A 61865-nucleotide genomic window follows, 5' to 3' on the forward strand; every position below is an offset into this window, starting at 1 on the left:
GCGGTAACGCATGATAAAGCCTGGGTACCCATAGAAAAGGTGGAAAAAATAACCTCCAATCCAGATTGGCGCTTGGGCTATTGCATGACAGTCCATAGTGCGCAGGGGCTTACCATAAAAGAAACCTTATGGATCATAGACCAGCGGCTGTGTTGGAGAAACCTTATCTACACCGCCGTAAGCCGCGTAGAATATGCCAAGCAACTAAAAAGAGCCTGGGGGCCGCAACTGCGCTACGATAAAACGCCAGAAGGCATAGCAAAGGAGAACATTGCCAAGAAACTCCTTCGCTACGAAAGACACGACGAAGAAAAAAATATGACGTTCGACCTATGCGTGGACGACGTCTATAAGAAAGGGGCAAGGTGTGCCAAATGTAACATACCTCTACTATGGAGGTTTGACCCGAATGACGATCAGCAGTTCTCCGTGGATCGTATAAATAACAAACGCGGGCATTGCAGAGGCAACGTAAGACTGACATGCCTAGAGTGTAATCGGGCGCGTGGAGCAGCACTACTCTGAGTCTTTGGGAACTATGAGCAGCTCTTCCTTGACAAATCCACGACTTGGGCCATTTAGGTAATACAACACGGGTTGCCCTTCCTTGGTGACGGACTTCGAAATCTCATACGTTTCCAGAGACCAGTTAGGATCCGTGGCTCTCTTACTGCCACCTTCGAGTTCCCCCGGCTGATAGAGGTATCTGACCACTATGTCGCGGGGTAGCTTTTTTTCCTTCAGTCCGACCGCCCTCGAACTTCTGACGTAGGACTTGTGTTCCACGTGTTTCTTCTTCATAGCATCCTTGGGTTTCATTCCTGTAGCCCTGGCCGCCTCGTTGTTCAAAGCCGCGACGACCTGGGAAAGCCTCTGAGTCCATTCCCTGTTGCGTTTGGAGGGATCTTCCAGCTCTTTCCAATACTGGTATCCAAAGAGACGCTCGGCCAGGGTCTTATTGAATCTTTCAACGATGCCCTAACCCATGTGGTACTCTGCTTCGGCTCTCCTAATCTTAGTGTCGTGGTCTTTCAGGGTCTTAGTAACCACGCCCATGAACTCTGTCCCCGCATCCACTTGCAGCAGCTTAAGCCATTTCAAAACGCGCTTATAAATCCTACCTAGGGCTTCTGCGACTTCCCCAGAATCCTTGCTGGTTATGGGTTCGGCGTCCTCGTATCTGCTTGCGATATCAACTACGGTCAAAGCGTATCTATAGGTCTTCTTTCTCACCTTGTCGTGCGGTAAGAAGAGCAAATCCGCCTGATGAACTTCATTGGGGTCATTTACGGTGAAGCTGGGCCTGGGAATGTACTTAGGCACGGGAAGATAAACCTGCCAGAGGGTTTGTTTTCTTAGCCAGTTCTTAGCCGTTTCTTCTGATACCCTGGCCGCGGTCGCGAGTTTCTTAATAGCCGACGCTCCTTTCCAATAACCTTCGGGCCCATAGTAAATCCTTTTAAGTTTGTCCTCTACGCGGCCCATTATATGAATTCCAAAACGAGATTGATCTTGCGTCCGTTGAAATCCACCGTCTTTCCGTCCACTTTAATGGTGATGTTTATGTTTTCTACCAAATTAGACAAGTCATAGCTTAAAGAAATGGGAGTGTATTCTACTGGGTCAAATGGGTTACCTTTGGGCAGAAACTTGGACATAAGAGAAGACTTTTCTCCATTGTTGTAACTATGGACTAAATCGCAATAGACTTCGTAAGAGGATGCGACTTCCCATTTCACAGGTATGGCTGTGTCGGTAATTGTCTTGCCTGAGGCACATAATAAAGATCCCAATGGGTCAGACTTTCCAAAAGTTACTGAATAGTTTGGCATATTATGTTTGAGGGTCATTTCGTGTGGTAATCCTGTGGTGAGAGTATAACCGCGCTTGGCGAGCTCCTTAGCAAGGGTGATTGGCGTGTAATGTCCATCGGGCAGCATTACACCTTGATAATTGCCGCCGCCTTTATGCTCAGTGACCAAGGCATTGACTAAATTATACCAAGAATTGTACAAAGAACAACTAACCAGCCTAACCTTATGGGCTTTGATGGGGGGATTCAGATAAGTGGTAAAGTCATTCTTGTCGCTTTCCAAAAAGACGATCATTATATTCTAGGCGCCAAAGGCGCCACTAGAGGCTAAGCGTAGCTTAGACTAAGTACGCCAAAGCTACGCCTCCTGCCAGCCCTGCGACTCCTACAAAGACCAGCTCACTATCTTTTTGTTTCTTAGAAGGCTGGTAGTAATTCTTAAACTGAGGCCTTTTTAACCCCGTCGATGCCGTGGGGTGTGCTTGCGCATAGAGCTTAAAGGCGTAGTCTGTATTTTCGAAGTTCTTATCCGCCTGCATCTTGTCTTGGTAGTTCCTATCCAACCAATCCCTGTAAGCTTGTCTTTTTTCATTTCAAGCCGCCACGTCCCGCTGATATTTCTCCAGCGCTAAGTCGTGCCTCTTTCTTTCGGCTTCGAGACTACTTCCGCCAGTTACCGCTTTTTCTATGTACTTACCCGCGTAACTAGCACCAGTAAATGCTAGAGCAGCAATTAGTGAACCTCCTATCATAGCAGCCATTTATATCTTAGAAGGGATGTACTTTTCCTTCTGCAGATAGTCCTTTAGCATGATAGCCCCGCCAACGGCAGCGGTCATCTTAGCAAAGTTACTCAGGTTTTTGCTTGGGCCCTCGGTAAGGTCCTCCTTTAAGACTTTTTTGCCTACCCAGCCAATACCGGCGATGATGGAGGTTGTAATAGCAGCTTCTTGGACGGCGTCAATTAATTTGGTTGACATTATATTACAAAGCGAGAAGGTTACTCCATTTCAGGGATTTTGCTTTTTCTAACGGGCGGCTCCGTAGGCGTGTAATGCGCTGGCTCCAACTTTACTTTTGGCTTCGTAGCCCGCCATTGTAAGTAGAGGCTGCCTGCTGCTATAGCAACTCCTAACGCGCCAATGACGTATCCCGGATTAATAAAGGATTCCTCTTCTCTTTCCTCCACCTTTTCTTCTTTTTTGGCTTTGTTCTTCCTGTTCATCTCCGCGAGCTTCTTTCCGGCGGCGACTCTGCCTGGAGATTTAGCCTTGGTAATTTTCTGCTCCTCTTGGGGCTGCTCTACCTTCGACTCTGGTTCACTCATTTATATCTAAGGACTTGAAGGACTTCACAAGTACTTGGGAATGACTTAAGAACGACTTGGAAATAACCTGGGCGCGACCTGACTAAGTACTTACGAATGACTTAACTAGGTACTTGAGGCGACTTGATCAGGTACCTCAGCAAGTGCTGCCTGGAAGACCTTTTCAACGTCCCTGTCCTTCTTAAAGTCCTTCCAAGACGTCGTAAGTTCCTTCAAGTCGACGTGCTGAGCCACGTGCAAAGCCACAGAGGCGACTGCCATTAACTTACCGCACTTCAAAGACAACCACCCGCAGGTTATCTTAAGTTCTTGGGCGATAACGTAGTCCTCGCTTATGTCCTTCCGCAGTTGCTCCACGTCGTCTATGGGCAGTGCAAGTCCAAGCAATTTAGTCGCAAGTCGGATAGCGGAGTCTGCTACGGCGTCCGTGGTCTTACTTGCAAGGGCGGCCTCGTACCTCTTATGGAACTTCTTAACCTCCTCTTCTGACAACTTGTTAACTTGCTCATGGGCAAGTTCCTTGCCTATCATTTCTTTACACTTCCCCGAAGACACAAGGATGTTGAGTTGTTCCTTGAGGTTACTTTCGTCTAACTGCGTGGGGACTTCATCTAAGAGCTGCTCAATATCCATATACATTAACGTCATAAGGAAACCTCAAAGAGAAGATCATCTTGGAATGTTGGTGCGTTTTTAAATGCCGCATGTATTCATGCAACTGTTCCTTACTTATCTCCCCGCCGTAGTCGCTCAAAATGGTTTCCAGATCAGACTTACTTGGAGTATAAAATACGACCAGGGAGCCTATGTTTTCCCTAAAAGGCTTGGAGACACTGGTAAGCTGCTGCGAGAGCAACCAAACGCTAATGTTGTCGTGTCTACCGCTGAAAGCGAGCTTCACTAATTCGGAAGTGCGCCTTTTTACATCATCCCCGCAGGCGATGTCATCCAATATGAGGAGTGTCTGCGTATCCTTAGGGAATTGTTTGTGCCAAAACTTAAGATGGCTGGATAACTCATTAGGATCCAGTATGTCCGCAAAGAAGTCGTCATCTTTTGCGCCTATGCCCGTCCAGGTGCGGTTATTCACGTAGGTGGGGCACAATAGCACAATATAGTCGAAGCGGTATCTAAAGGGTCCTAATAGCTGCTCCACGATGAACTGGGTCTTTCCGCAGCCGGTGGGTCCTACTATCAGAGCGTTACAAGGCATGTGATCTGGGTTCATATATAGATGGAGCCAGTGGAAGCAGTAAGAAGGATTGCCGCCGACGCAAAGGATAAAAAAGACACCATAGAAATGCAAAGGGAGGAGATAGACTGTCTTTTTTATCCTTTGTGTCGGCGGCAATCCTTCTTACTGCTTCCACTGGCTCCATCTATATATGAACCCAGATCACATGCCTTGTAACGCTCTGATAGTAGGACCCACCGGCTGCGGAAAGACCCAGTTCATCGTGGAGCAGCTATTAGGACCCTTTAGATACCGCTTCGACTATATTGTGCTATTGTGCCCCACCTACGTGAATAACCGCACCTGGACGGGCATAGGCGCAAAAGATGACGACTTCTTTGCGGACATACTGGATCCTAATGAGTTATCCAGCCATCTTAAGTTTTGGCACAAACAATTCCCTAAGGATACGCAGACACTCCTCATATTGGATGACATCGCCTGCGGGGATGATGTAAAAAGGCGCACTTCCGAATTAGTGAAGCTCGCTTTCAGCGGTAGACACGACAACATTAGCGTTTGGTTGCTCTCGCAGCAGCTTACCAGTGTCTCCAAGCCTTTTAGGGAAAACATAGGCTCCCTGGTCGTATTTTATACTCCAAGTAAGTCTGATCTGGAAACCATTTTGAGCGACTACGGCGGGGAGATAAGTAAGGAACAGTTGCATGAATACATGCGGCATTTAAAAACGCACCAACATTCCAAGATGATCTTCTCTTTGAGGTTTCCTTATGACGTTAATGTATATGGATATTGAGCAGCTCTTAGATGAAGTCCCCACGCAGTTAGACGAAAGTAACCTCAAGGAACAACTCAACATCCTTGTGTCTTCGGGGAAGTGTAAAGAAATGATAGGCAAGGAACTTGCCCATGAGCAAGTTAACAAGTTGTCAGAAGAGGAGGTTAAGAAGTTCCATAAGAGGTACGAGGCCGCCCTTGCAAGTAAGACCACGGACGCCGTAGCAGACTCCGCTATCCGACTTGCGACTAAATTGCTTGGACTTGCACTGCCCATAGACGACGTGGAGCAACTGCGGAAGGACATAAGCGAGGACTACGTTATCGCCCAAGAACTTAAGATAACCTGCGGGTGGTTGTCTTTGAAGTGCGGTAAGTTAATGGCAGTCGCCTCTGTGGCTTTGCACGTGGCTCAGCACGTCGACTTGAAGGAACTTACGACGTCTTGGAAGGACTTTAAGAAGGACAGGGACGTTGAAAAGGTCTTCCAGGCAGCACTTGCTGAGGTACCTGATCAAGTCGCCTCAAGTACCTAGTTAAGTCATTCGTAAGTACTTAGTCAGGTCGCGCCCAGGTTATTTCCAAGTCGTTCTTAAGTCATTCCCAAGTACTTGTGAAGTCCTTCAAGTCCTTAGATATAAATGAGTGAACCAGAGTCGAAGGTAGAGCAGCCCCAAGAGGAGCAGAAAATTACCAAGGCTAAATCTCCAGGCAGAGTCGCCGCCGGAAAGAAGCTCGCGGAGATGAACAGGAAGAACAAAGCCAAAAAAGAAGAAAAGGTGGAGGAAAGAGAAGAGGAATCCTTTATTAATCCGGGATACGTCATTGGCGCGTTAGGAGTTGCTATAGCAGCAGGCAGCCTCTACTTACAATGGCGGGCTACGAAGCCAAAAGTAAAGTTGGAGCCAGCGCATTACACGCCTACGGAGCCGCCCGTTAGAAAAAGCAAAATCCCTGAAATGGAGTAACCTTCTCGCTTTGTAATATAATGTCAACCAAATTAATTGACGCCGTCCAAGAAGCTGCTATTACAACCTCCATCATCGCCGGTATTGGCTGGGTAGGCAAAAAAGTCTTAAAGGAGGACCTTACCGAGGGCCCAAGCAAAAACCTGAGTAACTTTGCTAAGATGACCGCTGCCGTTGGCGGGGCTATCATGCTAAAGGACTATCTGCAGAAGGAAAAGTACATCCCTTCTAAGATATAAATGGCTGCTATGATAGGAGGTTCACTAATTGCTGCTCTAGCATTTACTGGTGCTAGTTACGCGGGTAAGTACATAGAAAAAGCGGTAACTGGCGGAAGTAGTCTCGAAGCCGAAAGAAAGAGGCACGACTTAGCGCTGGAGAAATATCAGCGGGACGTGGCGGCTTGAAATGAAAAAAGACAAGCTTACAGGGATTGGTTGGATAGGAACTACCAAGACAAGATGCAGGCGGATAAGAACTTCGAAAATACAGACTACGCCTTTAAGCTCTATGCGCAAGCACACCCCACGGCATCGACGGGGTTAAAAAGGCCTCAGTTTAAGAATTACTACCAGCCTTCTAAGAAACAAAAAGATAGTGAGCTGGTCTTTGTAGGAGTCGCAGGGCTGGCAGGAGGCGTAGCTTTGGCGTACTTAGTCTAAGCTACGCTTAGCCTCTAGTGGCGCCTTTGGCGCCTAGAATATAATGATCGTCTTTTTGGAAAGCGACAAGAATGACTTTACCACTTATCTGAATCCCCCCATCAAAGCCCATAAGGTTAGGCTGGTTAGTTGTTCTTTGTACAATTCTTGGTATAATTTAGTCAATGCCTTGGTCACTGAGCATAAAGGCGGCGGCAATTATCAAGGTGTAATGCTGCCCGATGGACATTACACGCCAATCACCCTTGCTAAGGAGCTCGCCAAGCGCGGTTATACTCTCACCACAGGATTACCACACGAAATGACCCTCAAACATAATATGCCAAACTATTCAGTAACTTTTGGAAAGTCTGACCCATTGGGATCTTTATTATGTGCCTCAGGCAAGACAATTACCGACACAGCCATACCTGTGAAATGGGAAGTCGCATCCTCTTACGAAGTCTATTGCGATTTAGTCCATAGTTACAACAATGGAGAAAAGTCTTCTCTTATGTCCAAGTTTCTGCCCAAAGGTAATCCATTTGACCCAGTAGAATACACTCCCATTTCTTTAAGCTATGACTTGTCTAATTTGGTAGAAAACATAAACATCACCATTAAAGTGGACGGAAAGACGGTGGATTTCAACGGACGCAAGATCAATCTCGTTTTGGAATTCATATAATGGGCCGCGTAGAGGACAAACTTAAAAGGATTTACTATGGGCCCGAAGGTTATTGGAAAGGAGCGTCGGCTATTAAGAAACTCGCGACCGCGGCCAGGGTATCAGAAGAAACGGCTAAGAACTGGCTAAGAAAACAAACCCTCTGGCAGGTTTATCGTCCCGTGCCTAAGTACATTCCCAGGCCCAGCTTCACCGTAAATGACCCCAATGAAGTTCATCAGGCGGATTTGCTCTTCTTACCGCACGACAAGGTGAGAAAGAAGACCTATAGATACGCTTTGACCGTAGTTGATATCGCAAGCAGATACGAGGACGCCGAACCCATAACCAGCAAGGATTCTGGGGAAGTCGCAGAAGCCCTAGGTAGGATTTATAAGCGCGTTTTGAAATGGCTTAAGCTGCTGCAAGTGGATGCGGGGACAGAGTTCATGGGCGTGGTTACTAAGACCCTGAAAGACCACGACACTAAGATTAGGAGAGCCGAAGCAGAGTACCACATGGGTTAGGGCATCGTTGAAAGATTCAATAAGACCCTGGCCGAGCGTCTCTTTGGATACCAGTATTGGAAAGAGCTGGAAGATCCCTCCAAACGCAACAGGGAATGGACTCAGAGGCTTTCCCAGGTCGTCGCGGCTTTGAACAACGAGGCGGCCAGGGCTACAGGAATGAAACCCAAGGATGCTATGAAGAAGAAACACGTGGAACACAAGTCCTACGTCAGAAGTTCGAGGGCGGTCGGACTGAAGGAAAAAAAGCTACCCCGCGACATAGTGGTCAGATACCTCTATCAGCCGGGGGAACTCGAAGGTGGCAGTAAGAGAGCCACGGATCCTAACTGGTCTCTGGAAACGTATGAGATTTCGAAGTCCGTCACCAAGGAAGGGCAACCCGTGTTGTATTACCTAAATGGCCCAAGTCGTGGATTTGTCAAGGAAGAGCTGCTCATAGTTCCCAAAGACTCAGAGTAGTGCTGCTCCACGCGCCCGATTACACTCTAGGCATGTCAGTCTTACGTTGCCTCTGCAATGCCCGCGTTTGTTATTTATACGATCCACGGAGAACTGCTGATCGTCATTCGGGTCAAACCTCCATAGTAGAGGTATGTTACATTTGGCACACCTTGCCCCTTTCTTATAGACGTCGTCCACGCATAGGTCGAACGTCATATTTTTTTCTTCGTCGTGTCTTTCGTAGCGAAGGAGTTTCTTGGCAATGTTCTCCTTTGCTATGCCTTCTGGCGTTTTATCGTAGCGCAGTTGCGGCCCCCAGGCTCTTTTTAGTTGCTTGGCATATTCTACGCGGCTTACGGCGGTGTAGATAAGGTTTCTCCAACACAGCCGCTGGTCTATGATCCATAAGGTTTCTTTTATGGTAAGCCCCTGCGCACTATGGACTGTCATGCAATAGCCCAAGCGCCAATCTGGATTGGAGGTTATTTTTTCCACCTTTTCTATGGGTACCCAGGCTTTATCATGCGTTACCGCATTTTGCAGTTGGATGTCGGTACCAGGTACACAGACGTCGCGGCGCTGCATGCGGGTGTCGTGGGGTTTGTAGCAAACAGGTACGAGATGCGTAGGGAAGCGCTCTCGGTGTATATTTAGCAAATCCTTTTGTATGCGAGACTGTGCTGCGCGTTTGCTGCTCAGCACCAGATCCTTTGGATGCCATGTGTAAAGGAAGTCCTCGTATTTCTTCGCCCGTACGCGTTTGCGCAGTGTTTTGCATTGCTCGGCGTCACTGAGGCCCCTCAATTCCGCTTTCAGGTTTCTTATTTGATCCTTGCTGCGGTAGTCGGCGTTAATTTCCTCCGCATGGTCTACGAAATCTTTTAGCCATTCGTGGGGCATCTCTCCTGCTATTGGAGGAGGCTGGCAGGGATCTCCGGCGAATATCACTTGACACTTTCCACGGAGGAATTCTACGAACTCCTGCAGGATTTCCAAAGGTACGGTGCAAATCTCATCCCAAAGTATTACCGGTGGTATGTCGTGGATAGCTTCCGGTACCCACTTTTGGCCATTCCAACGAAAGAAGCTGTGGTACGTTTGAGCGTCGTGGCCCATTTCGCAGAGTTCTCTTTCCAAACGGTGCGTTGGCGTTAGCACCTTTACTTTTGGGAATAACTGCAGTACGCGCGTCGTCTTACCGCTGCCTCCCGTACCGTAAAAGTAAGAGAAGCGTTGGTAAGAGATTGGGTCCGCAACCGACGGTAATGGCTCTTCCGTCGGCGTTACGGTGCCCCGGGTGTGCTCGCCGTGATATTCTACGCGTTCTCTCCAAGCTTTTATTTCTTCATCTTTGACACGCCATTGACCACTTTCTGCGAGTTCGTCGTCGGTGTAGAATTCCTTCATCTTTTCTAACACTTCGGGCTTTACGTACAAGGAATCCGTAGCTACGCGCGGAACGTCCTCTTTGTCAAACCGCAGTAACATCGCGAGAAGGTTAATGTGCGCATATGCAAGCATGCTGGCACGCAGATGATAATACTGCGGTCGATGGTCCTGGTAGTAACACAAAGCATTCCACTTACGTTCTCTCTGCTCGGCTTCTATGAAATAATCCCATTTCTCCACGGACACCATCGTTCCTTGGTCATGTGCGCGCTTTATAAGGAAGCTTAGTTCGCCTTCGTCTGTTATCAAGCGACGCTGCATATGTTTTTCTCCTTCTTTAGCGCCCTGTGTGAATTTACCTATAACAATCCGCGCTGTGGGGTTGTGCTCTGGGAGCCATTGTGTAAAGGCGCTATGACAAAGTATGGCTTCATGCGCTGTGTATTCGAGCAGCTTACGCTCTTCAAAGAACTTCAATAAGGGCACCGGTATCCATTCTTTCTCCTGCAGGTGCTTTCCGTACCACGCATAGATTATTGGATGCAGGCCCGACGCTAATTTCCAAGAGGTCAATCGTACAAACCCCGTTGCCGGGGAGTCGTAGTGACCATCTAGAGACACACGGAAGAATTGGGAGTCTGGATGTCCGTAACGGTCGTAATATTCCTTACAATCTCCTAGACCTTTAAAGCTTGCAGGGTAACAGTGTTTCATATCCAAAGACACGTATTGGTCTTCGTCGTATTCCATGTTCCACAGACCACCGTGACCGTGTTCTACACAGGCTTTGGCTATGTCTCCGAACTCTTTTGGGGTAGGTTTCCATCCATTTCTTTTCTTTGCGGCTAAGAAGTCCAAGCTGCGACTGCTAAGGACCTCGTCAGAGAAGTCTTCCCCTAAGGTCTCACAGGCGCTTTGAATGCGCTGTTGTTCAATTTCGGGTCGATACAAAGTGCCGTCTTGCGTCATAAACTGACTTCCTTCTGAATCCATCAACCAAATGGAATTCTCATGGATTAACTCTGCCAATGGAGAATTCTTATAGACCTTCGTTTCCTTCTTTCTTGGGAACCGCAGTTCGCGCCAGGCGTGCCCATTGTGCTGGTAGATGACTATAGGCGCACCACGGCCCCCATATTTGTGTGTTCCGGAGTAAATAAAGCCGTCGGTGATATCTTTCACATGGATTCGCCTCTCCAGCGCCGTTTCTAACTTCTTGATGTTGTCTATCGACCCTCCGGTCCTATTAGTATCTTTTTCCCATTTCCTGATGGCTTCTCTTCTCTTTAAAGTCAGTTTACCGCCCCGAGAGGAGTCTTCAAAGAACTCTCTTACTAACTTCCCTACGCAATTACCGGGATGTCGCATCGGTTTCAACTTCTTAACGTCTGGCGTCTTTATCTTGTACGCACCGTAAATGACTACGGTAACAGGGTAAGCAACCTCGTAGAACAGCATGTCTATTCCTACCAATGCTCCCGGGCGTGTGTTTTCGTTTAAGACAAACAGGTCCTTCTTACCAGACGCCCTGATAGGATTGCGCCCCTTTTCTATCATCCACTCGCCGTCTAAATACTTTATGAACGTTAGCTCCAACCGGTAGTTACCTTCGGGTATTAAGTTAATTATTCTTTCAGCCCTTTCTTCTGTCATCGTCTCGTCCGTATCTCCCTCCATAAATGTTGTGAAGGCAAAGTCAGCATCCAGGCGATCCAACACCTGAGTTCGCAGTCGGCGCACAGTTTTATTTCGAATGCTTGTGATGGTGTCCATCTATATGTAAAGGATATCTTAACCTCCGTTTGCGATATCTTTGATTCCCAACACAGCAGCAGTAAGGACTTGTCGCGCGGGTATTTCCCGCTGCCGGCGCCTTCCTTAAACCGCCTGTAAAACCCGTAAATCTTTGACATTGACCGCGAGTCCCCCTTACTGCTGCTTATAGATAAAATCAAGTATCATACATGTCGATGTGTCCACTCGTTTGCCATGTGACATTCAAAGTTGTTGGTAGTTAACAGTTCGCCAACAGTAAAGTGAAGTCTTAATGTGATGGTTGAAATCAAATCAAATTGGTAAAGTTCTAATGAGATAGTTAATTACGGATTTCTGGAAGCCATCTCAATGCCTTTTAATAGTCCTTTCACAGTTCCCTGCGCCATTTTGAAAGGTAGCCGTGCCTTTGCATCTTTTTTTAACACCTTCGACAATTATTCACAGGTCTCTATCAATGCAAGCTCACCGTTCGTCTCTCTTCGATGCAAAGGCACGGCCACCTTTCAAGATGGCGCAGGTTCCGTTAAGGGAACTACTGCTTAAGAATAGCATTTGATCATGATTCATTGTGCCAAACTACGATACGACTGAGCTTCTTATCAGATATAAGGGTCGGAATAGCATTGCATGGATCACAAGAACAGTTTTCTTTATGAGGATTTTACAAGAACGTTGTAAACGTTTTCACCGTCAGGTCCATCTGCACCATCACAATATGAGGTATGAAATGAGGTACGAAAAGTCCCTACTTGAGTATTACTACTGAGAGCTATTATGTTTTCAGGCCATATCAAGTCTTTTTCAAAGATTATCTGAGTAATGAGTCTTTATAGTAGTTCGAAAAGTTGACTTTGATTCCATATTTCTGCTGGATATAATTTCTTACTCTAAGCCATCTACGACGATTTTGGAGATGGACAGCCATGTAATAGTGACTTCCTGAGCTTACACTGGGCTCTCTGCTACACACCCAGTGTATAATATTCGCATTTCTACCAACTGTAGAATCACAGTTCTCGAATGCATCTGTTATAATGTTTGCGAAAACCTCACGTGTTGGAACTTTTACTAGGTCGGCCTGACTATAAATAATCAAGTATACACTTCGCACCTGACAAGTATTCATCTATCTATCTTTTGTCGGAGATTCAGTTATACTGATAGTACCTTTAGACTATAGTTTCTTAGATCACATAAATTCTTATTCATCAATCCTGACTGACTCGCAACAAACCTGTTGAGCTCTCCGATCGACTGTAGATTGTTTACAATAACTAACCAGTGCAATCGACAATCGAAATTGTTTAACCAGACATTAATTGTGTTCCTAATCACAAGCGATTACACAATTTCAAGTGTTGATAGGCCCTCATAAAGATACTTTTTACTTGAAACCCTAAATATATATTATTTCTTCATATAAAAAAATATTTTCCATCTTCCGTAAAATATAATCAATAGTTAAACAATTTATTTATATAAAACATATATAACGATACCCAATGTAAACGATTTCTCACTCCAAACATATGATTTTACTAACCGAATGATCCGTCCAAACTACGCTTTCCAAACATGCCATTAAGATACAATCGCCTGCAAAAATAATGTGCCACTTTCCCCCCTTTCCCCCTAGCAATGTTGATCAAGAAAGTTTTCTACACTGTGAAGCGGTTGGCTGGTAAAATGCATGCGAGACAACATTGCTACGGGGGGAGAGGGGGGATGTTCCTCCAGAATACTAGGTGGCACATTTTATTTTGCAGAAGATTGTAGATACTTTGAAAAAACGAGTCCTTGCACCGTAAAAAAGATGACTAGCAGATTTGCTCGGCAAAGTAAAACCCGCATCCAATTGTCAATTTGACCAAAAATCATAACGGGGAGGGGTACCTTATCATTTTTACTAACTTGTTGTTGAGCCTCAAAGTTTTAATAAAAATATATATTTAGCCATCAAATCTTTTAATTACGTTTAATGTCATATTTAATGTCAAAATATTAAAGACTTGTTCTACATATTATTAGAATAACCAATCTCGTGCCCAGAGCTCACGTTCCTCTTGGTCACCGATTTTGAGTTGGCTTCCGGTCCGTGAATTTCGGGCAGGAAGTTTCAACTGCGCATGCCTAAATCACATGTAAGCTGATGTTTGGGTTACCTTAGTAGTATACAGAATGCGGTGCGTTCACCAACGGGTGAAGCAGGGTAGATCGGTTGATTCACCAGAGAGTGACGTCACCGTACTTCTAAGACTAGGCGTAGTAACGTTAGAGCCCAAAGCGTCATAGGTCGTAGGAACCAATCAGAAGCCATTCCATCCAATAACCAGGGAAACTCCGGAGCTATCTCCAAGACCCCTTCTTCGGGCTTCTGGACTGGTCATATATAATTTTAGAAGCACTGGAAGTCTTGCCGTTTTAGGCCTTTTGGGCTTCCTTTGTCAAAGACCAGGTTTCTAAGCTACATTCAAGATGGTGAACAATTTTAAGTATTTCTTTGCTGTAATATCTGCAGTTCTTATTTATATTTTTGACATTGTAAAGCTTTAAATGGCGGAAACTCACCAACAATGAATTTGGGTTCAATTCCAAATAAGGTAAGCTTACCACATATACGACATATTTTCTTTTATGATTTTACTTTATATAACGTTAGAAACCTCAAAACGTCGTCGAGTGATTTCTAACAATTTGACAGTGTTCAGGAATGTTTTATCAGAGAACAGAACATAGCTTATTAAACTACGTGGTACATGAACGTTACCCCGATAAGGTTGTATTCTACTAACGGGATACTATTCGTGACACGCAATCCGGTATGGGTCAATATATTAAGAAAATTAACCAGGCTGTTCTACAAAGAGCTCGATGCGAAACACATACTTCTCGTATTCGCTAACCGATTCTGCCAGTACTCTGCAGAGGCCTAATTAATTTTGCCTTCCCGGCCCCAGAAAGCTTTATTTATGGAAATTACAACAAATCAACAAACGTACAAACCAACAAACCAACAAACGTACAAACCAACAAACCAACAAACCAACAAACGTACAAACCAACAAACCAACAAACCAACAAACCAACAAACCAACAAACCAACAAACCAACAAACCAACAAACCAACAAACCAACAAACCACAACCAAACCAACAAACCAACAAACCAACAAACCAACAAACCAACAACCAACAAACCAATTAATGAATTAATGAACGGCTGCTCCAAGGTAATACAGAGCTATATAACAAATAAAGTTTCTCATACAAATCTGTTAGTTTAAGTACATCAATAACCTAGATAAGGTAAAAAAACAAAACAAAACAAATCAGCCATTTAAATAGAAGGACAGCTCCAGCGAAAAGACTAACTTGGAGAATCCGGGTATCGATCCCGGTACCTCTCGCATGCAAAGCGAGCGCTCTACCATTTGAGCTAATCCCAGTAGTATGAAAGTACCAGTTCTGCATCACGGGTCCCGTCGGGCTACCCCGGGCCCGTAGGGGGAGGGGGTGTTCTACATCTCCGGGACCGCTCCGGAGCAAAAGGGGGCTACTTTTGTACCTCCTGCGGATTCGGCCGGATGCTCTGACTTCTTGTCCGAATATCTAGATAGCTCATGTCTACTTTTAGTATAACACTCTACTGAAGCCATCTTCAAGATTAGCCCCTTTCTCCTGGCAGTTGGATAATAGGTCATATCTATTTTTAGAAGTTCGACTTTCCAAACTTCTCTCGGGGTATCTCAATAGGTCATATCTATTGTTAGAAATTTTTTTCTCAAATATCTTCTGGTCTGATATTTTGATCTATTGATTGCCACTCCGTTTCGCCTCACTGCGACAGCCGCGTTCGATATGCAAATAATAATCGAACTTTACGCATCAAGTATATCGATCAATTACTATTATACTATCATAGATTGGATGTTTTATTTTCTATCAAAAATATGTTTGTCTCACGAGTCGGAATCTAACCGACGACCTACAGATAATTGTTTTACACTACAGTCTACCCACTGAGCTTCCGTGAGATCTATACAGTGGCGGATCCAGGGGGTTCGAAGGGGTCCACGGAACCCCCCTTGAAGGTTTGATCTTTTAGGTAATAGAAATATGTCTTATATAAATTTTAATTAAAAAATATTAGTAGTTTTGCGTTGGGTCGTGTTATTATAGCTTGGTCCGTTACTAGATAGTAAATTAGGTGATTGGAGCCAATTTTTTGTCAAACATCGACTAAACAAAAGAGAATTATACACAGTTCAAGAAACGGAACCCCCCTTTGAAAAATCCAGCACGCTTCCACTGCGCCACTCTGCTCACAACTGTTTCACTATGAATAGAAGCAATAGGAGCAATCAATCAAAATGACTCTTTGAGAAATGAGTAGGGGGCTTGACTTTGTTTTTTGTAGCGCGCGAACTTCGGGTAGAATGTTAATCCTGAGCAGGAATCCAGCGGTATTAAAGTTTGACGGTTATCAAATTATCTCAACCATCACCAGCTCCAATTTTTATGTTTCCGATGTTTGGGATTCCGCTAAAAGTCGTATCACAGGGTTATAGTTTGAAGAGGGAAACCGCAAATTATAAAACCGAGGGCATAATACGTGTTTGTGGAGGCTCATTTATATCTCATTACACGGTTTGCATTTGGCGCGTGTGGGATAGTAATATAACAACCATGGCAAAATATTCGGCAAAATATTTTACTTCTAATTTTTGAAACTCAGCCTCAGACCCCAAAATTTTATCCATAAATTGTAAGAAAATAGGCCAAATTTAGAGCAAAGTTCAAAATTTTATGTTGTTATGCCTTTTTCCCCACAATGAACACTCGGATTTCAATCATTTGGTTATAGTGCTAATGAAAATGTTAAAATATTTATGAAAAGTCCCGTCATTTTGACCTTAAAGTTGTGAGGTCCATATGAAGGAATGTATGGAGTTTGATTACACAATCATCGTGTCTGCGAAGTAAAATTCAAATTTTGTTCTTTGTCAATCACAAAATGTGCGCTCGGTTTATAAAATACTGGTATGCATTGCAGATTGCAGTGGGAAATGCTCCTTGTTTAACGCGAAAAAGTCCCGTCATTTTGCAACTTTTTCGAAGCACTGTTCTTCCCTTACAACAGATAGTCAGTATCTTGCTTACGTCTTAACTATGGTGCTCCGCTACAACATGTAAACGACGAGAAAATTAATTTAGTTATATAGAATATAAGACTGAAAATCCAAGTTTAGTAAAAGCCACTTCTCGGTCAACTGCTCCAAGAAAGTTTGAAACGAGGCACACAGCTCGACTTTTTGAGATGAAAATCGCTTTGGGTGACTGCCTACTTTTGGATCAGGATTTAAACTATTTTTAAAACTTCGATCTTTCGAATTGAAATTCAATGCTGATTCCATATCTGGAAAGAAAAAGTGGGTGTCCCGAGCTTGTTTTCGAGATAATCAGCATTTAATAGAAGCCTACGCGCGAGCTTTTGGAGCAAAACATGCGCCACCGGAAGTGGTTAGAAAAAAATTTAGATTCATAAGATAATAGTTATTTGCAGACTTTATGATTGCACAAATGACGGCTAGTCAATCATTCTACAATAATACATGGATATTTTCGACAAGAAGACAAAGAGATACATTGATTTGTCATATTTTGTAGTTTCGGCGCTCTTAAAAAAATCTCATAAAGTCGAACAAAAATCCCTACAAAAATCTATTTTTTCATGTGTTACTGATATAACCTTTTACTAAAATGTTGATATAACCTAGATTTTCAAGAGTTTTTTCGAATGACCTATTAAAAAATAGAGAGTCCAGTGCAAAATTTGAGGGTTTTGCCCTGTTGAAGCTCAAAACGCATATGGTTCAATAAAATCTTGTAGATTTTTCAGCGGTTTTTGAGCGCGCGCACATCGTGGGCTCAAATCGAAAGTTCAAAAGTAGGCAGTCACCTTAACTGTTAATGCTGAATGAAAGCAAGAAAATATACATCAAATCTAAAGGAAAAAATAACAATCCACATTTTCTTCAAATAAGAAAAGTCGTTTTTATAAACGACAATAAATAAATATAAAAAAAAGATCTGCAGCTAGATGAAACGAAGAAGAAAAAGAAATAAGTACTGTTAATACGGTGGGAATCGAACCAACGTCCACCAACATTAATGACATAATTAATTCCAAAATACAGAAGATTAAGAATAGTGCCTTCATGCCATACCCCGAGACATCCGCTGGGTCATCGTATGGACTTCGGACATGACGGCGATTAAGTCCCTCTGCCCTTGGGTGTACGGATTACGCAGGATAGTGTTCTAGCCCAAGCCAGGGGAGAGACTAGCCGGCCCCCAGACCATATCTACAGCTAATCCCTTGCACTCTGCCACGCACTGGCACGTTGATTTGAAGTGGAAAATAATCTAGTCTATCTGGTTGTTTGTTGTCATGGCTATTGTTGTGCTAATTTCCTAAAATCGTGGCTCAGTGGAAAAAACTTGGGCTTCCAAGACACTGAGTCAAGCACGTTTGAGTGAGGTTAGTACTTGGATGGGTGACCTGAAATTCTAAGTTATCCAACTCTGTTTTTTTTTTAAGATTGTCGAATTGATATTAAACTTATAAAAGTGTTTTGCACCTATAATCTGCCATAGTTTAAATCTTTCCTGTCTACCCAAGTGCTTTGAAAAGTCTTTCAGCAACATTTTTTATGAAGGTTTTAATGCCTTAATTTTTGTTTTTATAATTTCAAATTACAATATTTTTATAGGATTGACTATTATATAATCGTGTTATCGTATACGTGTGGACGGCTGAAAACAATTCATGAACGATGGCCATTTACTTGTGGACGGACAGAATTCGTTTACAAAATTATGTGTTTACCAATGAAAACGTATACGTGTGTACGTAGTCTTAGTTCTTCCATTTTTATCAACACCTATTTACTTTCGCGCCTACCAAGGGGATAGGGTAGGTGATGAACAAAGTGAAGTCGGGATCATCTTGAATTCAACGCATATCTAAAGGTGTGAATGCCTGGGATATGGGGAATATATCGAGTACTTCAAATAAGAAGAGATAACTAGCTTTAAACTCATCACTGGTAGATCAGCTTGGCGTTAGGTGCTTGTTCGGTGGGATGAGAGAGGGGCCTGGCGCATAAATTGCGGTAACCATGGCAACCCCGTCACAACTCAACGTGCACCTATCACACTGACGGTCTGGTCAGTGGAATACTTACCTATGAATACCTAACATTGGGAGGGAGAGCGGGAAAAAAACAAATAGCGTTTAGCGTGTAGTTGCCAGAGGCTAGCGATAGCGAGTATCGTAATGCAAACGATTCTTGGCGAATCTAAGGTCAAGCTAGCGTGATCACATTGATAGCGTGCGATCGAGTTGACCCATTAGCAATAAATAGCGTTGATCGATATCGCGGTAATTACCGATCAAATAGCTCGGCGCTGCTGATGACCAAAGATACTGCTAGCGTAATCACCAGTATAGTGTGTGACTGTGATAGCGTATGTTTAGCGTATATAGGCGGCTAGCGGGCAGTCAACAAACAGCGGTTATCGTAGACTATTCGCTGCTACACAGATCGAGTCTAACTTTGCCTAAATTTCATTTAACCACATTTAAATGACATACGATATAGCTGACATAAAGTTCATCCCGGTGTAAGGGTTGTAAAACTTCGGATTACTTTCGGATATTACGTGCACAGCTAGCGGCGCATGGCGAGGATAGGAGATGTTATCCGAAGTCCCGCGTACTGGCTGATAACATGGCTGCTCTGTTTGCGACTGCTTACGACTTACGACTGGGAAACGTTTGATCAACGTTTCAGACATGATTTGGTAGGATTCAGTGATTTCTACAAGGTAATCAAAGCCATTTTTGTAGCGAATTTTATTTGTATTTTTGGAACAAGCTAGGCACACAGGTTTCATCGAATGTGTCAATTGTTGTTTAATTAAAGTGCTTTCAGGAATTTGCAATATCTTGAAAGAATTTATCGCAAAACATGACCACTGAATTGGCGTGTTTGTGCTACACTGCGGCATGTCAACAATGTCGCTTCATGACACTGACTCAAATTTTTAGTGACAATATTACAACCCTTTAAAGGGATACCTGATGAGCTCCATAAGCAGAATATTAAGCCCTTGAATACCTGCAAGTGAATATTTTACATATATATGATTCAAAAATGTTGCTGTGTATCTATCAGCAGTAGACACATGTATTCATCGAGTACGTATTTTTCAGGGTTGATTGCAGTTATAGATGAGACTGTCAGTTGAAGTTGTCCACAATATTCTCCACCTAAACTGAAATACAGTAAATATTGCTGTATCCCAAGAACACGTACTTCTGACTTAAACTTCAATGTTTTCAAAATGACAAGTTATCTAATGGACATTTAAAATGAAGGTAGATTGGACTCATTTACGAAAGAGCCGGATTTTCGATGAACAACAACTTGGAGTTCACTGAGTCAAAAGTTCAAAAACTTTAAGCTTGAAAGAAAATTTAGCTTTACTGTTGGAATCAGTTGCTTACCAGTAAAAAGAAGAGATTTTAAGATAGCTAAACGGAAAACAGTCAAGCTGCTCGGAATAGAAGAATTAAACATAAAGGCACAAATACGCCGAACTGAGAGCATCTGGCGGAAAAAATCGCAAGTAAAATGCCTTTCAAGTAGGTAAAAATAATCTCTTCTTTACTAGTTTAAATCCTCAAATACTACGTTTGATGAACTTTTTGTACTTGGCCGATATTGTGATTGTATTTCTATTGTCTGTTGGGGACTTTAGAAGTTGAAAAGTTATGAAAAAATACCTGAACGTTGAGGCGGAGCGAAAATTTTAAGTGCAAAAAATGAAAGAAAGTTCTAGTTTTAAAAGTCAAACTTTTTAATTAATTCACCTTTTCTCAATGGACAATGTCTTTTGCATAAAGTGACATACCGTATTTTGGCAAGCTAAATATATTAAATAAATGTTAAAGATCATTTCAGTGCCTTTTGTAGTTTTTTACTCTGTGATATATAACAGTAATTTTTCTTCAGTACATTTTAATAGTCGTTGCCAATAGTTCGTTCTGATTCGTGTCTGAAAAAAATACTCGTTTTGTTCATCATCTTCTTAATCACTTGAACTTAAACTTTATTTACTATCAAAAACACCACGTTAAATGGTTTTTTCGCTGTCTTCACTGTAGGTTCTTCGCTATTTTTATCGCATTTTTATCGCTGTTTCCTTCCCTGGCGTCTTCGCTGTTTTTAGCTTCTTCGTATACTGAAAACTATTCTGATTTGATCTTTTTCAATGCTCTTTTACATCAGTTGTTAGGTTTAATTTTTTTGAAATTCGTCTATAAAGAATACATGAATGTTTAATTTCAACTTTTTACTGATGTTGAAGGTATTTTTCTCGTCGGAAACTAAACAAAATCCATGAAGATTCAAAAAAGCCCAAAAAGACCATAATGACAACGCCAACAAAAATAAAAACATTAAAACCTTCATAAAAAACGGATAATAGGAGCTAATATGTTTCCGAAAGACTTTTCAAAGCATTTGGACAGACAGGAATGGGTTAAACTATGGCGGATTAAAAGTGGAAAAAACTTTCATAACTTTTTTATCTTTTCGAGTGTCTTAAAAAAAAAGAGAATCGGATAACTATGAATTTTAGGTCACCCATCCAAGTACTCTCTCAAACGTGCTTGACTCAGTGTCTTGGAAGCCCAAGTTTTTTCCACTGAGCCACGATTTTAGGAAATTAGCACAACAATAGCCATGACAACAAACAACCAGATAGACTAGATTATTTTCCACTTCAAATCAACGTGCCAGTGCGTGGCAGAGTGCAAGGGATTAGCTGTAGATATGGGGGCCGGCTAGTCTCTCCCCTGATGCTTCGGCTAGAACACTATTCTGCGTAATCCGTACACCCAAGGGCAGAGGGACTTAATCGCCGTCATGTCCGAAGTCCATACGATGACCCAGCGGATGTCTCGGGGTATGGCATGAAGGCACTATCTTTTTCCTTCTGTATTTTGGAATTAAATATCTAATTAAAGTTAGTGGACGTGAGTTCGATTCTCACCGCATTAAGAGTACATTTCTTTCTTCTTCTTCATTTCATTTAGCCACAGATCTTTTTTTATATTTAAACTCATCACACGTAGATGAGCTTGGCGTTGGTGCTTGGGTGGGAGGAGCCTCGGGAACTCGGCGGAGGTCAGCGGTAACTATGGCAACCCTGTCACCTCCCACCTAGCACCGTCACACTGACTTGGCAGTGGAATACTTACCTATACTTACCTTAGTGGAGGGTGGGTGGGAAAACAAATAGCGTTGGTGTAGCGTACAAACTGCGTAAGCTAGCGTTAGCGATATGAGATAGCGCATAGCGTTAGCGAAATCGGATAGCACGTGGCGTTAGCGAAATTGGATAGCACCCGATGCAAGCTTCGTCCCCAGATACCATCTGTTCATCATTCATCTCATTGCGTGAGACATTAATTTGCTTATCAGATGGCCGCGAAGCTATAGCCTTTTGATGACAGATACTTGCGATAACAGGCAACTTAGTTCAAGTCTAACTTTGCTTAAATATTTTATTTAACCACATTTAAACTCATCACACGTAGATGAGCTTGGCGTTGGTGCTTGGGTGGGAGGAGCCTCGGGAACTCGGCGGAGGTCAGCGGTAACTATGGCAACCCTGTCACCTCCAAATGATTCTCCAAGGTGCTTGGAGAGGAGGAACAGGAAGAAGGGCCTCCCACCACAATGATCCAAGCACCAACCCAAACTAAGGTCACTCCAGGAAATTAAGCTTGAGAAAGATAGCGCGAGATCGAGGCTAAGGATTCTGTAGGTGTCCGGATATAACTTTGATAAGCGTTACTAGTCCATCTGCCAAGGGTTTGGATCATGTGATCTGGAACACCATTGCGCGCTGCAACTGTGGCGGCTCCAATCCTGAAGCTATGGCTGGAAAAATTACCAGTCACTCCCGCACCAGCGAAAAATATCCCTCAGCCACGACGTCAGCAACTCTCGAGACAATGGTTGGCCATTCTTTAATAAGAATAGTGGACCTGAAGCATTTCCTCTTTTATGCAGAAAAGCGGACATTGCAGTCACCGCACACAGTGGGGAGACGCCACAACCAATGCGAACATAGCACCCTGCGCGGAAAGGATCGGTTTTGGATGCTTTGATCCATACCCGTAAGCACGATGGTCGGTCCAAATTATCAAACGACAAGTCCGAGACCTGCAGGTGAATGGTGGGGTCGAAACTGGCCAAGCTGGAGACCGTAAACTCTGCCGATCGCAGGAAACCAAAGTATGCGAGCGTACGTGACGACCAAAACATGGCATGGTCAAACGAGTCAATATCCAGGGCCTTGAAAATGGTGAGCATGAGAGCGTCGGTAATCGGTAGACGCTGTGAAAACTGGGACCCTTGGGAACGTTTAATGCCCCGAAAGACTTGATGCAGCCGCGGACAATTTACCAATGGATCTGCGTGACCCTGCTCGATGTGAAGGGCCCGAACCGCTGACAGGTAGACTTTAATAGACCGATGCTGAAGCGACTGTGCCAGAAACGTTACAAAAAGACATAAAGTTCTCTCATCTGCAGGTAAGACAGGAACTTTGCCAAGCTGATGGCAAAAATCAATAAATTTACGCTGAGCAGACGCGTAAGTGCGACGTGTGGTGGGAGCCAGGCCATTTAGGAGGAATTCCTGACACTGTTTCTTTAGAGTGGACTGGTCAAGTTGAGAAGAAGCTGATGCGGAATTGGAGTTGGGGATCGGTGTGCTGAAGGAGCCAAACGCCTGAACTCCTGCCAACGAAAACGGGATAAGGCATCAGCGATTGCATTGTGGACGCCGCGTATGTGGAGCGACGAAAAGGAAAAGTTAAAGCGCGCTGCCGCTAGCAACAGACTGCGCAACAGCCGCATCAGGTCGGGGACTTTAGAAGTCCTGCCGTTCAGCATGAACACCACAGCCTCGTTGTCGGAACGAAAGATGACATGCTTTTTGGACCACCGATGGCCCCACACATGCGCGGCTAGAACGATCGGAAAGAGTTCCTTATATGCAATAGATTGAGAACCCTGCTTCTCCAACCAGACACCGTTGAACCACGCTTGGTCCAGAAAAGCTCCATAACCAATTGCTCCTGAGGCGTCCGATACCACCTGGGTATCGCCTACGACTGGGATACCAGGATACAGCCAAAAAGAAACCCCGTGCCACGTAGAGAGGAACTGGTGCCACCAGTCTAAGTCGCGATGGAACTCCCAATTCAGACGTATAGGATGGTCTCGCTTGCGGAAACAGCCTAGCAGGTCAATCATGCGCCGTATAAACGTGCGACCAGGCCACACCACCTTCGCTGCGTGGTGGAGGTGGCCAATCAACGATTCTAGGTGATGTCTATTACACCAGCGTCGCGACCGCCAGGTAGCAATCAATAGTTTAAGGTTGCATAACTTATCTGCTGGCAAACGAGCAATTTGGTTCACTGAGTCCAATTCGATGCCTAAAACAACCAGGGTAGTATCAGGGCCTATGCATTTGTCGGGATGTAGCGGAACAGCTAGAGTGCGGCATACTTGACGTGACTTAGCTAGGTTAACTGCGCAGGCGTCAGTGTTAGGAGGGCCCGCCATGATAAAATCATCAAGATAATGAACGAGATTGCTAACTTGGTAATTGTTCACCAAAATCCACTCTATCATCGAGGCTACCGCATTGAAAATAAACGGGGCTGATCGAAGACCAAAAGGTAACGCTAAGTAAACGTAATACTTTCCGCGCCACTTCATACCGAGAAGGTACCTGTCAGAAGGATGAACCGGAATATTACGGTAGGCCGATTCGACGTCGAACTTTGCCATCAGTGCTCCGGTACCAAGGCTAGAGATCATCCGAATGATTTGATCAACCCTGACATACTGAAGGGTAAAAGCCTCGCGGTCGATACCATCGTTCACGCTAAGTCCCCTGGGAGATGAAAGGTCGACTATGAGCCTCCATTTTCCAGGCTGGCCACGCTTAGGTATCACCCCAAAGCTGCTGACGTGCAGGTCAGGAAGGGGAGGTTCGGAGAAGGGGCCCGCGACCCTGTTCGACCTGACCTCATTTTGCAGATACGAATCAATCACCTGAGGGTTGTGGATAGCGGTTTCCTTGTTACTCTTGGCCGATCTTAAAGAGCTGAGTTGACTTTGGAATCCAACTTTGAAACCATATCGAATCCCACTTAAAACATAAGCCACTTCAATCTGGTCTGGGTGTGATAGCAACTCTTGGGAAAACCACTCAACACTAAGGGGCGTGACGTCAGATACCAACGGGAGGTTAAGCATAGCTGAAAGAAGATACAATACGACCGTGAAAATAATAGTGACCGGCAGATGTTCCGAACTGCTCACACGACTTAAAAAGAGATACGTGAGGCGATAAACGACGAGTAAAGCTAATTACCCTAGATAGGAACTTAGACGGGGTAAAATTACATGCACATAAACATAATATATCGAGAGTAAAGTATATGCTATGGGAGGGGGAGGACCCACTCTGGCGATAACACGGGACTCGAAAAGAACGAAAAATTAGCAAAATAAACGCGTAAGAGGGTCCCGACGTAAAGCTTGAAATGCTGTTGCGATAGCATACAAAGGGACCTACAGAGACAGCTAGAAGACGGCTTAATTGTCCTAATAACGCCGCAGCCAATCATAGAGGCCAGACTGACAGCAAAGCTAATTTCTTAAGGGCCTGGTTACGCGAAAAGATTGTATCAAGGTTTTGTAAATATAACGCGCTAAAAGGTATGACAGCATAGAGAGATAACACAAAAGTCCTAGCACGAAAGGTTTTTTTTTTTTTAAATATATATATATATGTATATATATCATATGCAATGAAATACCAGTGACATTGTCTGCGTTTCTCATAAAGCCTAGCATGCAGAAAAGAAATAACGACGGCACGAAATGTCCCGAGACCATTGAAACGTTCCAGACAATTGACAATACACAATCTAAATGCACTTGAACTGTCTAGACAAGATTACGAGCGAAAATTATAGAGTGCTATACAAGATAGCTAAGGCTAAAGAACAAATTAAACGGAACATTTTTTTTTTTTTTTTTTTTGTAAGAACCATAAGTATAACATAAAGTACTAGCGTGCTTGGATTAGCGGCGCTTAGACCTGTGAAGTTCCCCCGACGACTCGGCAAACGTGGATTTCCGTTTGGACTCCGAAGACTCGTCGGTCCCACTCGGGCAATCTACCAAGCGATGGCGGCCAGAACATGAAGAGCACTTGTGTGCGAAGCGGCAGCCACTATAACGCGAAGAACACTGCCCCCGATTCCAAGAACGGCATATGGTGTCGCTATTGGATGAGCCCTTGGGTTCTGCTCCTTCAGCAGCTGTAGCACTGAGAGCGCGTGGGACAGATCCCGCGGTGTGGAAACTGTAGAGCTGGCTATTGATGTGCGACCAGTCTGTGAGTTTGCTTGCTGCTGCGTGCTCACGAAAAGCCTTATCGTAAGACAGCCAAGCCCGGCCGCTAAACTGGCGATAGGTTCGCAGAATAAGCAGCTTGTAGAGCAAAAGATCTTTCCAGCGATTGGGAAAATAAGAAGTCAGCACGAGCGAGTAAATGCTGAACGCCTCGACCCACGTCATTATGTCCTCTACCTTTCGCCGCTGGCGCTTGGGCGTAGAGGTCAAAACGATGCGACCATCAAAGAAGAGTTGGGGCTCGTTTTCCGTCTCCACCAGGTTAGGAGAAATGAGATCGCTCATGTCGACGAACTTGCCACTGATGATCTGGGTAACCAGCTTTGCGGGAACGGGAGAGCAACCTGGGCCAACGATAAAAGGCTGATGCAAGACCGCCGAAACAGATGGCAATGATGGCGCCCAAACCGACGAGACGGAGCTCGGCACAGATGCTGAGAAAGCTAGCGTAGCGCTCGTGTCAGCCAATGACTGCGATGGTAGCGTAAAAGTGCTGGCGAATGAAGGTACAGGTAAAATAGACGTACCTGTAGCGTCCTGCGTAGCAGAAACCACTGCGGAGGTGGAAGAAGTTGGCAGTGCAGGCTGTGAAGAATAAGGTGGCGAGGAGGACGAGTTTCCTGACCCATTTGCAGAGGATGCCTCCAAAACCGCTTGAACAACCTCCCGGATAATCTCCTGCCGGTCTTCTGCAGAGAATACGGCCGTACTACTTCGTGTAGCCCGAGACATAACGAGAGTATAGCGTAAAAACAAATAGCGTTGGTGTAGCGTACAAACTGCGTAAGGCACTATCTTTTTCCTTCTGTATTTTGGAATTAAATATCTAATTAAAGTTAGTGGACGTGAGTTCGATTCTCACCGCATTAAGAGTACATTTTTTTCTTCTTCTTCATTTCATTTAGCCACAGATCTTTTTTTATATTTATATATTCTCTTTTATAAACGACTTTTAATGATTAAAGACGATAGGAACTTTTTTCTTTAGAAAGGATATCTATTTTTTGCTAACATTCAGCATTAACAGTTAAGCGATCTTCATCTCAAAGAGGCGGGCTGTGCTATCCTCGTTTCAAACTTTCTGGGAGCAGTTGACCGAGAAGTGGTTTTTACTAAATTTGGATTCTCTGTCTTATATTCTATACATTAAATCAATTTCGTAGTTAATGAATCCAATTGATTTTTTATGGTTTGAATATGTCACTTCAGTCCGTCTGTAAGTAATTGATTTCAAAGGGAAACTACTTGCAAATGCAACGAAAAAAGTTTTTTACATCCACTGAAAGGACTTTTTTAATAATCGTAAAACTATATGTTTTGGTCAAAACAAAACAAAAATATAAAACAAAAAAGTATTATAAACTTTTTTACAATAACTTACAAATTTCTCGCGCGCTCATTGATTATTTTTTATCATTAATAAGAGGACAGACAGATAAAGCTGACGTCATCGAGCGTACGCTCTTTCCTTTAGTTGTATCGATCAGTGAAAATGAGAAGTTTTTATCGTTTTTGTTATTGTGAAAACTCGACTACGCCTCGTGGATCCACACTACTTTGACAATGTGATGACGCAATTTATCGTCAATAAGAGGACGTACACATAAAAAACTGATGTCAATTTGTTAAGGTGACTGTCTACTTTTGAAAAACGATTTAAACTTTTTTTTTAAACGGCAATACCACAAAATATTGACGGCTAGTTGGGAGAAAATATATTCCGTATTGGGAGGATATTTTCTTCCAACGCCGTCAATATTTTGTGGTATAAGCCTGAAGCGAGATGACGTTTTACCCCCGTCTCTAGAACATAATCCTTTTCGCATTGCTTTTGTTCCCATGTATGGGCAATTTTTTTCAATGGTTACGCACAGGGTTCCCATGCGATGATTACGAAAACTGAGTTGGATAGTTTACCACATTTCTATACCTATGGAGCTCCGCTATTATGCCCTCGGTTGCGCAATTTGCATTTTCTCTCATCAAACTATATTCCTATAATAAGATATAAGATATTAGGTGACTCCCACACATCAAAAACATAAAAATTGGGGGTGGTGTTTGAGACAATTTGATTACCGTCAAAGTTTAATAACTTTGGCATCCTGCTCAGGATTGACATTCTATCCGAGGGGGTGTTTCCCAGTTTGCGCGCTACAAAAACAAAGTCAAGCCCCCCTACTCATTTCTAAAAGATTCATTTTAATTGATTGCTCCTATTGCTTCTATTCATAGTGATATAGGTATGAGCAGAGTGCCGCAGTGGAAGCGTGCTGGGCCCATAACCCAGAGGTCGAAGGATCGAAAACTTGATCTGCTATGTAGTTATTTTTATTTTTATTCCTTTCTTCTTTGCGTTAATGTCTTTTCGTTGTTTTTCACTCTTGTGATCAAGTTCTCATTCTCTTTATTTCGAATCACCATCATTTCCCCCCTTAGGTTTGACTCTGCCTCAAAATAGAAACATTTTAATCTTCTTATCAATTTTGTCTCTTTATTTGGTTTCTAAGAAGGCAAAAGGCGTATTCTACCTGGTCTAGTGGTTAGGAGGCGGCGCTCTCACCGCCGTGTCCCGGGTTCGTTTACCTGCGTGGGAAAATATTTTGGCATAATTTTCCCACCAAACAATAAATAGAGGTTATTACATTGCTAGTTGCGTACTACAGTAAGGAAATTTTACGATCGAAATTGCGGCCGTCTTTCGAGCCCCGCAGAGGCGCGAAAAATAGAGATTACTTCATGCAAAGCGCGCGCGTACGGGATTTTCGCACGAGCTGGTGAAGTATCTGAAATCGAACGAGTGAGCGCAGCGAACGAACAACTTGAATACACTAAAAATATTTGAAAGCTGCTTGACAAAGCTACCCGCGATGACCGCGAAAACACGATTCGCCCCCCTCGACCAATGGTTTGCGATTGGACGAAACGCTTTTTTCACGCGTGACAAATCGTTTGGCCTCTCTGATTGGCTAAAGAAAGTCGCGAACTTGTTTTTCATACAGGGAGATTTGATAAGAAAATCTCAGTATGTATAAAATAAATACAGATTCAAGACAAAAACTATTCGGCTGTAATACACAACCAGCGGTGTAACAAATTGTTTATTAACAGTAAATGTTAACATTGAATTTGTTTATTGTATGAAACGAAAAAATGAGAAAAAGTGCATAAAAAATTTTTTTTTTCGAAAACAAGCAAACTTGAAAGACACGAACTCAAACCAATGACGTGAGCGGCGTAAAGGAAAAAGATAAAATTTTCTTGCCTTTTCTTAGCTAAATAAATTTGTTGAATACTGGTTCAAAGACGTGTATTATCGCTCTGTATGATCTGGTAATTGCACTCGAAAATGGTTGTGATTCATAAGGAATGTGTGTGCTGTATAATAAAATCAAATAATGCAATTGGTTTTTGAGGTTCAAAGTACTTTTTAGTATGTGGTTGAAGGTCTTACCTTTTAACAACCGATCTCACGTCCTTTTTACCTACAGATGGTTCCAACTACATATTTGACTATCCTCTCGAGTGATATCGATAAAACATTTATACAATATCCAACCCTTGAAGTAGAGTAATGTGATAATAGCGTAACTAATATGAGCGGATTACAAGAACAAGGGGGATTAGCTCAAATGGTAGAGCGCTCGCTTCGCATGCGAGAGGTACCGGGATCGATATCCGGATTCACCAAGTTACGTTTTTTGCTGGAGCTGTTCTTCTATTTAAATGCCTCATTACTTTTTTTAAACTTATCTAGTTTATTGATCTACCAACATCTTTCCTGGGCCACTCTCACGCCAAGGCAAGAAGACCCTGACCCTGGTCAAAAAAGGGTTTCTATTGGCTAACTTCATCCTGAAATTTGATTGGTCATTGTTTGATTAATATATATATTTAGGCACTGCCTAAAAGCGGAGCTCCCAATACGGAAGTCACAGGGAGAACAATTTGAATGAAACTGAAAGGTAAAAATAAGATCGGGGAAAAAATCTTCAATTTTTTTTTTATTCGAGATGAAGATAATTTCTCCCATAATAAAAACCATGCAGTGAAATCGAATCAAAATGCACTACATTGTTTTTTGTGGTTTTTTTTTTTTTTTGCGCGAGTATACTCTCCCACTTAGGAATTTTGTACACAACTCACCACCACCCTCAGTGGCTAGTTTTGTTATTTTCTTCGACAAAATTTTCCAAGGCCGACAGTTTTAGGCTTTGAATCTCTTTTACTTTAAGAAAAACGAAAGATAACTACAGATAATCCAATCAAATATCAAGTTTAGTGAAATTTACCTCGGATGTCTTTCATTGAAATCGAAAATCTGGAGATTTAGGACAAATCAAGACTAAAAAACAGACTTGAAAACTGATTACGGCGAGCAGAAAATTAAGCTTACTTATGTCTTTTACAGAACGAGACAAAGTTTACATTCAGTTAAACTTGACAAGAACAACTGAGACAAAATAGAAAATAATGCAAAAGGCAATGCAAAATACAAAATGACAAATTTCTTGTCAGTAAATAGGCCCTTTGCAGCTCAGTAATCACGTGCTTATTAATTCACTGAGAGCAAATGAATGAACATTTTGATTCCCATGGGTGAAATATACTGGTGAGCAAACAAACTTTCTACAACCTGTTTTGAGAGATCGCAATAAAACTGCATTTCGTAACACATTGGATACACATGTTTTCATTCAATTCTTTACAAGTAGCTAAAAAGAATCACCAATTTAATATAAAAACAAAAATTTTGCAGTCCAGTACAGACACGTGACCGTTAACTGCAAAGGGCCTATTGGCGTTTGTAAATGTTTTTGAATATTTTTTAGCTTTTTAAAGTGAAAGACAAGGTTTTTATACAATAACATCTCTCAACAACACAAATTTAAGCTCTTTTTTATAATCATACTTGCTCGAACAGCTTTAATAAACAGTTGAATGTTTGGTGTAAAATTATATTTCATTCAATGATTAAAATAAAGTATGTGTGGAAAGATATAACATTATTGAATGAAAGTCTTCTTTGTTTTGCCGATGGGACCCCGCGATAGGAGGCAAACAAAGCTGGTGCATTTTTCTTGAACGAAAAACTTACGATAGCTGGTTAAAAACAACCGAATTGTTAAAGATTTACAAAGCTAAATAAAGGACGAATATTTGTTGTCGTAATATGATCTCCGTGTTATATTTCCTCCAGCATTAAAACAAAATCAAGCTTATCTATAGAAATATAAAAAGTTTTGAGAGAAATTCTTTGATTTGTCGATTCGTCGAGAAAAATGCTTGTCAAAAAAAAAACAAAACAAAACAAAAAAAAAAAACACCATTGTTTGCTAAAAAAACACACATCTGAATTCTTGGAGAACACTTCTTGATCTATCTTTGACTGCATGAAAGTTTTTTTTAATTAGTTTTGGTCTATAACTTGTCCTAAAGCGATTTTTTCTGTGCATTTGAGAGCCGCATTTGTGAGTAGTTTTGTTTTGATATCAAGCGGGTTTCCTGTGTTGTGTACACGGACGGAAAGACGGACAAACGGACCTACGGACGGAAGTGACGTCAGCCAAACCATGAAAAATCAACTCGATGGTTTACCATTTTTTCTTAAGTATGGGGCTCCGCTCGCGCGCACCTTCGGCCCGCGCGGGAGCACCGCTATTAAGTTTAATAATTTCTCCTACTGTTCGATTCCAAACACCGACGCGGTTAATTAACTAGTTTATCTAGTTTCTACCAACCTTATTCATGTCTATCGTTTCCAACGCGAGCTGTCGTAGCCGTTCTCTTCGATCTCTATTAGATTCTGAAGTCGAAGCGACTCCTCCTGAACCAGTCTTACCCCCAGCACGGTTCTGGATGTCCATCTTGAATGAAAACTGTTTTTATGCCTTCTGTTGTTCTTTGATTCTTCAACTTATTGGAGATCAACTTGCTTTGCTTCGAAATGGCGACGTTCTTCTTCCCATGATGCAATTCGGCATCACAAACCGACGCCTGCGGTAAAAAAACAGCGGTGGTAGTCATGCACACGCGCAGTAATAAGAATCTTGTAGTTCTTTGGGGTGTATGGATGTTTGGAGAGCGAAAATTGGCTGTTTTAGAATCTTTATATTCTGGAAGTTAAGAGTGATCTGCTTAATACGGTGTATTAAGTTAAATCATTTCTCCTGCTGTTTGAATAAGGTTGGTATGGTTGATCTGATCTGTTCGCTTGTCTGTCAGTATTTTTTGTTATAGAAATCAAGTTTGGATAGATATACACTGTAGGCAAAGAAGATCGTATTTCTTTTTTCTGACCTTTTTAGAATTTTGTTTACTGACTATTGTGTGAGCTTTTGAGAATTTTTTTAAAAATTTACTCATTATTCATTGGATTTTGATTGCAGGATCCTTATTTCATGAAAAATCATCTTGGTTCCTATGAATGCAAGCTGTGTCTTACTCTACACAACAACGAGGTAAAAGGGACCAATGATTTTGAATAACATACTTAACGATGTCTATCTGGTTATGAAAGTGAGCATTGGTGTAGTAGTGTAGACTACCTAAAGACTACTTAGAGACTCAAAAAACAATTGGTTTTCTTTTATTTATCAAGTCCAACCTCGACTTGAAACCATTGTTTCATGATCAGTCAAGCAAATTTGCTGAGTTTCACTTGACATCATCATTTTCTGTCTTGGGTGGGATGCTCAGACGTGAATGTGCAGTGTATTCCAATGTTATTCCCCATCATTGTCTCCAACATGCTACCTAGTAGTAGCTGATTATTGAAGATCACAGGAGACAAAACAGGCTTCACTAGACCTCCTCCGCTCTGGAGTACTCGAGCGTAATGTCCCATTTCAGACCACGTGTCATTCCCTTGAGAATAATATTCTTTGTTTGAGTTGTTTCCATATTCATGTGTCTTGTTATGTGCAACTGAACGCAAACCTTAAACAAAGAAATGATACTCTAGGGAATGATTTGTGGTCTAAAATGGGAAAACATTAAGTCAGAAATGAGGAGGTTTATGTATACTGCAACTCAGTACATAGAGGATATCACATGGGCGCGCGGAGATACGAATTTATCTTCGAGTGTTCAATTGATATCTCAGGAGTGAGATATCTAAATCGAACACGAGAAGATAAAATTCGTATTTCCAAGCAGCCATGTAATGTTCTGTTTATTACATAGATATCGATGAAACTTAAATAAAATAAAAGCTCGAAAATTCTTTATTGAAATATGTTACTATGTCAACAGCGATATGAAAGATACAGTATGATATCTTCCACTAGTGAAAGATATCAAGTTTTCGACACTAGAGAAAACCTGGTGTTTCATCGATATCTATATAATAAAGTACGTTTCCCAGTCTTATGAAAAACACTCTATTGAGAGAGTTCTGGATAAGTAAGTGTCTTATAGTGTGATTAATATCTTAGGGAAGTTACTTGGCTCACACACAAGGAAAGAAGCATCAGTCAAATTTGTAAGTATATGAGATGATTCTCCAGCATTCTCAGTAGAATGAAATAATAATGAGTTATGCCAGCCACATTTTGGTTCAATGATATATCAAAAGAGTTTGATGACAAATAGCTTAGTTTGATTCCAAGATGTAATGCAGGGCTTAGAATAACTACCAGTAAGTCGCCGGTAATGATGACCGGCCAAATTAGTTTTAGCTTGGTCATACCTCTGGCTTACGTTACTGGTCAAAATGGCCACCCAGAAAAAAAAAATTGGCCGGACAAGTTCCAATTTTGGGCGGGCATTTTCCAATGTCTTGCCATTGTTTTAAGCCCTTTGATGATAGTTGTTAGAAGTATTGCAGGCGGGCATGGAAGTTCCATTCCATGCATAAATGGAAAAGAAATATTTTGCCCTTAATTGCCTCAGTCCCCTGCCTGCCCACCATACTTTTGTTAGTGATCATCACCTCGGAATCAAATTTCTCATCCAACAATAGTGGTAGCAGACAAAAGATCGGCATTTAAAAAATCTTTTGTCAAATTTAACCAACATGCATGGTGGTTATGAAAACTAATTAATCCTTCAGCACATTTATGTTTGAACATGAACAAGGCAGTAGTTCCATCAGAATTAGTTAATTTCTGATTTTTATTTCTTAGGGCTCGCCGTGCTGCAAAGGAAGCTAAAGATGCTCCAGCACAACCAGCGCTTGTGAGTAATCTTCTTTAATGAGATAATATAGTGTGATCTTTTGTATATGCAGACTATTGATTGCACCCTCAACGTTAGCAATGATGAGAGAGAGTGTTTTCCTACTATCTGAAAAAAATCTCCCCATGTAAATGGAGTTGTTTATTGTTTCAATCCTGTGCTTGAAAGGTTTTTCTCTAGTTTTCCTGCCTCTTAAAAAATCAGCTTTTAAACTCCAATTAGAATCCTGACCAGTGGAAGTACTGTGTAAAGTATCAATATGATTAATTAATAAATCATGATTCATTATTAATATCTGTATTTTCTAATCAGGAAAAACCAAGAGTTTCAATGAAGAAGTTTGTTAAGATTGGTCGCCCAGGTTATAAAGGTTAAAATGGAAACAACTTCATAATACATTGCATTCTTTTGTTAAATGTCTTTTTCACCAACTCAATAATATAACTTTGCTATCATTTTAGTAACCAAACAGAGAAATCCAGAAAATGGTCAACATAGTCTTCTTTTCCAGGTAAGAAAGATTTTATGAAAATTTAAAGGTGGTGTTTCCTTTATCATTATTGTGTAGTTCCAGGAAATATCCATACACCACCCACGGAGGGAATTTGTAAGAGGTCCCGCCACCCCCAGGAACTTCCAATTTTCTTCCATACAAACTCTGTACTTTTGTTCTTTCTCTGACTCCAACTCCCCTGCAGAATTCCGAATTCCCTGTTGATGGGGTATGGATATTTTCTGGAACTACCCATTATTCTATTAAGCAGTGTTTCCTTTGGCAAAAGAAAAGATGGCCAACTTATCTAGCTTCACATTTGAAGCTGAAATATATTAGATTTTTGATTTCTATTGACATTTAAGAAGTGGTTCAAGAAATGAACTTTCAAAGAGTAGAAAATTATTTGAGGCCATGAAACTTTAGGTTTCTTTAAACTGCAGGTGTCATAAAAGACATTTAGGGAAGAATTTTGAAAGAATTTTCTACTCTCGCCTCCCTCTACTAATTAATGATCAGCAATCATTCTGGAATTTTTCTAAGCAGGTCATTATTTTTATTGTGACAGATTGATTATCCTGAAATGGCTGAAGGTGTTATACCCAGACATAGATTTATGTCAGCGTACGAGCAGAGAATAGAGCCACCAGACAAGACATGGCAGTATCTACTCTTCGCAGCTGAGCCATATGAAACTATATCATTTAAGGTATAAAATACTATATAAAGAATTGCTCTTGATGTTCTATGAGCCAGGGTAACACTTAGTGGAATGTCGCAAACTAACCTATAATTAATGGTTGGATGTCGGACCATGTCCAGCCTGAATAGCCAATGTGAAAGAGTACGAATCTCTAGCATGATGGGAAACCGAGTACTTCTGCTTTTTCAGCTGTGTTAAAATTTTATCTGACAATTTTTTCTTCAATACTTTCTATGAAACTTTAAGAATTTAAACAGTTGAAATGTTCCCCAGTCAAAACCACTAATTTACTAGACGGATGTCTGATGCCTGGGTGCTAATTTGCATGCTTGCCTTGAAAACTTTGCGTTTTCCAATAAAATATTAACAAAATATATTTCTTTCTTTTGGTATGAAGATACCAAGCAGAGAAATCGATAAAGAGGAAGCCGGGCTGTTCTGGACACAATGGAATAAAGATACAAAACAGGTATGACTTGTTTTGATTTAACTGGGTATCAGGATCTAGTTTTGGTCTTGTTTTACAATGCTTCTCAATACAGTGTTTTCACAAGACGTCACAGCGGCCATGTTGGTATACCAAAACAATACATTTCTATCCAAGAAATTGAACTCTATTTTTATGCAAAAACTGTGCAGAAAGGTTCCATTGTCAGGTACACCAATATGGCTGTCTTGTCACGTGAGTGAAAACTCTCTATAGACTCTGCAGAATCATCATTGCAACGAAGTTTTGATTGACATCAATTAATGTGATTCCAGGACGTTGCATAAGCACGTGTCCTCCCGAAATATGTCATGGAAACACTTTGATCGATCGATGTCCACCAAAATCCTAGTTAGTTGCATTTGCAGATTTTACTATAAAGCTCTTGCTGTTGATAATCACAGACTGTAATTGTGTTCACTTGTGTAAAATGTCTGAAGATTTTCTGGTGCAAATATTGCACCAATTGGATTATTGCTTCTGCCACCATTTCAGATTTAATACATGTGTTTCCTTTGAGTATTATTTCGTTACTGTTGAATATTTATCTGTCCCAATGGTCCATTATTCTGGACTAATATGGAATAATTAAAGCAAAAATGTGTTTTCTTAGGGGAAGGGTGGGCATTGATTTTCACAACAAACGTATTGCATAATAAGGGCCTAACCTTGTAAGGACTAAACAGTAGTAGGAGTTTTTAAATATGTGAGCGAAAATTATCACTCGGTGTTATGATGCTGAGCCAATAATTCTTTTTCTTTTCTTTCAGTTTTATTTACAGTGTCACTTTAGACTCACTCCTCAACAGCTACAGCAGTCTCAACAGCAGCAGCAACGAAAACCTCCACAACCATGAATACCCCCTGGGATTGTACCTCAACGCCCAAAAAACATCCCTGCCGCATATCCTTTAAACCCCTTCGCTTCTTGAAGACTCATTTTTATGGAACTCCTTTTTTGTGTGACTTTTTTCTTTCCTAAAGCCAATTCTATAAGACCTCTTTTTTTTTCAAGAATTTTTGTCCTTTGTTCACTCTTTTTTGCTTGTGTAGCATTTAGATGACAAGATGCTGGGATGTGGAGCAGGAGGAAGTTGTCATTTAACTCACAATCTATGTTCTGCTTGAATCGCATTCGTCCAAAAAAACAAGTGTGATTGGAACAACTTAGCAACTTGTACCAAGGCCCAGTTGCTTAAAGCCCGTTTAGAGCTTAATCCTGGGTTAACTGTAAATAATATGTACAGCACTACAGTGACAGCATGGATTAGCACTGGATTAGCACTTATCTGGCTTTGAACAACCTGGCCCCGCAGTCTCCTATTCATAGTTTGGTGAGACAACACTACCAGCAGCTGAGTAGGAGATTTATAAATTAGGGAGTCACTCTCCACTAACTTAAACAAACTATCTTTGATGAGCATTTAGATTAACAAATAAACTAATAATAGGAAATGGGAGTTACAGACACCCCAGGAACACCTAAGTTGCATCATATTACTTGTTCAAATGCTCTTTAGAATTAGTATATTTGTCATTATTTTGTAAACAAAAAGTGCAAGAAAATAATAATAAAATTCATTCCAATCAAATCTGTCATTTGTTTTCTTCATAAATGCTCTGTTATCACATTTCAATTCTACAGTAACTGAACCCTAACAGGACATGTCAAACTCATAGAACTGAAATAACCTCTGGGCTGATGTAAGTCAGGGCATGGCTAACTCCCAGATTGAACCCTGAAACAACCTCTGGGCTGATGTAAGTCAGGGCATGGCTAACTCACAGATTGAACCCTAAAACAACCTCTGGTCTGATCTAAGTCGGGCCATGGCTAACTCACAGATTGAACCTTGAAACAACCTCTTGGCTGATCTAATTAAGTCAGGGTATGGCTATCTCACAGATGGAACCCTTAAACAACCTCTGGGCTGATTTAAGTCATGGCACGGCAACTCACAGATCAAACCCTTAAACAACCTCTGGGCTGATCAACATAAGGGCACAGCAAACACTATTGTAAATCAAACTCTAAAATAACCTCTGGGGTGAACTAAGTCAGGCCACGGGTAACTTGCAAATCATGATCAAACCCTGAAACAACCTCTGGGGTGATCAGAGTCAGGGAACATCTAACTCACAAATAAAATTGGAATTTTTTAATACCTATCCATACCGTTTCTAACCTTTCCTTGAATTTCATAAAAATCTCTTTCAACAACAACAGCCTCTACCCCCCCTCAGCAAATAAAATAATTATACGAGTATTGGGTTTGCTGTGGTATACTATTACCGGTGTCTAATTTCCGGCAGAAGTCGTTTTGTGAAGGTATGTGATTTTGTAAGTCGTTTGAATGCTTTAGGGATTGCTATAGACTTCAATTTAACATTCCTCTAGGCTCAACATAAAGTTAACTTACAATTATATATCATATGTGCAATTTCATGAATTATTGATGTCACTTCCTTTGGTGAAATGAACTTAAAATTTTATATATAAGCTTACTCAAGTTAATGCGTCAAGATACGAACTGTATAGAAAGGAAAATCTTTAACATATTTATGTTCCTGATGTCAAGAAATGCTCATATGGTGCAGCAAGGCCACAACAGAGCCAAGCAAATTGCAATACACGCGCACGCGCGGGGAGAGAGCCATCGAACAAGCGTTAAACGTGTATGAAAAGGTAACAGAAATGTTATTGCGCTTGTGATGTGAGGTTGGGTTTATATCATCTAGGGGAGGAGAGGGCAAGGCTATATTTGCAGTCGACACTGAAAAGCTGTGAAGAAAAACTGCCATTTAAAAAACCACAGGGTGCCCAACTATGAGGTAGTGTGCTCTGTTAATATCAGCGAAACACATTACTGCAAAATATGAAAAAAATATTTTCGTATACAATTTAATTTGCTTCAAATATATCACACTTAACTCTCGCTACTCTTTGTAACAAAGAAATTTCGTTGCACGCAAAGTGGTAAAACGAAAAACATGCGCTCTGTAACTTACGACGCAAATATGTTGGGAGAAAATGTTTCACCATTTAGTGACGGATAATGACGTTAACGCACTTTTAGGAAGGGTTTATAATTTGCTATTCAGAGTGTCAGTATACACTGATTCTTATCACTGATTCAGCTGTTCGACTTGTGAGCCTTCGTATTGTTGGTATGCGGTGCTGCGAAGAAGATGGTAGAGAGGGGAAAGGCAACACCGCATCATCCATTCAAAAAGCATGTCGCAGTCACGATCACAGCACAGTACGTGCATCCCGTGATTTGAGAAGGGGTTGGCACGTTCCACCAACGTTTGGTGGCCCCACACCTCTGGTGTCCCCTGTCCCATTTTCTCCGCGGCAATACAACGTGTGATTACGAAACTTGGCAGGGATGTAGTCACCTGCCCTGTCAGTCACACCAACGATTTTGGGTGTATGACGTCACATATCACGTGACTTGCTAAGATAACATTATCACCAGTTTCTGAAATAAACCTTTTTTTACGTTATTGCACTACCAAAGTCTTTGTATGCCAACGCTGGTGGTAATAAATCCCCTGGCAGCGTGACGTCACAGGTCACGTGACATATAAGTAGCGTTTTATGGCTAAACCATGACGATAAACCGTCCATAAAACTACTTACAAAAACAAGATAGAAATTGAACATTTCTTATGCCGTATTCTTACACACCTGTGGTGACACCATCGTGCCAAACGTCTGGTGGCCCCAAGTCTGGTGACCCCACGTCTGGTGGTCCCACACCTCCGGTTGCCCCTGTCCCATTTTCTCCGCGGCAATACAACTTGTGATTACGAAACTTGGCAAGGATGTAGTCACGTGCCTTGTCAGTCACACCAACGATTTTGGGTGTATGACGTCACATATCACGTGACTTGCTAAGATAACATTATCACCAGTTTCTGAAATAAACCTTTTTTTACGTTATTGCACTACCAAAGTCTTTGTATGCCAACGCTGGTGGTAATAAATCCCCTGGCAGCGTGACGTCACAGGTCACGTGACATATAAGTAGCGTTTTATGGCTAAACCATGACGATAAACCGTCCATAAAACTACTTACAAAAACAAGATAGAAATTGAACATTTCTTATGCCGTATTCTTACACACCTATGGTGACACCATCGTGCCAAACGTCTGGTGGCCCCAAGTCTGGTGACCCCACGTCTGGTGGTCCCACACCTCCGGTTGCCCCTGTCCCATTTTCTCCGCGGCAATACAACTTGTGATTACGAAACTTGGCAAGGATGTAGTCACGTGCCTTGTCAGTCACCCCAACGATTTGGGGTGTTTGACGTCAAATATCACGTGACTTGCTAAGATAACATTATCGCCAGTTTTTGAAATAAACCTTTTTTTGACGTTATTCATACTTTTATTGTAATCATTCTGCTATATACTGCTATGGTAATCATATAATTTCCAATGAAACGCGATTGTTTATCCTATGAGAAATCGTGATTTGCGCCTAAACTTTATTTACGGATACTCGTGAAACTGAAATATCCATTTTAGAATCCTACCCCCATCCCCTTACGACCTTGAATTTGTTGTTTCAAATATTAGAATCTATAAAATGTCTTATAATTGCGCCACTAATAAAACATCTCATGTGACCAAACAATCTAAAAGTCATGTTGGCATCAACAAATAAGGAATCGTCTGAGTTGCTATAAAGATTGTCGGTTGCGTTATTTGTCGCTACCAGTCTGGACTGATACCTATCTTCCACCACGTGATCAACTGAAGCGAGATCTTCGGACGCTTGTATTCGAGCATATAGAGGAAGCTTTATGTCCTCTTTTACAGAGTTTAATAAAGCAGCTCCTACTTTCCCTCCTTTTCCTAGGTTTTTTGGTGTAGTTGCTTAGAAATGTTGCGTGCTGCTGCCAATATATCATCCATGTTGCCTTCACTTTCTAGCATGTCACAAAAAGCCAAAACTTTGTCTTCCAGAGAAGTCTTTTCCATCCTTTAGAGAAAGGTCAAAACGAGGCATTATTTCATTTTTAGTTTGTCTAATTTTTGTCAAACGTCGATCTTCTCATAAACGGAACACATCGAAAACAATTGATGATAAGACGGTCTTCTTTGATGTCATTAGCTTCGACTCATGATCGACGTTTGAACTAAACAATTCAAAACATAGAAATGAAAAAAAGGTTTTAAGATGATATCTTGTGAACTTTGCAATTTCGCATATTCGCATACTTAAAGCCTAGCATGTTCAAATTGCTTGTGGTATCACAAAGCCTATGCTCCTTCTCAATCTTACTCAAGGAGCCGTCATTTCAATATATACATTCTGAGAAGGTGTATATCAAGAAACTATGGTTACCTTTTTATTCTAATTTAGTTTAATACTTTTTCATGATCACTTCCACTTGTCGGCTGCTTGAAGAGATTGAACTCGTCATTTCATATTATTGTTATTGTTATTGTTGTTATTATTATTATTGTTATTATTATTATCATTATTGTTATTATTATTATTATTATTGTTATTGTTATTGTTATTATTATTATTGTTGTTATTATTATTATTATTGTTATTATTATTATTATTATTATTATTGTTATTGTTATTGTTGTTGTTATTATTATTATTATTGTTATTATTATTATTATTATTATGGTCATTATTATTATTGTTGTTATTATTATTATTGTTATAGTTATTATTATTATTATTATTATTATTATTGTCATTATTATTATTATTATTGTTATTATTAATAATATTATTATTATTATTATTGTTATTGTTATTGTTATTATTATTATTATTATTGTTATTATTAATAATATTATTATTATTATTATTGTTATTGTTATTGTTATTATTATTATTATTATTATTCTTATTGTCAGATCCATCTGAGATTTGGACCCTATTTTTGCTGAGATTTGGACCTTTTTGCTGAGATAGGGACTTCTTTCCTGAGATAGGGACTTTATTTCCTGAGATAGGGACATTATTTCCCGAGATAGGGACTTTTTTCCTGAGATAGAGACTTTTTTCCTGACACAGGGACTTTTTTTCCTGAGATAGGGACTTTTTTTTCCTGAGATAGGAACTTTTTTCATGAGACAAGGACTCTTTTCCTGAGATAGGGACTTTTTTCCTGAGATAAGGACCCGAGATAGGGATTTTCTTAGAATTATTTTTAGGGATTTGGGTATTATTTGTTGATATTTTAGTTGTGCTTGTCTTTTCAAATATCATTTTTCTATTTTTTACTAAACATTTTTGGTTTTTAACATGAACATCAGCTCAATTAAAGCTTAAAACAACAGTTAAGCCGACTTAACAGTATTTGTGTCATTCCTTTATAGCGACCATATAGACCCCTTGAACGTTTATTTGCCAAGAGGAATTGTTCTGGGGGACAAAATAATTGGCCGTCGTTTCTTATGCAAATAATAATAATAATAATAATATTATTATTATTATTACTGAATTGAATAGTTTTCGTAATAACTTTGTTTATGTAAGGCTGCAATAGCTGTTTAAGATTACTTTACATTGGTTTATCTTTACAAGAAAGTATGAAAAATATCATGAGGGCTCATTTATCGGAAACAATATGGCGGACATCCACGATGAGTCATATCCAAGGTTATCGACCGGTATATTTAGACAACGAAGTAAAGAAGAAAATCATAGACCACTTAGAAAAGGCCAACCCCGCAAATTCTAGGGAAAACGCTGAAAAAATTAAAGCTAGGGAAATATTACAAAGCTATTTCCTATCTTTTGTCTGAAATTACCGGTAAGTCTATTCCCGAGGTTTCTGATATGAGCAGAGCTGAGTGGATGTTTTGTCGACTGGATAAGGATATTCCTTATTACCCTGACGCAATTTACGAAATATTTTACAAAAATGACCCCAACCACCCCCTGTTAGGATGGATTCCGAGGCGACAATAACATATTACGCGTAATTCATACGATGACTTTATATTACGCGTAATAATTTGCCAAATAAGGTCATGCAAATAATTTATATTACGCGTAATAATTCGCTAAATAATTCATATTACGCGTAATAATTCACCAAATGATTCATATTACGCGTAATAATTCACTGAATTTATATTACGCGTAATAATTCACTGAATTTATATTACGCATAATTTCCAGACAGCCGGCGTTCAATATGCAAATGAAATCCTGTCTCGCTTTTTTTCAAAGCAGATGTTTACTGAGCAAGCTTTCTTTGAAGCTCTTCTTTTGCCTCCTGGTAGATCTTTTTGCGAGATTCCTCGGAAAGATCTTTTATGACTGTTTTTTTGTTTCTTATGTCCGACTTTAATTTCTCGTACTTTTCCTCTTCGGCCAGAATAAGCGAGAATTCTACATCGTCTATCTTTCTGTCACGCAAAGCCTTTGAGACAAGATCGGTAATGGTATTTACTTTAGCCCTTGACAGAGCTATTGTCGTGTCATGCTTGGATATTTTGCTTGACAACTGTTTCATAATGCCCGTAGCAACGGCTGAAATAATACCACAGGCTGCCCCAACGCCGGCCAAAGGAACTCCAACGATTATTCCCGGCCCAGTAAGCGAAGTAGCAACGCCGGAGCCCGTTAACACAACGGATATGGATCCTGAAGTTATCGAAATCTTATGTAGCGTACTCCGGGCTCTGACGTACTTTTTTCGGACTTTTTCGTAGTGTTTTGTTTGCCCTTCCAAGTAAGCCAGGATTAAGTTTGACTTATTAAGACGAAAGTTTTCAGCGTTTAATTCGTTAGGTTCCTTAGGAAGTTCAGGATAAAGTGGAGGTGCTGATGGTATAACATCCATTATATATACTAATGTACGACGCTTTTGGGAATGATATTGAGGAGCAGCCACATCATGACAACAGGGATTATGCCAACTGGAGAGCATTTAGGAAGATGTTTCCGCATGCAGACCCTAGTAAGTTCGAAAGGAGACCCGATGGGATTTACTTCAGCGGCGAAAGAATGTACAGTAATGCGGACTTGGAGCCAAAGGCGACCACCAAGCCACCAAAACGCGTGCATAAAGAAAGGCTACCTAATTTTCCAAAGAATCTATTAATAACCAACCAGGATTACCCATTTTACGATGCCGAAGGCGGCATAAACGACTTTGAGAAGATAGTGACGCATTTAAAGATTCCAGTGGGTAAGCAAACATTTGACGTAGTAATAAGGGATATCTTTAAGGATTTTAACCTTACGCACACTTCAGGAAAAGAAGCCCACGAATGGCTAAGAGGGCCTAACTTTAAGTACTGGCCGCAGCAGTTAAACTTTGCCGTCTGGGCGGCTACGAAGGGCTGCGGGGTTGCCGCGGATATGTTCGACATTGCCTTTCTAAGGTTCCACGTTGCCTTTACTATGCGCCGCATATTGAAGGAGCTGCACGTGCCACTGCCGGGGGAAAAGCCATTCAATCAAATGGATAACCACTACGATTCCGCTGCCCTAGAAAGACTAATGAATGAGTTTAAGCCGCAGCAAAAAGACTTTCGTTATCGGGAAGGCGCCACGCATGGCTTGGGCATTATCTATGCTTGGCATGTTGACGGCGTGCGTCCGGCAGACATGTATCATCAAAAATACCCCGGGGTCCTAACGTTTTACGACTTGGGTGGTCGTAAGAATGACGTTACGCTGATCGATAGGATTGAGACAATTTACCCCAGTCCTTGGGATCCGTTTGTATTATTAAAAGGAAAAGGCCTAAGAAACCTAGCCAGGATCAACCGCAGCATTGAAGCATTTGTCTACTGCATCCTGGGAGCGCAGGTAAATACCCGCAGCCCCATTGTTGGATCCCAAGATGCTTCGCGGGAAACGCAACAGGAATTCCTAACCCTGTTTGAGTCCGCAATAATAGAAAATGACATATCCAAGTCGGTGCAGAGATATCAATTAGCGGTGCAGCAATCTAAAGTGCGGCTAGATTATGCCTTGAGTCCTGGTTGTTGGTTAATGCCAAGTAACTTGGTTATTAACACCAATTCCGTTGTGGGTTACAACAACAAGCTGCAGCGAGCAACCAAAGACATGAAGTTTGGGGCAAATGACGTGAACTCTGACATGACCAAGGGCATTCCTCACTTCGTAGAGAAGCCAAAAAAGTCACACGAAACTAAACTACCCGTAGTTAAGAAACCATCAAAGAAGGTTTTCCCTGCGATACCTGAGGAATATGACCATAACTTACTAAAGGCCGGCTTGGCCACCGCAGGCGTTGGTCTGAGTTATTATATATGGCGATGAACAACCCCTACGTAGCTGGAGTAGATTGTGTCTATACGACTTACACAGGCGAGAAAAAATACACCCAGGCATCTTGGGTTGATGTCACGGGCATGTCCGTGAATTTAAACTACTCAGGAAAGAAGTTGATAATATGCAGCATTTGCATTGGCACGAGTAGTCACGCCAACGTGGGCTTCAGGTTTCTAGATGACAACGGCATACTGCAGCCTATGCGTGCGAAGACGAACAACAGGGAGCCTGCGCATTTCTCCGTAGAGCCCAACCCCCAGAGCGCCGAGAATCTATCGGTTTGGACTTTCCACATGGTGGCCGATCGTCATGGAAAGGTAAAGCTGCAACTACGCGTAGATGACTCAGGGAGCGTTTGCGTAAATAGCATAGAAAATCAAAGGGATACAGCCTATAACCACGCAACCATCAGCACTCTTACGGTGCTTAGTCTTTAGAAGGGAATTTATTCCCTGAAATGTATGAACCCACACGCGAAGGAAGATTGGTTTCTACATTTTTTGGGGGAGAAGGACTACTTAGAACAGCATTGGCTTGACACCGGGCTGTGGGTGAAGGTTGGGGGCCTGGGGTTGGTCATGTGTACCATTAGCATTTCGACGGGGTATTCGTGTATTGTCGGGTTTAGGATCGTTGATGAGGATGACCACCCATTACTACCCTACAGAAAAAAAGATAACAATAGGAACCCAGTTCATTTCTCGTCGGAGCCCCCTCCAAAAAGCGGAGAAGACTTAACGCCAGTAACTTTTCATATGATAGCCAATTGTCAATATGCGAAGCTTCAGGTTCTTCCCAACGACGTTGCCTACCTTCGGATAAATGCCGCCCCGACAAGAGATCCTCCGACGGATGCTGTTTGGAATCATAAGCCCATTAGCACCATGAGCGTGCTGCCGCTAGTTCCGCATTCTCAAGGCGGCGCGAATACTATCTTTACTTTTCCCCAGTCGAGGACGCCTCGGATGCCTGACGACGATAAGCCCCCAGTAATACACAAGGATAAGATTAACCCTTCATCTTCTTCAGGAGTACCACTCCAATAGCGACAACCAAGATCCAAATGTTATTCCCCACAAACTTTAGCAGTTCTCCGCCGGCCCTAAGTGCCAGGCCAAGAACGCTACCAAGCAGCCCAGGAAGACCGGCTGCCATCTTTTTTCCCAAGTCCGTCAGTCCATTGCCTAATTTCTTTACGCCCGCGCCTGTAGCCTTAAGCGCGGATAGGATAACTCCTACTACGGTGCTAATAGCGACCGCAAATGCCAGCGGAAGACCATACTTCACCAGAGCTCTTTTTACTTTTTCCTTGGTGGTAAGCCCCAACTCCTTTTCCAGGTTGTCCTTTTGTGCCTGTAATTCCGAAAGGCGCACCTGAAGGGTTTCTACTTCCTTTTGAGCTGCTTCCCTTTCCTCTTCGGGACGAGTCTGGTCGTTGATTATTTCCTGCTGCCGCTCTATTTGCCCCTCCAGGTCTTCGATGGCCTGATCTCTTTGCCGGATTTGCTCTTCTTTAGTATTGATTTCGGCAACCAACTGCCGCCGTTCCTCCAAAGAGCCGGCTATGGTGACATGCAAGTTTTTGGCTTCTTCCTTGCTCATGTCCAGGTCTTGCAGAGCAAGTTCGAAGGCCTTTTGGGCTTGGTCCCTATCGCGCAGGGCATTGTCTCTTTGTTCTCTCATCTGTACTATTAGCTGATTTTTGTCGTCAAGTTCTCTCTTATGAGCATCGGCGAGCAGTTGGTTCTGTCTCATGTAATCTGCTTCCCTTTCTTCCCACGTTTCTTGCAGCCCCTCAGCGCGTTTTTCTAGCGCGACCCTTTCATTTAGGGCTGCCAACCTTTCTAAGTCGCTCCTTGTAGCCTCTTTAAAGCCCCTCAATCTTGCCACGTTAACCTTGACCGAGCCATTCTCGTCGAAAAGGAGCTGTGGTTTCGTCCAGCGGTTTTTGTCGGGATATCTCATGTGTCTGACGCTTATGAGAACTTTGTTTCCGCGTTCTGTGAGTTTTATATCGTCAGCCTCGAAGCGGGGATAACGCATTCGTAGCTCTTGCGTTGCCCACTCTACGGTTTCCCCCGTAGTTGCTTCGTCTATATTTTGAAGTTCCAAGTATTCAGGGATGGGGCTGCCGCGGTTCCTTGATTGCCACATGCGTCTTAGGGCGGCCTTGGCGGCCTGCCACTTACCGCCATATTTGTTATATAAAGCTGCGTCGTACATTAGGGGGTCGGTATCCGCGCCTTTAGTCCATGCGTCAAATTCTTCATCGTTAATATCGACTTGACCTTCTTCGGTAAGGGGGTCAAAATCCGTTCCTTCTACTTCCATTATATATGATAAGCTCAAAGTTAAACCCCAACGTATTACCTAAGCAGGTTGGCGGACTAAAGGCAGAACGCACCTTTCACCGGGTTACATTCACACCTTCTAGCGCAAAGCCAGGAGAAACCTTGTACGTAGGCGTGCCCCGTCTAACGGATAACCTTGTCCTAGTACCCGGTACCTTGGCTTAAGGTTTGACCTAGCGGTACAGCCAAGCCCCACAGATGAAAGGATTATCGTTAACAAAGTGGGTCGCAACATTGTTTCTAAGATGCGCGTAAAGTTCGCAGGGGAATCCTTGCTGGAGTTAAGTAGGTACGATCTGTATACCACGTACAAAGACTTATGGTTGACAGCCTTTGACCGCGCGCAAAGGATAGAACAAGGAATTGGTAGTGTCATTCTGCGTAAGGTCCGCACACCTACGAAAACGCAACCTACTGACAGCAGCGGAGAAACCGCAGTGGCAGACGCAAAGCGAATAAAGACCGCCTATGGTAGCAAGTATGTCATACCACTGGACTTTGAAGTGATTACGAATCACGGTGTGTATTACCCAAGACAGTTATCCGAGCTACAGTTTGAAGTAACTTTAGCAGATGCTAATAACATCATTGGTGGGCTGACCACTGCACTTACCACAACAACCCCATACTCTATTACCAACTTAGAGCTGCAGTACGAGACCGTGTACAGCGAAGAGCTGGCCCGTAGCGCCGGTATGAAATACAGTGCAGGGAAGGCATTCCTTTACGACCACGTAGTGATGCATAAGACATTTAGCTTCTTGGATAAGACGGATGAGGTTATCAACCAAAGCATTAACCTCCCCCGAAGAAGTCTCACGGGGTTAATGCTGGTGTTTGCTAAGCCCTACAAAGCCGGCAAGCGCGACTCCGAGGCCTTTCACAACCCCAACATTACTAACGTGGGGGTAAATGTCAACGGAGTACCCAACAAGGTCTACTCCCAGGGAATAAAGCCCGCAGACGTGTACAGAGAGGCCATGCGCAAGTTTGGCGACCAAATTAGCCCTGAGGAATTCTTTAAGGATAAGTACGCGCTGTGGATCGATATGCGCACGACGAACGACGAAGACCTACATGGCCAGGGTTTACGTCTAGTAAATACGCAGGATGGCATAACATTGGAGATCAAGCGCACCAAGAACACCGATGCCGGCGACGGCGACAAAATAAACTGCTACGTTTTCGTGGTGTCTGACGCGCAGTTAAGCGTGGAAATGAATCAGCTAAAGAGCGTCGCCTACTAGTTTCGTGAACAAAAAATATTCCTTACGTATAATATGCTTCGCGTATTTCAAAACAACGAAACCAAACTCCAATGCATAGTGCAAGGCAACGAACTGTACTTCAGGGGAAAGGAGGTGGCGGCTGCGTTGGAATATTCCAATGCTAGAGATGCTTTAATTACTCACGTTTTGGATAAGTACAAGAAAAGGCTGTCTGAGTTAAAAGGGGTCGTGAATCGCGACGCTTGTACTATACACCCACATTCCGTGTTTATTACCGAACCTGGGTTGTATCAGCTGATATTTAGCCCAAAGCTACCAAAGGCAGAAGCATTTCAGGATTGGGTCTTTGAGGAAGTCCTACCCGCGCTGCGTAAGGACGGTCGATATGCAATAGAAAAGCGGTTTGGCGGTCCAAACAAGTTGGTATTTAAGATCGAAAATGAATTCGACCTGCATAAAAAGGTAGTGGACTACATCCGCAGGTTTTACCCCCAAATGCTCGTGACCCCTGGTCTAGGTGAACTGCAGGACTCGGATGGAAAGCGCATAAAGTGCTGGCAGAAGGGCTACCAACGCGGTCAGCCCGACCTTCTTATCTTGAATGCACACGTGCGATACCGCGGTTTCTGCGTAGAGCTGAAGACCCCTAAAGGCGACGGCAGGTTGTCGCCGGATCAGCGACTGCTCTTACAGCAGTACGAAGATAACGGTTAGAAAGTGTTGATCAGCAACGATTACGACGACATCTGTAGAGCCATCATGGAGTATGCACAAGGAATGCGTTTACCATGTAGGTGGTGCTGTAAGCGCTTTAAGAACGCGGACACTTTAAAGACGCACTTAAAGTGCCTATCACTCTTTTTTTTTTTTTACTTTTTTATATCCAAATATAAGCTATTCTAAGAAACGTGTCGAAAGAATTTTTTGATTCTGACCCTTCTTTCTATTTTTTTCGAGCGGTCAAAAGTGCGAAAATAGGCATTTCTTTGACTCTGGCCGCGTAAAATGATAACCTAGAGGACTGGGCTGTGACGTAAGAGGAGTAAGTTGGGTTTAGATGTTTCCTCATTCTCTCTAGATTTCACTGGCATTTATGACCAATTTGCCATTTATACGCTTTCAAAAGACCTCATTTTTCTGGTTAGAGGATGTTAATTACTTCAGACTTCAAGAATGATATTATTTGTGAATTATTTTAAGAAAAAGAAAAGCAGCGAGAAGTTAAACGCAACCTAGGGAAAACCTCATATTAGGCTGTCACACTCAGAACCAAGTGTAATAAATTAGCTTCAAAAACTTATAGATTTCACATACAGTAACTCTGAGCACTACATGTACCTACACCCTTTAAGTCATAAATTTTTTAGCATTATTCTTATTAATATCTGATGTATTTATGGATGAATATGTGAGTCCGTGCCGCGCAAAATTCTTCCAGGTCGTTTCCAAATCAGAAACATCCAATGTAAATAACAGAAACAATGAAATAACTCCAGGTAGTTCACAAAATCTTTTTCAATGTAGATGGCTTAACAGTTTTCAAAATATCTAAACATGAATTGCATTATATATTTATACTGTAGTAGTTCAGTCGAGGAACTACATGTAAGGGTGCGTGACACTTCGCATCATCAGTCTACTTTTACTCTGCAGGTCAACATGGTTTCACTTCATAGTCAAATATAATATTTTCTATTCTATCAGTTTTCTATCCTGTCTCACAGTATCTAGCCATACCTATCTTTAAAGATAAAACGATCGTCTATTTAGGGAAATTTGATAAAGGTAAAAAATCTGAAGAGCATTCTACGGTAGCAAATAATTAAAATATTTTGAATAGTAGTATTATTGTGTCAGTCGTACGGGAATTTTGTCTCAACCATTCATTACAGCCCTTTTAGCAATGCACCAAATACTTCTTAAGAGTTTAATAACCACTGAAATGTTACCACAATCACCAAAACTGTTTTATTCTTTAATAAACCGGGAATAAATTCCCGATCCGGTGCGAAGACGACTCAGTTCGAGCAATGGCAAGTAAAATGTTACCTGTTATCAACTTCGGTTCCCTATAACGACTCTAGGAATTTCCAGGTAGGAATTTCTATCTATGCTGCTGTACTTTTGGTGTATTTACTAAGGTTTTGACAAGTTTTATTCCCAACCAATGAGATAATATTTGTGATCGGGTCGGAATCTCACTTCACTTCAGTCACCTCGCTTGCTTTGCTAGGTTGTTCGCTTCACTAATATACCAGTAAATTAGGCTACGAATCCTGATGATAACTGGAAATAGAATCTTTAGATAATTAACTTCCTCATAGAAGCCCAAGAAAGTAGTTAAAAGTCCAAGGACTTCTAAAAAAACCCAAGAAACGCAAGGACGTCTTCAGTATCCCATACATTTCTTTGTAAATCAAGAAGAGCGTGTTGCTCCTTCTACGTCACTTAGCCCAGTCTCCCCTCTCGCTCGGTCATATTTTGAAATCTTTCTATTTCCGCACTGTTGACCGCTCGAAAAAAATAGAAAGAAGCGTCAGAATCAAAAAATTCTTTCGACAGGTTTCTTAGAATAGCTTATATTTCGATATGAAAAAGTAAAAAAAAAGGGGTGATAGGCACTTTAAAGATATTCCATAGGATATATGGCGTTTGAGGCTGTAAGGCAGATACACTGGAGAGACTTAAAGGAGGGCGTTACCTACGAAATAAAAAATTATGTAGCCTTTGAAGATATTGACAGGCTACGGTTGTTGTTAGCGCATGAGGGTGTTACGTACAGCCTGTGGGCGCCGGATCGCGTCCGATACGTGATAGAGGGGCAGGAGTTTACGCATCTGAGGTCGTATGGGAAGAAGGATGGTCGCTGGGCGTTTGACGTCGCAAAGTGCGTCCTTCCTTCGCCTCTATGTGGTTAGACGCGTCTAAAGCGTCGTTTAAGTGGGGTTCGTCGACAATGAGGGTCGGCGACTCTTTTTTAACGATGCAGTCTGCAGGGGGTTCACATGTAATACAGTCCATATATTGAAAGGGCGATTAGGAATCCTCCAATGCAGCTGCGTAGGCTATCATATATCCTTGTCAGAAACCCCCTCAGAATGTTAAGGATGAGGTTGTTATCTTGTTAAGTAGGATCTGAAACTATCTCAGAAACCCTCGTAGAATGTTAAGGATGTAGTTGTTATCTTGTTAAGCAGTTAGAGATGTGTTCCTCTTCTCTGACGCATCCGCAGCGGTCACACTCCTGCCTCCAATATTCTCTGTTAGTCCATGGAATTCCTTCGGTGCGCTCAAAGAAAGGAAATGTATGGATTATCTTCCTATGGTAGTCTATTCTATTCCTTAGATATTCCTCTTTATGTTCACAACGACTCATAATATCACCGCACTGGTAACAATCTACTCCTTCCCTGTCGTAGGTCCTAGAAAGGAATCGATAAGTCTCCTCATGCCTCTTTCTATGTGTCTGAAGACGTTGACGGCTGCTAAGTATCTTATCGCAGAAACTACACTGCCTAGTCCTACAGCAAACCCCTCTTTTCAGATGTTGCTGCATTTCCTGAAGAGTGCTGAATTCCTTATTACAATCCTTACAGGCGCTTCTACAGACGCGTCTTTCCTGGTGTTGCGGCATCTTTTGAACGGTGCTGAATTCCTTATTACAATCCTTACAAACCTTACTAATTGGCTTCTTTGTACAAACTCCATGCCGAACATGGTATTGCAGTCTTTGCTTGGTGCTAAACACCCTCTTACACATCAAACAGTCCATATATACTTAACTATATTTTAGCCTCCATTTAACATCCTTTAACAAGATAACAACACATTCCTCAACATTCTATGGGCATCTCAGAATAGTTTCCAGCCTACTTAACAAGATAACAACTTTATCCTCAACATCCGACGGGGTTTTTTTGAGGAGTTTCGTACCCTACTTAACAAGATAACAAATTCATCCTCAACATCCTAAGGCATCATTTAAATGACTTTCGAACACTTGTTCACACGATTTACATAGGATATTTCATAAAGTCCTTCACGGAATCTTTCGCCCAACCTGCCATCGTTATTAGCGCGCCAAACCGCTCTGCGCGCTTCAGGCCACACATTTCCTCATAAAGCTCCTTTACACGTCCATTCAGCCGGTCTATCTCCTCCCTTTGCATTTCGACCGTCCTCTCGAGGTCTGACTTTTCTTTGACGACGTTAACCATTGCTTTGACTGCTTCCACGGGCTCCATATATACCAGCAAATAAATTTGCTTCTAGAAGGCAACTTGTTGCCTGAAATATATGAACCCAGATCACATGCCTTGTAACGCTCTGATAGTAGGACCCACCGGCTGCGGAAAGACCCAGTTCGTGGTAGAGCAGCTATTAGGACCCTTTAGATACCGCTTCGACTACATAGTGCTGCTCTGCCCCACCTACGTGAATAACCGTACCTGGGAAGGCATAGGAGCAAAAGATGACGACTTCTTCGTAGATATCTTAGACCCTAATGAGTTATCTGGACATCTTAAGTTCTGGCACAAACAATTCCCTAAAGATACGCAAACCCTCCTCATACTGGATGACATTGCCTGCGGGAACGACGTAAAAAGACGCACTTCCGAGCTCGTTAAACTCGCCTTTAGCGGCAGACATGACAATATTAGCGTTTGGTTGCTCTCGCAGCAGCTTACCAGCGTCTCTAAGCCCTTCAGGGAAAACATAGGTTTACTTGTCGTATTTTATACTCCGAGCAAGTCTGATCTGGAAACCATCTTAAGCGACTACGGCGGTGAGATATCCAAGGAACAGTTACACGAATACATGCGGCATTTAAAAACGCACCAACATTCCAAGATTATCTTCTCTTTGAGGTTTCCGTATGATGTCCAAATCTCGCTGCGCGAGCTTCGAGCGTAGATATATATGGAGATTGAGCAGTTGATAGAAGTCCCCACACAGTTAGATGAAAGTAACCTTAAGGAACAACTTAACATCCTTGTGTCATCTGGGAAGTGCAAAGAAATGATAGGCAAGGAACTTACCCATGAGCAGGTTAATAAGTTGTCGGAAGAGGAGGTTAAGAAGTTCCATAAGAGGTATGAGGCCGCCCTTGCAAGTAAGACCACGGACGCCGTAGCAGACTCCGCTATCCGACTTACGACTAAATTGCTTGGACTTGCGCTGCCCATAGACGACGTGGAGCAACTGCGGAAGGACATAAGCGAGGACTATGTCATATCCCAAGAACTTAAGATAACCTGTGGGTGGTTGTCTTTGAAGTGTGGTAAGTTAAAGGCAGTTGCCTCTGCGGCACTTCATATAGCTCAGCACGTCGACTTGAAGGAACTTACGACATCTTGGAAGGACTTCAAGAAGGACAGAGAAGTCGAGAGGGTCTTCCAGGCGGCACTTGCTGAGGTACCTGATCAAGTCGCCTCAAGTACTTAGTCAAGTCGTCCTCAGGAATTACCCAGGTCGCCTCAAGTACTTAGTCAAGTCGTCCTTAAGTACTTGCTCAGGTCCTATTAAGTTACTTATCAAGTCCTTCAAGTCCTGAGATATAAATGAGTGAAGCTGAATCAAAGGCGGAGAAGCAGCCCCAAGAGGAGCAAAAGATTACCAAGGCTAAATCTCCAGGCAGAGTCGCTGCCGGAAAGAAGCTCGCGGAGATGAATAGAAAGAACAAAGCAAAGAAAGAGGAAAAGGTGGAAGAGAAAGAAGAGGAATTCTCCATCAATCCGGGATACGTCTTTGGCGCGTTAGGAGTCATCATAGCAGCAGGTAGCCTTTACTTACAATGGAAGGCAGCAAAGCCAAAGGTAGAATTAGAACCCGTGCATGTGACGCAGGAGCCTAGAAGCAAAATACCCGTGATGGAATAACCTTCTCGCTTTGTAATATAATGTCAACCGCGTTATTGAAAACTGTTGAAGAGGCAGCTATTATTACTTCCATCGTTGCGGGTATTGGTTGTGTAGGTAAGAAAGTGCTCAAAGAAGACTTTACTGAAGACCCAAGCAAGAGCTTCGCTAATTTTGCTAAGATGACCGCTGCCGTAGGCGGGGCTATCATGGTAAAGGATTACCTGCGGAAGGAAAAGTACATCCCTAATGTATAAATGGCTAGTTTAATCGCAGGTGGAGTCATTGCAGCTTTAGCATTCACTGGAGCTAATTATGGTGGTCAATATTTGGATAGATTAGTCAGAGGTGATCACAGCGGCGCTGCCGAAAGAAAGACGCACGACTTGGCGCTGGAAAAGTATCAAAGGGACGTGGCAGCTTGGAATGAAAAAAGACAAGCTTACAGGGATTGGTTGGACAAGAACTACCAAGACAAAATGCAGGCAGACAAGAACTTTGAAAATACAGACTACGCCTTTAAGCTTTATGCGCAGGCGCACCCCGCGGCATTAACGGGGTTAAGAAAGCCTCAGTTCAAGAATTACTACCAGCCTTCTAAGAAACAAAAAGATAGTGAGTTGGTCTTCGTAGGAGTCGCAGGGCTGGCGGGAGGCGTAGCTTTGGCGTACTTAGTCTAAGCTACGCTTAGCCTCTAGTGGCGCCTTTGGCGCCTAGAATATAATGATCGTCTTTTTGGAAAGCGACAAGAATAACTTTACCACTTATCTGAATCCCCACATCAAAGCCCATAAGGTTCGGCTGGTTAGTTGCTCTTTGTACAATTCTTGTTATAATTTAGTCAATGCCTTGGTCACCGTATTTAAGGCGCCCGGCAAATATCAAGGTGAAATGCTACCCGATGGACATTACACGCCAATCACCCTTGCTAAGGAGCTCGCCAAGCGCGGTTATACTCTCACCACGGGATTGCCGCACGAAATGACCCTCAAACATAATATGCCAAACTATTCAGTAACTTTTGGAAAGTTTGACCCATTGGGATCTTTATTATGTGCCTCAGGCAAGACAATTACCGACACAGCCATACCTGTGAAATGGAAAGTCGCATCCTCTTGCGAAGTCTATTGTGATTTAGTCCATAGTTACAACAATGGAGAAAAGTCTTCTCTTATGTCCAAGTTTCTGCCCAAAGGTAATCCATTCGACCCAGTAGAATACACTCCCATTTCTTTGAGCTATGACTTGTCTAATTTGGTAGAAAGCATAAACATCACCATTAGAGTGGACGGAGAGACGGTGGATTTCAACGGGCGAAAGATCAATCTTGTCCTATCCTTCGCTTGAATCAAGCGAAGCGCGATTCTATTCATATAATGGGTCGAACTGAGGACAAACTTAAAAGGATTTACTATGGACCCGAAGACTATTGGAGAGGAGCGTCAGCTATCAAGAAACTCGCGACCGCGGCCAGGGTATCAGAAGAAACGGCTAAGAACTGGCTAAGAAAACAAACCCTCTGGCAGGTTTATCTTCCCGTGCCCAAGTACATTACCAGGCCCAGCTTTACCGTAAATGACCCCAATGAAGTTCATCAGGCGGATTTGCTTTTCTTACCGCACGACAAGGTGAGAAGAAAGACCTATAAATACGCTTTGACCGTAGGCGATATCGCAAGCAGATACAAGGACGCCCAACCCATAACCAGCAAGGATTCTGGGGAAGTCGCAGAAGCCCTAGGTAGGATTTATAAGCGCGTCTTGAAATGGCCTAAGCTGCTGCAAGTGGATGCGGGGACGGAGTTCATGGGCGTGGTTACTAAGACCCTGAAAGACCACAGCACGAAGATTAGGAGAGCCGAAGCTGAGTAACACAGGGGTCAGAGCATCGTCGAAAGATTCAATAAGACCTTGGCCGAGCGTCTCTTTGGGTACCAGTATTGGAAAGAGCTGGAAGATCACTCCAAACGCAACAGGGAATGGACTCAGAGGCTCCCCCAGGTCGTCGCGGCTTTGAACAACGAGGCGGCCATGGCTACGGGAATGAAACCCAGGGATGCTATGAAGAAGAAACACGTGGAACACAAGTCCTACGTCAGAAGTTCGAGGGCGGTCGGACTGAAGGAAAAAAAGCTACCCCGCAACATAGTGGTCAGATACCTCTATCAGCCGGGGGAACTCGAAGGTGTCAGTAAGAGAGCCACGGATCCTAACTGGTCCCTGGAAACGTATGGGATTTCGAAGTCCGTCACCAAGGAAGGGCAACCCGTGTTGTATTACCTAGATGGCCCAAGTCGTGGATTTGTCAAGGAAGAACTGCTCATAGTCCCCAAAGACTCAGAGTAGTGCTGCTCCACGCGACCGATTACACTCTAGGCATGTCAGTCTTACGTTACCTCTGCAATGGCCGCGCTTGTTGTTGATACGATCCACGGAGAACTGCTGATCGTCATTTGGGTCAAACCTTCATAGTAGAGGTATGTTACATTTGGCACACCTTGCCCCTTTCTTATAGACTTCGTCCACGCATAAGTCAACTACATGACCCTTCTCTTCGTCGTGTCTTTTGTAGCGAAGGAGTTTCTTGGCAATGTTCTCCTTTGCTATGTCTTCTGGGGTGCGGTCGTAACGCAGTTGCGGCCCCCAGGCTCTTCTTAACAGTTTGGCATATTCTACGCGGCTTACCGCGGTGTAGATAAGGCTGCTCCAACACAGCCGCTGGTCTATGATCCATAAGGTTTCTTTTATGGTACGCCCTTGCGCGCTGTGGACTGTCATGCAATAGCCCAAGCGCCAGTCTGGATGGGAGGTTATTTTTTCCACCTTTTCTATGGGCACCCAGGCTTTATCATGCGTTACCGCATTTTGCAGTTGGTTGTCGGTACCGGGTACGCAGACGTCGCGGCGCTGCATGCGGGTGTCGTGGGGTTTATAACAAACGGGCACGGGATGCGTAGGGAAGCGCTCTTGGTATATTTTGAAGAGGTCTTTCTGTATGCGAGACTGTGCTGCGCGCTTACTACTTAGCACCAGATCTTTAGGATGCCAGGCGTATAGAAAGTCCTCGTAGGACTTCGCTCGTACGCGTTTGCGCAGTGTTTTGCATTGCTCGGCGTCACTGAGGCCCCTCCATTCCGCTTTCAGGTTTCTTATTTGATCCTTGCTGCGGTAGTCGGTGTTAATTTCCTCCGCATGGTCTACGAAATCTTTCAGCCATTCGTGGGGCATCTCTCCGGCTATTGGAGGAGGCTGGCAGGGATCTCCGGCGAATATTACTTGACACTTTCCACGGAGGAATTCTACGAATTCTTTGAGGATTTCTAAAGGAACGGTGCAAATCTCATCCCAAAGTATCACCGGAGGTATGTCGTGGATGGCTTCAGGTACCCACTTTTGGCCATTCCAACGAAAGAAGCTATGGTACGTTTGAGCGTCGTGGCCCATTTCGCAGAGTTCTCTTTCCAAACGGTGCGTTGGCGTTAGCACCTTTATCTTAGGAAAGAGTTCTAACACACGCGTCGTCTTACCGCTGCTTCCCGTACCGTAGAGGTAAGAGAAGCGTTGGTAAGAGATTGGATCCGCAACTGAAGGTAGGGGGTCCGCAGTGGGGGTTACGGTGCCCCGGGTGTGTTCTCCGTGATATTCTACGCGGCCTCTCCAAGCTTTGATCTCTTTATCTTTGACGCGCCATTGTCCACTTTCCGCCAACTCGTCTTTTGTGTAGAATTCCTTCATCTCTTCCAACACGGTAGGCTTTACGTATAAGGAATCCGTGGCTACGCGGGGGATATCTTCTTTGTCAAACCGCAGGAGCATTGCGAGAAGGTTGATATGCGCGTAGGCAAGCATGCTGGCGCGGAGATGGTAATATTGCGGTCGATGATCTTGGTAGTAGCATAAAGCATTCCATTTGCGTTCTTTTTGCTCGGCTTCTATGAAATAATCCCATTTCTCCACGGAAACCATGGTTCCTTGGTCATGGGCACGCTTGATGAGGAAACTTAACTCACCTTCGTCTGTTATTAGGCGCCTTTGCATGTGTTTCTCGCCTTCTTTGGCGCCCTGGGTGAACTTTCCTATGACAGTTCGGGCCGTGGGGTTGTGTTCTGGCCACCACTTCGTGAAGGCGCTATGGCAGAGTATGGCTTCATGCGCTGTGTATTTCAGGAGTTTACGCTCTTCAAGGAATTTTAGCAGCGGTATGGGTATCCATTCTTTCTCCTGTAAATGCTTGCCATACCAAGCGTAAATTATGGGATGCAAGTCTTTAGCCAACTTCCAAGACGTTAATCTGACGAACCCTGTTGCTGGCGCGTCTTAGCTGCCATCTAAAGACACGCGAAAGAACTGCGAGTCTGGGTATCCGTAGCGGTCGTAATATTCCTTACAATCGCCAAGACCTTTAAATGACGCAGGATAGCAATGCTTCATGTCTAAGGAGACGTATTCGTCTTCGTCGTACTCCATATTCCAAAGACCTCCATGACCGTGTTCTACGCAGGCTTTGGCTATGTCTTTGAATTCTTTGGGGGTCGGTTTCCACCCATTCCTTCTTTTTGCAGCTAAGAAGTCCAAACTACGAGAGCTGAGGACCTCGTCTGAGAAGTCTTCCCCAAGGGTTTCACAGGCGCTTTGGATGCGCTGGTGTTCGATTTCCGGGCGATACAAAGTGCCGTCTTGGGTCATAAACTGGCTTCCTTCCGAATCCATTAACCATATTGAGTTCTCATGAATCAAGTTCACCAACGGGGAGGTTTCGTAGACCTTGGTTTCTTTCTTTCGCGGGAATCGAAGTTCTCGCCAAGCGTGTCCGTTATGCTGGTAGATGACTATAGGAGCACCTCTGCCGCCGTATTTATGTGTCCCAGGGTAAATGTACCCGTCTGTGATGTCTTTCACGTGTATGCGCCTTTCTAAGAGTGTTTCTAATTTCTTGATGTTGTCTATCGTAGCCCCAGCTTTGTAGGTGGCGTTTTCCCATTTCCTGATTGCTTCTTTTCTTTTCGGAGTTAACTTACCTCCGCGGGCGGAATCTTCAAAGAATTCCCTTACCAGTTTCCCGACGCAGTTGCCGGGATGTCGCATTGGCTTGAGTTTCCTAACGTCTGGCTCTTTGATCTCATACGCACCGTAGATAACTACAGTAACAGGATAAGCAACTTCGTAGAATAACGCGTCTATACCCACCATCGCACCAGGTCTCGTATCCTTGTTTAATTCAAACAGGTTCTGCTTACCTGACGCCCGGATAGGATTACGACCCCTTTCTATTACCCAGTCGCCGTCGTAATACTTTATAAACGTTAACTGTAAACGGTAGTTACCTTCAGGCATCAGGTCTATTATCTTTTCGGCTCTTTCTTCATTCATGATTTCTTCTGTGTCTCCATCTGTGAATGTCGTGAAGGCGAAGTCGGCGTCCAAACGATCCAATACCTGGGTTCGCAGCTTGCGTACAGTTTTGTTTTGAATGCGCGCGATGTTGTCCATCTATATCTAGGAAATATTTTAACCTTCGTTTACGACCCTACAAGATATTTCATGGGATTTTAAATGCTGTTCCCTCTTAAATTCCCTCCCGCAGGAGCAACTTAAAACGAATTTAGGAACTATTCCATCGAGCTTCCCTTGCAGTTTCCTTATATATTCCTCGTTGTCATTAGAAAACTCATGCGTCATCATACACGTTACTTTCATATCACATGGGACTTTCCTACGCAAATGGGAAATTAAGCCACCTTTTGTGTAACCTTTATTACATTTTGGACAAACGAGCTTACCACTCATTATATATTTAAGGGCATTTTATGCTCAATTAAAGGTACTTTTTATCAGACACATAGATTTCGCAAACACAGCAGCAGTAAGGGAATCATCGCGTGGGTAATACCCGCTGCCGACGCATACATTTACAGGGGCCTGAAACGCAGGTAATACCCGTGAAATTCGATGCTTAGTAATTCGGACTTCGCGAGCCCCCCTACCTGCTGCTGATTATTCAGCTTACACTATAAGTGTACTTGGTAAGTCTGTAGAAACTGGAAAGCTACCACAATTTCTTTTTCATTCATTTAACTTCTCTTCTGTTATAAGTCTTATTCTGAAAAAAATCAATGACGTTTCATTGTGCACAGAACTTGCTGATGAAGACCTTGCACTACAAAACCTGACCTGCAACAATGAATCAATGAAACAGTCTTTTTACTTGCAACGCAAATGGGGCTTATTGCCTGATGAAGGAAATCACCTCAATTAAAAACGTGTTTCAGAAGCATCAACTCTGATTATATTCTTTCAGCCGAAACACGTTTAAGATGTCCTAAATGTCAAGAGCTTCAGCGATTATTTTGTGGCCGAAAAAAAAACTTCTTCTTTTGAATCTCGCACTGCTCATGATTCTCACACAAAACTTGACAGTCTCTCATATGAAGAACTTAAAGTAAGGACAAAAAATTTACACAAGATAGTCACTGCTACTCAACAACAGAAAAGAAGATTTTTGTATTTATATCAAAAAGAAAAGGAAAGACTGATTTCTCCCCCAAGAAACTTTCATCCTACTTTCTCTGGCCTAGCAAAAATAGTTGACATTGCAATCGAAAATCAGTGGCTAACTGAAAACTCTATTTTGCATTCACTTCTTCATGACACACTCATTTCACTCAAACTTCAAGAAGAGTAATTCTTGCGAAGTGGGAAGTTTACAACGGACAAAAACAAGCCTCATCCTAAAGGGATGAGATTCAGTCCTCTAGTTATTAAATGGAGTTGCAAAATAGCTGGTAAATGCCATAAAAAGGGTTACGAAGCAGTGAGAGGAAGTCCTTCCTATACCATCATGGGAAACAACTAAACAATATAGACAATCTTGTAGTACCACCATCCCTATTTCAAAAACAAATCTTCAACTAATGGTCCAGGAAATGGAAAGGAGAAGTTGTAAAGGCATTGGCGGCATTCACTGGGACGAAATGACAACCAAAGAGGGTATTGTATTGTGTAAAAGAATTGGCAATCTTGTTGGCTTTGAGGATGAAGGCATTGAGCTGATAATTATAATGTAAAGCCTGAAGAGTTAACTTTCAATGAAAATGATAGTGAAAACTCATGCTACTCTAGTTCAGATTCTATTTCAGATGACTCTCTCAATTATGAAGAGCAAAACAACCCAA

At 42.5% G+C, this 61865-nt stretch overlaps 3 protein-coding genes and 1 pseudogene across 3 annotated transcripts; 1 reads left to right on the top strand and 3 right to left on the bottom strand.

The window, feature by feature from the left end:
• Positions 1-22141: 22141 nt before the first annotated feature.
• LOC148908421 (uncharacterized) lies at positions 22142-26755 on the bottom strand (annotated as a pseudogene).
• On the bottom strand, positions 23315-24934 carry LOC148908422 (uncharacterized). The gene has a single exon (XM_089035866.1). The coding sequence runs from the start codon at positions 24932-24934 to the stop codon at positions 23315-23317; it is 1620 nt and encodes a 539-aa protein (XP_088891992.1).
• Positions 25712-26833, bottom strand: LOC148908423 (uncharacterized). The gene has a single exon (XM_089035867.1). The coding sequence runs from the start codon at positions 26831-26833 to the stop codon at positions 25769-25771; it is 1065 nt and encodes a 354-aa protein (XP_088891993.1). The 3' UTR covers positions 25712-25768.
• Positions 26834-32494: 5661 nt separating this feature from the next.
• Positions 32495-36845, top strand: LOC148908424 (splicing factor 3A subunit 2-like). The gene is made up of 8 exons (XM_089035506.1): positions 32495-32562; positions 33538-33584; positions 34228-34279; positions 34592-34649; positions 34741-34790; positions 35341-35481; positions 35873-35944; positions 36733-36845. Exons 1-8 carry the CDS (start codon positions 32503-32505, stop codon positions 36817-36819), a joined length of 567 nt encoding a protein of 188 aa, XP_088891632.1. The 5' UTR covers positions 32495-32502; the 3' UTR covers positions 36820-36845.
• The last annotated feature ends 25020 nt before the right edge of the window (positions 36846-61865 follow it).

Source organism: Actinia tenebrosa, unplaced genomic scaffold (assembly GCF_029948245.1).
Source record: "Actinia tenebrosa isolate PJP-AT-01 unplaced genomic scaffold, QUT_ActTen_1.0 PGA_scaffold3__52_contigs__length_22856419, whole genome shotgun sequence".
Lineage (NCBI taxonomy): Eukaryota > Metazoa > Cnidaria > Anthozoa > Actiniaria > Actiniidae > Actinia > Actinia tenebrosa.

Coding starts and splice junctions, on each gene's coding strand:
- LOC148908422 (XM_089035866.1), bottom strand. CDS start 24,934: ATGCTTAACCTCCCGTTGGTATCTGACGTCACGCCCCTTAGTGTTGAG.
- LOC148908423 (XM_089035867.1), bottom strand. CDS start 26,833: ATGTCTCGGGCTACACGAAGTAGTACGGCCGTATTCTCTGCAGAAGAC.
- LOC148908424 (XM_089035506.1), top strand. CDS start 32,503: ATGAAAAATCATCTTGGTTCCTATGAATGCAAGCTGTGTCTTACTCTA. Junction 34,650..34,740: donor TGGTCGCCCAGGTTATAAAG/GTTAAAATGGAA, acceptor CTATCATTTTAG/TAACCAAACAGAGAAATCCA. Junction 35,482..35,872: donor ATGAAACTATATCATTTAAG/GTATAAAATACT, acceptor TTTGGTATGAAG/ATACCAAGCAGAGAAATCGA.